At 36.4% G+C, this 72,089-nt stretch overlaps 1 protein-coding gene across 1 annotated transcript; it reads right to left on the bottom strand.

Moving 5' to 3' along the window:
* Window positions 1-36,458: 36,458 nt before the first annotated feature.
* LOC145050486 (uncharacterized) lies at window positions 36,459-36,878 on the bottom strand. The gene has a single exon (XM_078998729.1). The coding sequence runs from the start codon at window positions 36,876-36,878 to the stop codon at window positions 36,459-36,461; it is 420 nt and encodes a 139-aa protein (XP_078854855.1).
* Between the last annotated feature and the right edge of the window lie 35,211 nt (window positions 36,879-72,089).

Raw genomic sequence — 72,089 nt, 5'->3', positions numbered from 1 at the left:
CGATCCAAAATTTAAATTTTGTTACAAATTTGGCCCAAAATTAATATTTTGTTGCCAATCGTCCAAAGATAAAGTTTTATTTTATAAATTTCTTTTTCTTCTACTTTTTTATAATGCTTTATGAGTTTTTTTCTTTACTTTCAAATTTTTCCAAACTTTTGTATTGTCTCATATACACTAGCATAATCAATTTTTCTGGCTGATTGTGTGACAGGTGCATTTAAAGAAATAACAAATATGAAATAAAATAAGAGGAAATAATAAAACGATGATTAAATTATATTTCATTAAATACAAGTGTCGCATAATTATCGATAAAAAATGGTTTGATAACGTATATATGTGACAACAAAAAAGTTTAAAAAAATATTGTCAAAGAGTTTAAAAAAAATTGCAAAAAATTTCGAAGAAAAAAGGTTGTAGAAAAATAAATTTGTATAAAAAAATATTAATTTTCCGCGAACTCATAATAAAATTTTAAATTATGACCAACTTTGTAAATAATGTTTAAAATTTAGCCCAAAAGTGTAAATTTTAAAAGATGGATGGTCTATAACCCAAAATAGCATGTAAACCATACAAAAAATATGAATTAAATACCTTTTTAAAATATAAAATCCGTTATTTCACAACTTCTAAAAAGATTTAAACATTTTGTTTCCAAAAAGTTTATTTCTAAAAATCAGTAATAACCCATTTGTGTAAGATGAGAAAATACACTATTGAAGTGCTTACACAATTCATCTGTACCGAAAAAAAAGATTGTAATATATCCCCCCACTCAAATCAAACGCACGGCAAGTGGGTTTTTGGTGATTATCATCAAAGCAAATTCAATTATTTTCTATAACTTTTATATCAATTTATTTAAAGTATGCTGATATTAAAGTTTTGCTTACTGATCTAAACGGACTAGTTTAATGGAATTAGAAAAAAGTTATTTATTTTGAAATATAAATGAAATGAAGTGTAGAAGACTTAGTTGTACACTTACTAAAATAATTTATAATGTTTTTATAGATATTTAATGTATAATTTTAATTAAAAAACTATAAAAAAAAACATCCTAGGAATTCTGAATAAACACATTGAAAGGATTTAAACAACCGGATATAAATTTAGCAACTCTTATTATATTCGATCTAGTTTGCTTTCTATTAAGTTTTTGGATTTTGTTTATATTTAAATCAGTAAAAAACAAAGCATCATTCAAATCAGTTATTGTTAAATAAAATGGCAAACTGAGTTGATTGCAAGTTGACCACAAAAATGTGCAAAAGTCCATTGTTAAAACATAAAATTCTTTTAACTACTTATAACCAAATAGTTTATAAGCATTTTAGATGGGGTGTCATTTCCTAATGATTAAGAATCCATTTATGTATTTGGATACATACGTGTTACATTTACGATGGTATTTTGACAACAAAACTAGTGCTCAAGAAAATGTCTGATATCTAAATCATAAATTGAAAAGGAAAACCTTTTTCTTGACATTTATCTAACATTTGTTCCCTCTTTCCTCATCCACCATCCACCAATCTAGAAAATAACATTGTAATAAAAATATTGAGAATTTGTTGATAAAATTATATATTTTTTTTCTTTGTATAAACTATTTGCATGAATGAAACCCCTCTACTAGAACTCATAAGAATAACTTTTTAAGGGATATTGACTTCGATATAGTAACTAATTATGTTCTGTGTACATATTTGATCATTTATTTGACACACAATAACCAACGTTTTACCATCAGACTCAACTTGCCTTTATATATATATATATATATATATATATATATATATATATATATATATATATATATATATATATATATATATATATATATATATATATATATAACAAAATAATCTTTAAATTAGAGGCCTTTTAGAATTGTAGACCCTAAGTCTTTGCTTAGTTTTGCAAAGGGTAAAGTCGGCCCTGTAAGTTTCCGATCATCTTCTCCGATCAATAACAAAATTTCAGTCAACATCAGTTTTCCGACGAGTCTCCGGTCATTTTCTCTGTGTTTTCATATCTAAAAAATGATTTAAAAAGCTGAAATAGTGAAACTCAATTCCAAAAGCCTAAACGATTATAAAAAATTCTCAAAACATGTTCTTCATCTCCATGCTTCTAGATCTGAAATTCCGATCAACATCAATTTTTTTGTGAATCTTCATTAATCATCTTCTCCATATTTCTAGTTCTGAAAAACAATTAAAAATAAATAAATAAATAAATAAAATCTGGAACTCTATTCCAAAAACCTCGGAAAAAAAAAAAAAAAAACATGTTCTTCATATCCACGTTTCCAGAGTTGAAACTTGATGCCAAAAAATTGTTCTTCATTTCCCTGTCAACAAAAACGATTTTGATGTTCTTCATCGGGTGTTGATTTTGATGTTGAATGTGTTTCCTAAACTGATGTGTGCTATAAAAGAACCCATACATGGCTCATTGGCGAAATCAATGGTTGACTATAAAGATGTTTGAAATCATAGAGCAAAACCATTACAATTTTTTTATACCTGTGTTGCAAAAGTGTAACATTCAAAAATTGAAGCTAAATTTATTGGCTACTTATAACTTTTGAAGTTTTTATTTTTTAACTTTAACCTTAAATATTTTTATTTGTATTATATATTACTTGATAAAACTTATAAAAATGAAAAGACATTTAAAATACAATTCATTCATATATTTTGTATTAAGTATTCAAAAACAAAAATATTTAAGGTCAAAGTTAATAAATTAAGGCTTCAAAAATAAAAAATAAACAATAAATATAAGATAAAGGTAGTATAATACTTCAATTATAATTGAAGTATGAAATTGATTTTTTGAAACTATTTTTTGTAGGTATCATGCTTAAGTAAAAAAAGTTGGTGGTTTTTAAAAGAATGCAAGTTTTACGAGTAGCTCAAAGTAGAGTAGGGTGGCACAATCTATAATAGAATTAGAGTATATCATAGCCTCAAAGGAAGCTCTAGATGTTGTTAGGATTATTAAGTTTATTGTTGAACTAGGCATAATACCTAGAATCGAAAAACCTATGGAGATATATTGTGACAATATCGACACCCATGTACTCGTAAAAGAGCCAAGAGTGATTAAAGGGAGTAGACATATTTTAAAAAGATATTATTATGTTTGTGATGTTGTCAAAACAAGTAAATTGGTTGGTTTTAAAGCTCATCCAAATTGCAACTTGGCATCTATGTTTACAAAGCCCATGCATCGTGCTCAATATGTGATCATGTCATATGAATTGGACTTCATTATACTAGTAGCTTATTTTGATCTGTAAGTTTTAGTATTTCGAAATTAGAAACATAAAAAAGTGTTATTTAAAGTTATGAACTAATATACTTGGTATGATTATTTTCATGAAATCTTATTGTGTTATGTATTAACATGTTTTTTTATGGGTGAATAATAGTTGGTTATTCTAAAGACAAAGTTGCAAGAATGGTCCATGTGGTATGTCAAAACTAGCATGTTTGGTCCAAAACGGGTTTGGCTTGCAAGGATGGTCCAAAAGTTTGATTTTCTTGCGAGTTTGGTCCAAATACCTATGAAATTTTTTATAATGACAGATTTACCCTTGGCATTTCCCATTTCTCAATTTTTTTATTACATAAATCAAAAAAGAAAATAGATCTATCTCTCACTCACTCACACACACACACATACACACACACACACACTCTCTCTCTCTCTCTCTCTCTCTCTCTCCCTATTGGAACTATCCACCACTTCCTTCTTTAACCAGCACCTACAGCTACCATCACCATCCCTCGCCGCCACCAGCACCACCACCACTATAAAAGAATAAAAAATCAAAAATCGTTTTTGTTTGTTGTTTCAAATTCTTGCAAAAGAAAAGTTGATTCGATCGAAATCGTCAAATATTTAGCATTCATAACCAAAATCTAATTCAAAACTCAAAAACACCTATCTATCTATGAATGTTCAGCAATTTTTAAGTACATAAAACATTCAAAACCAGATGAAGGAACCTTGTATTTTGGGGGTCTCCTTGTTTGGCTAATCTAGTAACAAAGAATAGAGATAAACTGAGACCCACCTGTAATCTATCTTCAAATAAATCGAGTAAATCGAGACCCACCATTATACAGATTCAGACAACAATTTCATGGACTAAAATCGATTCCAATAGATACAAGTATGTAAAATGGTCTCCCCGTTTCCCCTTCTCTCTCTTCTTTTGAAACCTACAAATCTATCGGAACAAAATTCCAATAACAATTTTCATCCCCACCGCCGGAGCCATAACATCGCAACCAACCACCTCCTCCAACCTACGCATCCAATCCCCTGCTTCCGGTGACATGATCCAAAACATCACCGGTCACCCATATCTTCTTGATGGTCGCCCTTGTTTCTTACTTCTCCGGTGAAGAAAGCCACAACAGTCGTTTGTGGTAGGTCCTCTGCCTCCCCCTATCGTTACCCACCACCATCTAACATCCCAAATCCAAATCTACAATGGGTTTTCTTCGTTCTTGTTTACCGATTCTAGCCTTTTAGTTTTCTTTTCCCAAAAATCTCATGGTCCCATGGAAGAAACGCTTCTCATCGAGAATCGGAACTCTGAAGTCAATTTAAGCAAAGTAGAAGATGAAACAACTTCATAAATCGATTCACTTCCAGGCGCCAAATAGGAGATGAGAATCTCTTATTTACAAGTGATACTTGTACACGCAACTACAGATGGAGTTGTGAAGGCGAAGAAGAAGAAAGGTAAACAAAGAGGGGAGGATTTCACTTTGTTGTAGAAATTAAAGAAAGTCGATTTCTTTACTCATTTTCTTCTCTTTAGTTCTCGCATCTAGTTCTTGGATGACTGTAATCAACAATCTTTATTTTACAAAAACCTTCATATCTTTGTTTTCACGATCTGTATTTGGAACCTTCTTGGTTTCTGGGAGGAAGAGAAATCAGGGGCGGTGGTGATTAAGTTGGGATGGTTCCGATTAGAAGGAGACGGTAGTAGTGACGTTAGGGAGGAGGAGAGATTGGTGTTGGTGATTTTGGGAGTTTGATTTTGGTCAATATTATCTAGTTCCCGAGAGAGAGAGAGAGAGAGAGAGAGAGAGAGAGAGAGAGAGAGAGAGAGAGAGAGATTGTATTTTTGTTTTATTTTTAATTGTTTTAATAAAAGAAAATTGGAAAATAAAATAATAAGGGGTAAATCTGTCATTATAAAAAATTTCATAGGTATTTGGACCAAACTCGCAAGAAATCAAACTTTTGGACCATCCTTGCAAGCCAAACCCGTTTTGGACCAAACATGCTAGTTTTGACATACCACAGGGTCCATTCTTGGAATTTTGTCTATTCTAAACGCCTATAGTCCGGTCATATTATTGGAATAAGTATGAATTAAGAGTAATGTGAGTGGTGGTAGATATTCATTGTTGATGAGTACATACTCTACAAAAAGGAAGGGATTGTCCATAATATTCGTTAGAGCATTGGGTGTGGGCAACAAGATGCAACATCACCTTACATGCCACATAAGCAAGTGGTGTTATAACACCAAGTGAAGAAATGGGCAACAAGATACAACAAGATGTAACACCAACATTTTGAAAATAAATATTTTTATTTTTGTATTTTTTTTTTACTATTTCGTTTTTTTTAACTTTTTTTTTGTTTTTGTTTTTTTTTTTTGTTTTTGTGTTTTTTTAATAACTAATATATTTTTTTATAAAACATATAATTTTAAAAACAAAAAAAAGGACATAATATTTAAAATCTAAAATCCGATTACAATTAAAAAAACATAATTTTAAACCTAAATTAATAACTAAAATAACATTGAAATCACTACTAAATACCACACAATCAACCCAAATATTTTTTCCTAATTTGTTCCTTCATTGCTTGTAGCACCGCTAGATCAGCAGGTGCTAAACCATCCTCGCTTGTCCGAAGAATTGACAATTGTTGTGTCATTAGTTCCCTTTCTTTTTGCTCCCGCTTCTCCCGTGCCTGACTTTCCAGAAATTCCAAATGACGACGTTTCAACTCATTTTTTTCTTTTATTAACAAATTATGTTCGTCGAATTTCGCTCTCATTTCCGCCGCATCTTTTGCTCTCGTCTCCACCTCCTCCGCATGTCTTGCAGCGCGCCTCGCTTTGTCGCGTCTGGGCGGTCGTCGTGGTGGGGATATCTCTTGGATATCATCCGGGATCTCATCATCATCGACGTTTAGGTCGATGTTAGTCCGTGCGTCCGACACGTCGACCGAACTAGAATTGCGAGACCTTTTGGATTGGACCTCCGACGATGTAGGCGTTTTATTCCACTTTGGATCCGCTCGCAACAATTCCCATGATTTTTCAAAGTCGAAAACATGACCCATTTCGACCCGATATTGTTCCTTCGCAGCTTTGAACAAATCAAAGTCGTTGGTTCCACTTTGTTGTTGCGCCGCAATCCGGTTGTAAATACCGTTGAATTTGTTGCACCGCTTACTTATCATACCCCATTTGCTGCTCAACATGTCGTTGTTGCGATACATATTTTTCTTTAAAATAGTGTGAAACTTGTCGAGCACCGCCCCCCAATAAGCTCCTTTTTTTCATTCCATTTCCGCGAAGTTCATCCTTTGAAGTAGCACACCAAGCCGCCGTCAAGCGTATTCCTCCTCCGGTGTCCACCATTGTGGAACGTCTGCATTTTCAGATTCCACCGCTATTGATTTCCCTTTTGATTTTCCTTTCCCTTTCCCTTTCTTGTTCCTACTACCTCCCGCTTCCGCTTCACCCGATTGTTGTGTCGTAGGCGATGTTTGGTTGGTTTGTTGTTGCATCGAAGCAAAAGAAGGGAAAAGATTTTGTTGTAAATTTGGGTTTTGACCGCCTTGATTTTGTTGAAAGAAAGGTGAGTTGGGAAACTATAGTGGCGGTGAAGCGGGGCTGAAAGCTGCGCCTTGGTATGGGATCTGTGGTGAGCCTTGAGTCGATAAAAGGTTGAAATAACATTCATAACCGGCAAACCCGAGAGGCGAGGTTGTATTTGGGTTTGATGATGTGGAGGTGTTTTGGTTTTGCTCCATTTTTTTAGAAAAGAAATAAGAATATAGATAAGATTTGAAATGAAATGAGTATATATATATATATATATATATATATATATATATATATATATATATATATAGATGTAAAAAGGTTATTTTTTTTTATTAATGTATTTGACCGTTTTCAAACCGTAATATTTCAAACGGTTAAATTTTAGCCCGTTTCTACTCGTCTCCGTGCCCACGAGATTCAAATGACGAGAAGCAACGAGATAGGAGGGGCGGTGTTCCCCCGTTACGACGCTGTCACCGTACGCCACGTCACCCGCGTTATAACTCGTTTGTACCCATACCGTTCAGTCTTAGTGAAAAGTTGTCCATAAGATCCAATGATCCTAAAAGGCTTATTCCAAAAGAAAAATAAAGACAAAAGACAACCAATCCAATAAAAAAAGATTAATGTACCTAAATAATGAAAAGTCTAAACAAGGATGAGATTCATCCTGTTATGATGCAAACATTTATTAATATTCATTGAATGGTGAATTATAGGAATCCTCTAAGATATAATCCTCAACTTATTAGTGTATTAGATGACGCAACAAGGAAAGAACTTTACGGGAAATGCTCAAATGATTTGAAGCTCTTAGGATGTAGAAGTATTCCTACTTAGTGATCAAGAACAATTTATATGCTTGTTAACATGATTTCTAATTATTTTGTTATAATAAAACCTTATAAATTATTGAATTTCTAATTTTAATAAAATGTTACTATTTTTATATTCAGATGATGAAGATGAAATTCCTATTTGAAAGATCTAGTATATTCAAGAATCATACTAACGTAAAATTTTTAATTAATATATGATACTAATTGGTCACACTAACTACAATGTAATACAATTAATTATTTATTAGAAATTAATTCTAATAAATATTTAATAAATTCTTATAATTAAATTGGAAGTTATTTATTTCTACGGAATAATAAATTTCATTAGCAAATAACAATACATAATTATATGGTATCAATTAATAAGTCATGTACAACATTTTGGACTAGATAATTTTTTTTTCTTTTACCAAAAGTTAAAGTTTATAGTTTATAAACTTTGTTTATAAAATATAAAAGGTTTGTCTTCTTTTTACTCTCTTATTTTCGAAAATATGAGAAGACAAATGAAGACATGCCTTTTGATTATTTAAATAAAAAGTATGATTTGTCTTAAGAAGCATGAGAGACAATCTGATAGAAGCATGAATGTTTAATGGTTAAAACTCATGAATATGTGCATATTATATGAATGAGAATAAGGGATTTCATTCATCATTCTTCATGCATGAAAATGGTAAGTTACTTGGGACTTCTCTCCCCCCCCCCCCCCCCCCCCTCTCTCTCTCATTTTGTTCTTCTCATGGAGATTACTTGCATCTTTATGCTCTCTTTATGTTCTTATTTTAATAAGAACATACAGCTTAAGAGTCTTATGAGTTTTATACAAAAGAACTAGCATTCTATATTGAGTTCATATATTGTTGGTGTCTTTAAAATTCATCATTCTTAATCAACTCCCAAGCCTCACAAGAGGATCCAAAGAACTACAAAGGTTGTGATTTCTCAATCTTCTTCTTTGGCTAGTGTTTTCTTTCCAAGCTTTACAAGATGATTCTTGGTGGGTTTAAATTGTTTATGTTATTCAAAATTTATAAGTCTTCCTTTTCCTAAATATTATATTTTTGAAACTAATTTTTGAATAAAAATCTAACAATTGGTATCATAGCTATCTTGCAAGTCTGGTTAGATTTTTTTGATTTTTGGAAATCTTAGTTTTTGGAGAATATGGATAACTTGGTCTTGTATAAAAACAAGTTCATACATATTTTCTATAACAACTTTATAATTGTTATTTTTTTTATGTGACAAAAGTTTCATGTATCTTTTGTCATTTAAAGTTGTCATAGAAAAACAAAGATTATTTAATGTGTATGTTGATATGTATGATGTGCATAAACTAGACATGGACCATTATGTTTGTTGTGTTGTTGTGTTTGATGTTTTTATTATAAAAATGATTCTAATAATTTATTTATTCATATGGTATGTAATAAATTAAGTAGGTTAACTTTTTTGGTTTATTTTTGTAATTGTTAGATTATTTGTTATAAATAATTTAGTTGTAGAAAAATGTAACAAAATAATGAAGTTTGAGCCATTTTTGAAGACCAAAAAGCAATTTTTGAGTTTATGAGCATACTGAAAGTTAGTGACATTTTCTGAAAAGTGTCACTAATATTGTTTACAAAGGGTTGTTGAACTTTTAGTGACAGTTGCTGAAATATTGCTATAAAGAAGCTTTTTCCAATCTTTTGCAAGCAAATTGTGTTTTCTCAAGTGAGAGCATCTACAAAAAGATTACAAGAAGATTTTTGGTCCCTTAAAATGCCGCTTTAGGAACGGACTTGATATTTTTTGTGTTGGCTCACAAAAATATCATTAGTTGGTTATGTTTATGCACATATATTTTATGTATGTCTGTTTTGCTTATTTTATGTAATTACCTGTGTAGTTGATAAATTAGTTTTTTCACATGCTAAACTAATTTTTGACAAAATAAACATCATATGGAGTTTGGTTTTTCAAAATTTATAATGTGGACATAAGATGTAACAAATTATTGTTTTAAAATAAAATTCGGTTTTATAAAAACGTTAATAACATCACATTTTGAAATACTCAAATATAAGTTTTAAAATGGTGATTTTTATAACTTATACAAACTCCAAATATATAAGTAATAAAATGAAATTTTATTAAAGATATAAAATGTTCAAATGCACTCAAACTTAATACCTGTTATTAAAATTAAATCATGTTAAAATTATATAAAAACTAAATTTTTATATAGAACATTTAAAAGTGGTTTTCTTTTGAAAATTGGCACCATGGTTTATTATATGCATGTAATAATCATGATATCATATGTTTTTAAGACTAAAATTATAAAACATATAAAAATCCCTTTTATGAACCTCAAATCTACACAATTCATCTTGAAGAACACTCACACATCTCTTGTATGCACTAGTGAGATAAATGATACTAAACATCTTAATGTTATCTTTTGATGGTCGGGTTGTCTTTGCGATTTCTATAACTAAGTTATAGGTCGATTACACATGTTTTTCAAATTGAATAATTTGATCAAAAGTGTTTTGTGATAAATGATCCCTAAGAAAGAGAGTTTTGATGCATAGTTGGGATCAAACATGTCTAATTATGTAACATTCAAAAATCACAATAAATTTGAACTTTTCAAAACAACCCATTTCTTGCATAAAGTGTTTACAAAACCAATGTTTCAAAAGTACTACTCAAAATCAGAGTATCCTAAGATCCAATGTCATAAAAACAGGGTGATGTCCATGATCATGCCTTCGCTTTACCACAATCCTTTCGAGTACCTGAAATAATAAATTGAAAACCATAAGCATGAAGCCTAATGAGTTTCCCCCAAAGTACCATCTAACGTCATAAAAAAATAGCATGCATACAGGAGCCTTCAGCATGACTGGACCGCCTCACAGGCCTACACACTATCTGGAACGCTCGTAGAGACTTCAGCATTTTGGATCGCCGCACCGGGCTTAAAGCCTATCTGGACCGCTCTCCAGGCCATCAGCCTGACTGGACTGCCTTTGAGGCCTTCAGTTAATCCGGACCGCCCTGGGTATCTTGGCCTTCAACATAAAGCAGGACCACCTCAACCCAACTAACCATAACATATCAACATACGCCATAACAGTCAAGCGCTAGCAGATACAGGTAGTTATATAGATCTAACAGATCACTATAATATAAAAACATCCTATATACCAGGATACAGATCTAACATATCACTACAACATAACAACATCCTATATACCATGATACAAATCTAACAATTCACTACAACATAGCAACATCCTATATAATAGGATACAGATCTAACAGATCATTACAACATAGCAACATCCTATATAGCAGGTTACAAATCTAACAGATCACTACACCATAACAAAATATGGTAAACCAGGATATCAATCCAATGGGCCGACCTTGGTGCCTTCGACCCGTAAGTACAGTGAGGAAAACTCACCTCACAATCAGAATACAATCTAAATAACTCCTTGCTCCGACAACCGGCTCAACCCAAATCCTAAATGTCAAAACATTTCCCTTCTAAATTAGTAACATTTCCACAAACTACCCTTGGCCAAAACTGGTCAAAACCAACAAGTCAATTGAGTTAACACAACTGAGATGACTCATGCTTCATATGCGGGGCGTACTTTGGAGGTACGCGACGCATACTAGCTGTCCAAGGTGTTGGGGCCAGATCTGCATACGTGTAGCGTGCCCTTCGATACGCCCAACGTACGCAATTGTCCCTTTCTTAACTTATTAAGAGCTTATTTCTCCAACTTAACACACCCAATTGCAGATCCAAGGCTAAAATATCATCAAGAGGCAAAAAGTTTCCAACTTTATGACTTTGTATGTCCATTAAGAGCTTAATACACAAAATCTCAACATCTTAATGCCTTAAGACCTTATATAGCATGTGTGGAATAAAACTAAGCATCAAGACTGCATTATATGACTCAAGACCCCTCATAAGGTCTGAAAGGATGACTTATTTGGTTAAGAGCACGCCATGCTCAAGAATCACAATATTTTGGGATCAAAAATGCCCTAGAAAGGGATAGATATACAAGATAGAGTGATCAAGTAATGAAATTTTTACCTCATGGAGGTTACTAGCAAGTAGGGAATCCCATATATATGTTGCTTCCAAGCTTTAAGGTCTTTGCACACACACACACACACACACACACACACACACATATATATATATATATTCCTCTCCTTCTTCTTCTTCAAGAACACCAACAAATCTCACAATTGAGCTCAAAAGCACTCTCCTCAATTAGGGTTTGCTAGAGGGTCGAATTCTCAGTTGGAGGTTGATTAGGGTGAAGGAATTGTTCATGACGTTGTTTAAATAGGGTGAAAACCCTGAATTTTATGGTTTGGAACCCTCGCATATACGCCCAGCGTACTACGTCCCTCGCATGTACGCGATGCGTACGAAGAGTACACCTAGCATACAAAGTTCTAGACAGAAATTACCAAAAGGACAGTAAGGGCCAAAATGCAATCACTTCTCATACTAAGGGGTTAAAAGGTAAATACTTGAAAATTAAGATGTTACAATTCTACCCTACTTAGAACATACTTCGTCCTCGAAGTCCGCTACTGCAACTAACTCATGGTAGTGTTTCCGCATCTGCACCGCGGCCACTAAAACGGTCCTCCCTGGAACCCAATCCGAACTAAAAGTCGGCTCATTCAGTCGACTGCCTTCTTGTACTATCCTTAACCTAATCTTAACAAAGCTCACACACCCTGACGAACAATGAATCCTTAACCCGCTAACTTTTACCACTGAAGAAAACCATCACACTTCTCCTAAAATGCAGAAATCCAAAACCTCAACTGGCTCTTAGGTAAGCAAAACTATATTGGAACGCAATAATTCCGACTTCTCTTTACAATTCGAACCATACCACCCTTCCGACCCTGAATTACCTTGCTGATACCACTGGGATACAAAATTCCTAACCATTCACTATTGGTGAACCCTTCATCCAAAAACGAGGTGACTCCCAACATGAGTCTCAACTAGATAACCGCTGTAGAAACGTACAACGCCAGCATATTCCATAACTTCCTAGCTATAAGACATAACTTTTAGCAAGATCCACAGAGCTAGGGAATCTCAAAACTACAACCCCTAAAACAACTCCATCAATATGCTTTCCGGGACCGGGAACCCATCGGTTCTCAACTTCTGAACCAATATTCAAGGACCGATATCCATCCATTCGTTGGACCTAACCCTTGTCTTCGATTAAGAACACCACCAACCGTACGGAACGAAGTACTCAAAACACATTGATCGCGAATTTCAACCAATCCTAAAACCAGAAGTTATACCAAAAACCTTAAATACATCCTTGATTACCTGACACGTCCTTACCAACCCACTACTCCTATGAGAAAATATGATTAATCCAAGAATTTTCATGTTGTATCCAAACCCTTATCAGCACATGTGTACCCTCACCTGACTATTTACTCGATACACTCACAATGAACTTCATGACTTGAGGTTCCATAACCAATACCCATCATTGTTGACCAATTAAAAAAACAGCTTACAAACAAATGGGATTTATAATGCAAACACTCCTCAAGGGTCTTTTGATGTACGACTCAGACTCCCAACGACTCTTAACTAACCATATGTTCCAAACGAGCTGGTCACTGAGTCCCCCGACTCCTACTACGCACCAACACACTAAACATGAGAAGAAGACCAACGTTTCGAGACCTAAGAGCCTCAAACAATTGGCTATCGGGTCCTAACCATACGAATCATACAGATGCCGATTCACGATCAGCTTGTGATACTAAGTTGTTCTTGTCGTCGCTCCATCACTGGTCTGAAGATTCACTCTTAGCGCCACAGGGGCCCAAAAATATACAGGCACCAATCCAATGACTTGTGGGAACCCAATCAACATCCCTCTTGATGATAATCGAACACAATATACAAGTCAATCCATATTCCAAACCCACCAAGGCGATATGACAAAACCCGATTATGTGTAGATCCAAATTCAAGCCCAAAATAAATAAGACTAAACAATGTTGCCCTTACATCTGAGCTTCCGATAACTAAGGACATTTTCCAAATTGAGCTTGTTGTGAACAAATCCACAATCAACGATTGAGGGTACCTATTCCAATGGACCCAAATATACCATGTGCAAACTGTACGATAGGTCGACGCATCCATTGAACTCTAACTAATACAACTCAAAACTTTTGAAGGATCTCTGATTTGATGATGAACGAAATGGCCAATTCTCGAGAATGCATTAACACCTAATCTAACGAACCAATATAGTACTAAACCAAAACCCTTCGTAGATCTGAACATGCCCATCTTTGAAACTGTTTTACTGAACGAAACTTGCCCAATCTAGACTATAAATATCAATCCATACAACGAACTGGCAATTCCCTCAAAAATCGGTACTCAACCCTAGCTATCCTGGTGCCTCCTCATCTGTTCATTGGCATCCTAAAAAGGAACTAATGGCTGCAGCGAGCTCCTTAACCAACTACTTCCTACCATTAGACAACTTGTGTACCTCTTGAATACATACATCTTATATCCACTAGCTCTACACCCCTGACTTGACCCAAATCTTGAACCAAGATCCCCATGAACCATTCTTTTAACACCAAAAACTTGAACAGATCAATGATACTCTAAGAAGAATACCATGTTCTCCCCCACTCAGGTTTTGAACTACCACGCACTGGTGTTGCAACCCAACCATACCTCAAACCGACTTAATCAAGTATAAACCATCCCTGACCCTTGGAAAGTATAACAAACGCAGATGATCTTCCAGATAAGGACCAAGAAAACCCTATGAGATTCTGAATTTAAGATGGGGACCTCAGAAATTTTCCAATCATAACCACCTTTAACATTAAGGATTTCATGCAAGTGCATAAGAAAAACATCGACTCACCATGCAAAACATACACTCCTTGCCTGCAGTCCCAACTGCCAATCCGATACCTGAACTGCCTATATCTAAGGAAAACAGACCCTTGATCGCATCACTAAGCATCCATACCACATCCATCCTCCTACGCCTTCCCACACTATCATACTGCTGCCAAAAATCTTAGCCAACCGGCCCCCATGCTAGGTTTATATCCTAACTCTGAAAGTTACAAGCCTGCTTACTTCTTCTTGTAAAAACTATCAGGACGTAATCTTTGCCATAGATAGCAACTTTCCAATCCATCTGTCTACCACTCAGCTTCCAACTGTAAACCTCAACCCGATTATAACAATCGTTTCCTTCTTGATTCCCGCAACTCAAATGCATGAACTCGAGCAAGGCCCTAGAGACCTTAAAACCAACAAAATTACTTAGTTCTACATCAATTAAATCCAACTAGCATCGCCCCTGACGACCAAAACAATTACCAGACCTATCATCATGCTTAAACAACCATAACCAAAATGATTGACAGGTTTGGAACCATTACCACGAATCATGGTATCAAACCATGCTATCTTCCCCAACCAACTCCTTAGAATCCCCAAAAAATTTCTCGATTTGAGTATGGATTCTATGCTTCCAGTAGTATGGACCCCAATACTACCTTCCATACCTATCCAACTTTCCTTAAGAATTATCCCGGGTCCTCTAAGTCACCTACTCATAATAATACTCCTAATACTTGCTCAACAACGTAGCAACCACACTAAAATACTTCCTTGGCTCTCCTAGGATTCCCCATCTCCCCTGCTATCAGCTGCTGAAGGACCCATGCTATTGTCAACTAACCACTTCAAGAATACAATTACATGAAACAAAGCTTAAATAATCTTTCGACTTAAGGACTCAACCCTATAACGGTTAGAGTCAAACGAGAGCTGCACAATAGGACCAAATCCTTCACTCTATGATTATTTAACCTTCATAGCATGTAATTTAATGTATTCATTTGATAGTTGAATAACATTAATATGAGTCCCACAAAGCACAAGCTAGCAATATTCAAGCAGTGGAGTCGACTGGCACTAAGACACATTAAATCAGGTAGATCCTCATACGAAATTCCCGAACTCTAGGCCCGCGAATCTAGGATACACCCTCATCAAGTCCTCACTCTATCAAGAGTAGCTAATCATTCCTCATGCTGACCTTCTATGACCTGAACCCACTCATGAAACTTCCACCAACCCTGTAGCCACTTGTGCATGCTAATTATATATAACGTTGTATTGCATAGACATTTGAATACTTGACTCTACACTAAGCCCTTAATAAGATAAGAACAAGAAATAAAGCTAAATCAAAAATTCTCAGGCTATAGAATCTTTGTTTTGTACATCTATGATGCATACAATAAGCGACCTCAATAATGATGTCAATTTCATCCACCATAAGAAGTCCTCCTAGGATATCAGACTTCATACATCAGAAAATTCTTTCATGCAATTCCTAAAGATCCCTAGTCTATCACTAGCATGCAGTTCTAACATAACCATTATAAACAAGTAATAATGTAGTAACATCAGGCATACTCTCTTGCTCCGGCTGATCGTACACATCTCATCCTTCCTCGGTTACTTTTAAAAATAACTTTAAAATGATTTGAAATTAATTTGAAAATAATTCAAAAACTTTCACGGATCCTTTGTTTGAGTCTGGATTCACACGAATGTTCCTCCAATTCACTCAAACTAGGGCTTTGATACCAACTTGTAACATCCAAAAATCACAATAAATTTTAACTTTGCAAAAAAACCATTTTCTTCCATAAAGTATTTACAAAACCAATCTTTCAAAAGTATTATTGAAAATCAGAGTATCCCAAGATCTAACATCATAAGAACAAGGAGATGTGTATGATCACACATTCACTTTCCCACGATCCTTTGGAGTACCTGAAACAACAAATTGAAAAGCATAAGCATGAAGCCTAGTGAGTTTCCCCAGAGTACCAGCTCACGTCATAACAACAATAACATGTGTACATGAGCCTTCAGCATGACTGGACAGCCTCGCAGGCCTACAAACTATATGGACCGCTCTCAAAGCCTTTAACATGACTAGACCACCGCACCGAGCCTACAACCTATCTGGATTGCTCTCTGGGCCTTGAAGCAGTTTTCGTGACTCTGTGAGAAAGAGTTGGACTTTATAGGGCTTGATAACAGTGTTTGGAGGAACCTGGGTCGGTTGAGACCAGGAGCTGTATTGCGGGAGTGTCATCTGGGATGTGTTACTGTAGGCTTCGAGGACAAAGCCTAATTTAAGTGGGGGAGAATTGTAACACCCCGAGTTCAGAAGTGCCAGTTCAGGGTTCTTAGTGTAATTAAGGAAGATCGACTCGGCGAGTCGATGGATAGACTCGGCGAGTCGAGTCGCGATTGGGTCACGTGCTAAGTGACCGACTCGGCGAGTCGGCAGCTGGACTCGGTGAGTCGGTGCTAGAATGAGAAATGCTATTTTCAGGGTTTGCACCCTATTTAAAGAACCTTATGTTTTCCCCTCAGCCTCTTTGCTGCCCATTTGAGATCCAAAAACCCTAATTCGTGAGGAAACCCCATTGTTGAGTGAATTTGAGCTTGGAGGAGGATCTTTGGTATTTGAAGCTTGAAGGTTTGGAGGGTTTTATCAGGAAGCTTGGGGAGATCAGAAATCTACAGTTGGTTGGGCTCATTTTAGGGGAAAGGAACCATTTCCTTAAGCTATTTCTTCATGGATTCATGTATGGTGATTGATATGAGAACTAATTCGAGATAGAAGCTTGGATCTGAGGATGCTACTTCAGATCTAAGCTTGTGATGGTCCTGTATGTCATAAAGTTCCTGTTTAAGAGTTATTGGTGAAGCCCTTTTGTCTTTAGCCTTAGCCCTAGAGTGTTTTGAGCTTATATCTCCTTGGTTTCACGTAAAGTTTGCAACTTTATGAGAGGGCTAGGCTGTAGAAGAGTGGATCTATAGATTTGAGTCCCTGCATGGCTTGAAAAGCCTCTGTATGGAATGAGAACTGAAGAGACTCGGCGAGTCACATGGGTGAACTTGATGAGTAGTATGAATAAGTGCATGGACTCGGCGAGTTGGAAGAACAACTCGGCGAGTCTGTTGAAGATTGCCTTGGACTCGACGAGTCTGTTCTTGGACTCGGCGAGTCTGGTCGTGGAACCCTAACCTTTTCTGATTGAGCTGTAAATCGGTGAGTCAAGGGATGACTCGGTGAGTTGAGCAGGAAGGGACTCAGAGCTTGTTGGACTCGACGACTCTTGGGGAGACTCAGTGAGTTGAGTCGTGGCATGGGAGTTTCTGAGAATAGGAACTCGACGAGTCAACGGGTTGACTCGGCAAGTAGGGTCAACTAGGAAGGTTGACTTTGATTGAGGACTTTGGCTTTGACCAAGGGTTGACCAGTTTGACTTCCAAGGATATTTTGGTAATTATTGGTGTTTATTGGTTTTGGTTATTTGGTAATTATCAGTGGTGGAGTTCGTGCTGGTGGTCGAAGCAGTGTGGTCTGATTTCTTCCAGTCGACAGTTGCAGGTGACTTATCCTCACTATATCGACAGGGTCTAAGGCACCAAGGCCGGCCCTTTATCGGATGGGAATCCGGGTAGTTTTTTGTTATGTTATTGCTTTGCTATGTCTTCATCCTGGTAGTTAGGATGGTATATGTTAGAGAGCTGGTTAAGGTCGGTATCCTGGTATATAGGATGATGCTATGTTAGTGACCGGTTAGGTCGGTATCCTGGTTAGGATGATGCTATGTTATGTGATCTGCTAGATCGGTTGATTAGTCGTGAATTGCTATATGATTATTGTTGGGTTTTGAGCATTCTAACACTCCTAAGTGTACATGCAACCCTAAATACCTTGGATCTATGTTTTCTCTATTATACATGCAAATAAGAACATCCAAGGTATTATCCTAATCTAGCCTACAAAACAATGACTATAGCAAGATAGAATACATACCTCTTTGGTGTAGAAAGTCTTCATGAAGCTTGAGTGCCTAGTGCCCCAAGTGTGACACCTCAAATGGAATCACAATCATCAAAACACTTGGAATGAATTGAGAGAATTCTACACTCATCAAAATCGGCTAGCCCTCTCACTTCACACACTAGTGTGATTCAAGTCACCAATTTTGCCAAGAATAATATCTTTATATAGTGTTACAATTAGGGCAAACCCTAATTGTCATGACTTTCCATTTCCTTGGATCCATGGGTTCAAATACACCATGGAGCATCCATGGACCATCCTATGGGTTTTAGCCCAACTTGATTATCCATGGAGCATTAGCCCACTATACAAGTATGGATGATTTACACAATCAACCCACATATTTAATTAGTCTTCTTTTGATCACTTAATTAATCCTAGATTAATTCTTGATCAATACTAATTAAATAATCTCATTATTCTTATTATTAATATACTAGAACTTATAATATATTAATAACCATAAGTGTCTTATTTCTCTCATCCAAGTGCATGATGGTATGCAACCCAAATGGACCATGCCGGGTCGGGTCAAGTCTTACCAAATATAGTTATGGACTTAGACATTAATCCAACAATTATATGTTTATGTGCACATGGTTGTTGGACTGGGGTTGGGTTGAGGTGGGTCTTGCTTTGTGCTGTAGGCCAACATACCCAGGGAAGACCGGTTAGACCAAAGGCCCGACGAGCGGTCCAGATAGGCTGAAGGCCCCAAGAGGGCGGACCAGACGTGCCAAGGGCATTCACCTTCACAAGAAAAGCTCTTACTTGGTGGAACGACAGAGTTAAGTCGCTTACTCCTGCAGTGGCTAACTCTATAAGCTGGGAGGATCTAAAAGCTTTAATGCTGAAAGAATATTGCCCAAGAGGCGAAGTGCAAAAACTGGAAGAGGAACTCTGGAACCTCAAAATGTCGGGGACGGATCTCGAAGCTTATACCGCCCGATTCAATGACCTAGCACTCCTCTGTCCTGCAATGGTCACCTCAGAGGAGAAAAAGGTAGAACGATACCTTTGGGGGCTATCATCCCATATTCATGATAGTGTATTGGCCTCCATACCAACTACCTTCGACAGCGCCAAGGAGTTGGCACAACAACTCATCGACCATCGTGCCAGCCATGACACTACGACAACCACGCCAATTTTTGTTGTTCATGCTGCCACAACCCTCACCACGCCAACTCCCATGAAACAATACGCTGGAACCCTTCCGAAATGTAACAAGTGTAGCTTCCATCACACTAGGGCTTGTAGAGAATTGCATTGCATGAACTGCAATAGGAAAGGGCACACTACCCGTTTCTGTAGGGCACCGGCACGACCCATCAACCAGTTCCCCGACTTTGGAGTAAGCCCAGCCTGTTACAAGTGTGGAGAAACAGGACACTTTAAAAGGAACTGCCCAAGTGCAAGAGATGCCAGTGGTGGTGGAAGGGTGCTTGCGATCACTGAAGGAGAGACCACCCCGGAACTGCCTGCAAACATCAATATGTGTTTCTAACATCGACGACTAAATTCCAAATTTCTTTATTTGATTAAGTCTAGCATCGATTAAAGCATGCATAGTAGTAATGCCAAGGATTAAACTAAGAGCATAAACAATAAGAAATTCCAAGGCCGTCATGAGACCATTCTATGAATTTACTTCGACTCCGTAATGGGACTGCATCATAGGGATGTAGGTCAAACCTTCGAGAACATACTTCTACTCTATAGGTGAACGGTTGAAATACATCTAGGTTCAATGATAGCCCTGACTAGGAACTCTAATTCATTAAGAAGGATTACTAAGAATGTTATTTGTTATGATTTCCTCACTTATACATTCCCCAGTTATATATAACGAATACCTGGTAGATAATAGAATGTGAGAATTCTGACTTAGTTTCTTTTCCTCGTTGGGATGTGAAACTGAAGTAGAATCACACATTTTACTATCCGCCCAGTATTGGTTATATCATAATGTGTATAAGCTAAGTTTTCATGTATAATAACTCATCTCTTAGTCAGAATCAAAATAATGTAGAGCCGACCTTAGTCATTCACAAACTCCTTGCCTGATTTCAAATTTCGGGACGAAATTCCCTCTAACGGGGGGATGATGTGACAACCGTCAATTTTCGGTCAAGTCAAAGTCAACTAAAGTCAACAAGTCAAACCGGTCAACTCAATTTACCGTGAGTATTAGAGTTTACGTTATGTAATTTCTAAACAACTCTCTATTCTAATGAGAAATCATAAATTGAAAAGTGCGTACATCTAGATCTCCTTAACCTAAAACTGTGGTACGTGGCGAGCCAAACCGATAAAACAATGTTGCATACTCATCGGGAGTATGCAAGATCCTTAAACAAGGCTTAACGGGGCTTACGGACCCTACATTGCGAAGCCGAACACTCAAAAAGGTCACCAATGAAACCTCTCTCAATCGTGTTCACTCCATCTCTTCTTATCAGAAATCTCTCCCAAATCTCTCCAAGAATGTCAAATCTCTCCCAAATCTCTCTAAGTATGTGAAATCTCTCCCAAATCTCTCTTTGTATGAGAAATCTCTCCAAGAATGTCAAATCTCTCCGAAATCTCTCTAAGTATGTGAAATCTCTCCCAAATCTCTCTCTGAATGAGAAATCTCTCCAAGAATGTCAAATCTCTCCCAAATCTCTCCTTGTATGAGAAATCTCTCCAAAAATGTCAAATCTCTCCCAAATCTCTCTAAGTATGTGAAATCTCTCCCAAATCTCTCTCTGAATGAGAAATCTCTCCAAGAATATCAAATCTCTCCCAAATCTCTCTAAGAATGTGAAATCTCTCCCAAATATCTCTTTGTATGTGAAATCTCCCCAAGTATGTCAAATCTCTCCCAAATCTCTCTGAGTATGTGGAATCTCTCTCAAATCTCTCCCAACTCTCTATAATCACTCGGGGCATCCCGACCCTCGAATTTGGCGAGAACAGCCCAAAAACGGAAGTCTACGCGAAAAACGGGCATGAGGAACCGAAACCCCTCTTAGGACCCGAAAGTCCTCTTAGGAACCGAAAGTCCCCTTAGGAACCGAACCCTCCTGATGAAGAAGGCTGCTGAACCGAACCGAACCTCACTCTAAGAACCGAACCCTTCTGAGCCGAAGGCTGCTCAACCGAACCCGAACGTTCGGCACCTTTCGGTTCTGACCATTTCCTCTTCTGATGACTAACCGAACCCTCCCTTCTGATGGCTTGCCGAACCTTCCCTTCTGAGGACCGAGGACCGAGCCCTCGCTTCTGACTTCGGACCGAGCTCCCCGCCCCTTCGTTTCCCTCTGTTCGTTTCCCGGCTACAATCCTCAGCATGGACCGAGCCTCGGCCTAGGGACCGAACCTCGGCCTAGGACCGAGAGGTCTCGCTGGGAACTCATTTTCTCCCGGTTTTCGCGTAGTTTTGCGTTTAAGGCCCGTTTTTAATTATTTTAACGTGCGATTTTCACCCAAAATCATATTTTAACATAATAAACCCTAAATATTCACAATTTAATCATATTTTCATAAAAATCTTTATTTAAATAATAAAAGCAAGTGGGTAAAGTACAAAGAGGTGGAGTGTTGACTTTGCTTTACCTTATGACACAAGCAACCACTCCCACACCCACTCTATGACCAGCCACACCTCCCCACCTTACCTAGGTCATATCAATGTCCTTTCCACTCAATCATCACTCTTTCCCACGTTTTTTAGAGCTGAATATTCATCCTCTCTCCTCACTTCTCTCATTTGCTCTCATTTCACAAGAAGATCAAACTCTTTTCTCTCTCACTTTCTCTCTCTAGAAATTCTAGATTTCCAGGGCTGATCTTGAGTTTTTCCTCCACATTTGGTAAGCATAATCCATTCTCTTTATGATTATCTCAATTATTTCCACTCAAATCATGGATATCTTACACAAACTCCATTATATTTGTGTTAGAGCTTCGAATCTTCAAGGGATTCTTCAAGTGTTCTTGGGTTGAACACTTCTCTTCTTCAACACTTATCTACTGAAATCACTCAAGGTGAGTTCATACCCCTACATTTTCATTTTTTCTCAAGTTTTTAGGGGGGGAATACAAGTTAAAACACCAAGAACATAACTAAACTTTTCTAACAGCCTTCATCAGAAAAGTTCAACTTCATTCACGGACTGTTTTGGACAACTTAAACATTTTAGTTTTCAAAACTGTTTTAGGTGCATGTAGTTCCACTTCTTAGCTTTAAAATGACTACTTTCACATCTTCATACGATTTTTCTACAATTTATGGTGATTTTTACAAAACTGCCTATCATTTCAAACATCAATCCGGACCAGTCTGTGATTATGAACTTTTTCACACAAGTAAGAGGTCATTAAAAATTATAATAAAAATTATGAACAAACTAGACTCATTTTTCAAACTCTTAGAAGTTACAGAACTGGATTTGGACCTTTTATGATTTTTCTACAAATTTACCAATAACAGTTACAGAAAATGTTATTAACAGAAAAACACTATAAATTTCATTTCACCTTGTAACATGTTGAGCAAGGTATACATCATTATGTGATTATGTGTTGTTGCAATATATGACAATTTTGTATTCTTATATAGACATACATCAGAAAACAAATGGATTTATACCTCCACAAGTATGGTAAATATATAAATGATATTACAAGGCTATATCCATTAAAATATAAACATTGGTAAATTATGACAAGTAAGGCTTATGCTCACTACCCACACAAATAATTAATAAACTATAATAGGTATAGTTTAGGGTTATTTTACATAACAAACACATGATTAAAGGTTTTACACATAAAAAAGAGTTATTACCACTATGGATAATTATGATAAACTATAATAAGTATAGTTAAGCCATTATACCCCCACAAACGAACACGCTAGTTATAATCGGTATAGTTATGGCATATATATATTAGAAACAAAGTGATAAACTATAATAGGTATAGTTTATGTTTCATCTACCCTATGAACTTAATTACAAGAAAGGAATTCACCATCACCACCACTTTTGGTAAACTATAATATGCATAGTTCATGTTCACTAGTCACTATCACTATTTGATGAACTATGATATGTATAGGTTATATTCACCATCACCACCACTTTTGGTAAACTATAATATGCATAGTTCATGTTCACTAGTCACTATCACTATTTGATGAACTATGATATGTATAGGTTATATTCACCATCACCACCACTTTTGGTAAACTATAATATGCATAGTTCATGTTCACTAGTCACTATCACTATTTGATGAACTATGATATGTATAGGTTATATTCACCATCACCACCACTTTTGGTAAACTATAATATGCATAGTTCATGTTCACTAGTCACTATCACTATCCGATGAACTATGATATGTATAGTTTATGTTCACAGTCACTACTACTATTCCATACACTACACTAGGGTTTGGTTCCGGTTTTTGGATTTAAGTCCACATTAAATTTTCGCATTGTTAGACTTCAACTATAATCGTTGAGCGTATATGCTTGAGTCATACAAGAATTTAGTCTGGATTGGCTTAGAATTGGTGGTGCCCGCCTCATCTCCTGTTCCTCGTTGGGTTGTGGACCTAGGGCAGACCCACTATATTCAACGTTTTATCTAACTTAAATCTTCTATAACTTATATACGCTGGACGATTATAGGGGAAATCTACGGGTCAATCTAGGGTTCATTAATACATCATATAGGAATATGCTGTTTACACTTAACTAAGAAAATATTGGATTTTCTGGAAATCAACTCTATCGATTTTATAAGGAAAACGGTTTCTACTCCAAACAAAACTCTTATGAACTCACCAACTTAATTGTTGACACTCTTTCAAAACTACTTGTATTCTCAGGAAATCAGCGAAACAGGAAAACTTCAGCGCTTTGAGGATGGGACGTTAAACCGTCAACAATTTATTTTTGTCATCATAATGTAATTGATTTTGAAACATGTAAACATATACTTTGGTGTAACTTTTTCAATTATATTTATGATGGTTGTATTTACTTTGAGCACTATTATACACGTTGTTGTGATACTGTACATGAAGTCCTCCACCCCCTGACGTTTCCGCCATCCTTGGTTTGGGGGTGTGACAGTATTGTGGTTGGTATTTTGGGGGTAACTCACTAAGCTTTCGGGCTTACAGTTTCAGTGTATTGTTTCAGGTACTTTAGAAGACCGTGGCAAGGCGAACACGTGATCGTACCGCTCCTATGTTTTATGTTGATGTTCTGGGATACTATGATAATAAAAAAATTGAAAACCTTTTTGTAATAACTTAAAGAATATGGGTTGTTTTGAAACCTTTAATTTGGTTGTAAATTTTCACGGTGTTACAAATAAACCAAGATATCAATCTAATGGGTTGGCCTTGGTGCCTTTGGCCTATAAGTACAGTGAGGAAAACTAACTTCACAATCTGAATGCAGTCTAAATAACTCCTAGCTTCGACAACTGGCTCAACCCACATCCTACCTGTCAAAACATTTCCATTCTTAATAAATAACATTTCCCTAAAATACCCTTGATCAAAAATGGTCAAAATCAACAAGTCAACCGAGTCAACACAGCTGAGTTAACTTAGCTAAGTCGACTTAGGCTTCATATGCAGGGCGTACTTCGGAGGTACGCGGGGCATACTAGCTGTCTGAGGCGTCGAGGCCAGATTTGCATATATGTAGCGTACTCTTTGGTACGCCCAGCGTACGCAACAGTCCCCTTCTTAACTTATTAAGAGTTTTTTTCTCCGAATTAACACATCTAATTGTAGATCCAAGGCTAAAATACCACCAAGAGTTATAAACTTTCCAACTTTATGACTTTGCATGCCCATTAAGTTCTTAATACAAAAAATCTCAACATATTAATTCCTTAATATCTTATATAACATGTATGGAGTAAAACCAAGCATGAACACCAAATTTTTATGACTCAAGACCCCTCATGATGTCTGAAAGGATGATTTATTGGGTTAAGAGAATGCCATGCTCAAGCATCACTATATTTTTGAGCAAAAATGCCCTAAATGAAGAAATGGCTAGATCTACAATATAGATTGATCAAGATATGAACTTTTTACCTCCTATAGGTTGCTAGAAAATGGGTAATCCCAGATCTAAGTAGCTTCCAAGCTTCAAGGTCCTTTCACTAACTTCTTCTTCTTCAAGAATACCAACAAAGCACACAAATGAGCTCAAAAGCACTCTTCTCACTCAGGGTTTTCTAGAGGGTCGAATTCTCAGTTGGAGGCTGATTAGGGTGAAGGTCTTGGGCAATAAAGTTGTTTAAATAAGGTGCAAAACCTAAATTTTAGGGTTTGGAACCGTCGTACGTACGCCAACGTACGAAGAGTACGCTTAGCATATTAGGTTCCTCGCATGTATGCCATGTGTACAAAGAGTATGCCCGACGTACAAAGTTCTGACCATAAATTACCAAAATGCCACTAAGGGCCAAAATGCAATCACTTCTCATACTAAAGGGGTTAAAAGATGAATACTTGAAAATCAAGATGTTCCAAAATAAATTTGTTATTAGTAATCCCATAAAACTAGAAATTATATGGTAAGATATAACTGATAATCAATATCTACCAGGTTGGATTCAAATAAATGGGATAAAGGTCACCTAACCATTTAATGGTTTTGCAACTTGGATCCTAGACTTTGATAATTAATGTTTTGGAAACTAAATGGGTATTAATTATTAAAGAGTTTAAATATTGAAAATACTAAATGAATTTAGTTAAAATTTTGTAGTTACATAATAAATTCTATGATGGGTTTTGAGCACTACATCAATCCTATGTCGTACATGCAAACCCTAATAGCTTTGGATCTAGTTTGTCTAATGAACATGCAATTGATAATCCAAAGCCATAAACCCTAGATCTAATAAACTATAATTGAAATTAGGGTTTAGATCTTACCTTTGATTGTTATATAGCAATAACAATTATCCTTGCCCTCAAAAAGCTTAGTGCCTCAAGTGTTGCACCTCTAATGGAGTCACAACCACCACTAAGCAACTTGGATGAAGAGGGAGGAGAGAGGAGGCACTAAAAATGGCTGGAAACCCTAAAGGAAGTATTCACCACGTTTTTGGGGCCATAAGGGTTCCTTATATATGTTAGCTATTAGGGTTTACAGCTAGGAAACCCTAATCTGACTGCTTAAGCCCTAAGCAGCCCATGGACTCCCTCTTTAGAAGCCTTGGACGATTTCTAATGGGTTTCCCCATAGAATTTGTCTACTCCAACTTCTATGGAGCCCATTATCCCATCTATGTAATTATCTTATAATTACATAATAAGTCCCTTAAGTTTAATTAATCTCTTTTAGCCACAAAATGAATTCTTAATTAATTTTTGATCAATATTAATTAAACAATATGATTTCTCCTTTAATATATTATTCTCATAATATAATAATAAATCATAATTAAACCTTTCTCTCCTTAATTCATCTTACCTATTGCTATGGTGAAGGCAACCCAAAAGGACCATGCTCATAATTGGGTCAAGTACATAGAAAAATAGTTATGGACTTAGACACTAATCCAACAGTCTCCCACTTGGATAAGTCTAATAACTTATTTTGCATAACTTCAGAACCTGATCAGCAATCGTAGCGTTCAAAAGCTGCTGTCAGCTCTGATCTTATCAGATAGCGTGTGCTTTAGATAAGGGATCATATATTCCTCCATTCTCAAGATATCGTATAGACATAAGAGATGAATTTTGATCATTCTCTCTATACGGTTTCCCGACATCCGATTGACGACGACTGACAACAGACTACAATTGACATCAACTTAGTCCCGGCTTGGCCAAGCACTTAGGGTGTCATCACTAAATCATCGAGGGGCCCACAAATATCACTTTTATCCCACTTTGGGTAAAAGGAATGGATAAAATTCGACTTAAATGCTTGCTTGTACTCACTCATCGAATCACACACAAAAATAAGTTTTGTAACACCAAGTTACTAGTGCATTTACTTACTATCAATGTGCAATCGACCAACAAATAACAACTCACACGTCTCGGTTTCAAGAATATACAATATTATCATCTCACAATCACTTGTGATAAAATCCATGAAGTGATTCAGGTGAGCATGGGTTTAATCCAATACTCTAATCTTATCAAAGCACTCATGAACTCTGCAACAAACTTGTTCTATGTCTAAACTCTTTAGACAATCTACAGACAGATTCATGATAGTCTTCCTTCATACCTACCCCCAACGTATGACCGACTGTGGATGTTTGAATAACCTAGTTATTCTGGAAGTCAAAACATGCAAACTGAAACACAACAATAATACTTAATCATATATGGCCCCAAACTTGTGAGAGTAAATAAAACACTTCGATTTAACCACCATATTGATTCCTCATTATTTATCATTTAATGTTTCGGATAATCAACTCATTACTTGAATTACAACAATAGTTGTCCCATGCTCCGAGCATGCACATTATGTTTCCTATGGTCCATGCTTTGTGAAATAGATCAATTGAATACTTTTCTAATGATGCCTATTTCACAATTCCTAATCCTCAATGATAGTGTAAGAATACAAGGTTCTCGCCACTACTAGAATATGTTGGATTCTAACATTTTATGCATTGATCCTTTCGTAATGTCATAGCACAAAAGTCACCCAGACTCGGCTAATGAAATTCCAAGGTATTCTATCGGAAATTGTTACAAGACAATTCCGCGAAGTCTCTCATTCAAAGTACATTCCTTTGAACATCCTTCTTGCATAAAAGTTTCTAATCTAGACATAGACTCTCAATATCCAACTCCCAATATGGAAACATTTCCATATTTGCCATATGACAACTCATTCTAAATAGAATCTTATTTATTCAAAATAATGTCAACATGGTCTATCCAATACTATACTTCCAACCACTCACAAGCAACAAATGCTTGGCGAACCTTAGATCGTCCTTTGATAGTTGTTTAATTATTTTAGTCAAAACCGTTCTAGTCCTTTTTCCCTCTTAATGCGCTAATCATTTGGAAAATTTTAGAATGATCAAACATTATAGCATATGCAATCGATCCTATACCCGAAGCGTATGGAACACGATTGATATTGTCTAACCTACTTGATTATGAAAAGGGATGCCGTAATCATAACCAAATTTTGAGAATGCAATTATCCTTTCCATATATAGAATTTCTTCATGTTGAACCATTCCAACACAACATTCATATATATTTGACTAAATTTGATTAAAATTCCACATTCTAAACCTTTAGATTTGAAATGAAGTATAATATTCTCTCCCTTAATTATAGCAAAACAATTTTTCAACCCCTACAACTCTGCCAAGTGAATCTTTGTTTTCTATAATTAATATTGCTAACTTGAAATACTTGAAATAATAATCATGCTCCCACTAACACAACGATTATTACCGTACAAGCATAACACTTATGCTCCCATTAGCTTTGACATATATCTAGAAAACATCTGAACTTTCAGAAAACAATTCTTATTGAATTCCTTAAGTTCATATTTCTAAATACTTGATGCTTTGATAAGCCTTTATCTAAGCTTCTTAAACTCATACACCTTTGTCTTAGAAAGCTCACATGTGTGTCTAAACAACTTCAGAGCTTATGTTACTAAGTCCCAAATGTTTAGACTAATTGCCAAATCTCACAATTCGAACTATGAAGTGGGATGCCGTAATCATAATCGAATTTGAGAATACAATTTTCACAATTGCAATCTTCTTAAAATCTCTCTTAGTGAAAGCAATTCCTTACAATCATTTTCATGAAGGAGGGAAACCTTACGACACTTAGATTTTAAAGTGTATGCGTTCCTATCCATGTGAATTTTTCATAACAACAATCATAGGACAATGTTTGTGACAAATCCAACTCATATGGATTGAACTTGTTCAATCTTGATTTCTCGCCTTATGGCATCATGAATGCCCACCATTGCTTTCAGGTTGTTAACAAGCTCACCCTTACCTTATCAATGTAGTTTCCATTGATCAGGATGCCTTGCCTTTATGCAATCCAATTAAGAACTCATATTGCATATTTGACTTAATCTGGAATGGAAAAGAAACAAAATTATGTCAACACGATAGGTCGCTAACCTCAATTAGTGTGCTAGTGATTTACTTATCGGTTTATTCTTGATTTGTTCTTTGAACTTTACAAGACAATTGAAACTCCCACTGACTCCTTGACATATAAGGTTCTCTTGTCAAGAAACATTTCTCTACAAACAAATATTCAAGAGTTAGTGTAGTTATGATAAAGACAAAACACTTCACAAAATTGGTCCTAGTTGTTCTTTGTCTAATCCAAGACATCAAAACTTACCAATTTCAAATGTGCAAGAATAGGAAAACTTTTCCAAATTCCACATTTTATTAGTGTTATAAACCTACTTAAGACTTGTCACTCAATTCGCAATCTTGGAGTATGACTCTAAGATTCGATATTGGAACGAAGTATGATTGACTTCTTGATTTAACGATTTCCACAATTCCCGATTCCTTTTCTTAGACATACAAATGTACAATTGAGATATGGTTCTTAATCATTAAGACTTATCATAAAACACAATAAAAGGTACTCTCCCTTCTTCTTAGAATAGAGAAACTTTTATCTTTCTACCTACTTGATTCTTCTTGTTCGTTCTGCTATTTATTGAAACCTATTCAATGAACTTAGAATTACACTTAATCTTATAAGTATAATCATATTTACTAAACTTTAGTAAATTATGACGAATACTCTATCTCTCTTTGTGGCGAACTTCACCAGCGCACAACCAAGTGTACATGATCCCTAGCCCTTCACTTGACTCTTTGTCAAGGAATTAGTCTAATTTCCAAATATGAAAGTTTTTCATTCATCACACAATGCAGGTTGCATGATTCCAAGTTTCTGTCCAATTGAAACTTGGGCGATGAGAAACTCTCCCTATTCGGTAAATTCTTGATATTTCCACAAATAGAAAAACAAGAATCATATCCAATTTAACATTGCTAAATTTAGAAATACACAAACATCCATTTTCACATATGCCATTGTAAGGATAAATAAATAAATAAAACTCTAAATTTATTTTATTCTGGAAAAGCTTGTCCTTATAATGCAATTCAACTGAAAACTATGATGTTACATGTTTCTTAGCAATCTATCTTAACTCCAAAGCAGCAGCTCAAAAATCTGATCTTTAAGCAATGCGATCGAAATCCATTTCTTCACTATCAGATTCAGCTCACTTCTTCCCTTAAGCTTCCTCTCTTTTTCTTCGATCCTTCAAAACATCAAAATGTAATCTTATCACATCATGTATTAAGAATCTAGAATAGGAACTTAAAAGAGTTAGATTGTGGATTTCACCTGAAGTAGAGCCATACATCTTGACTCTCCTATCTCTTAGATCTCTCAGGTAAATAGGGAAGCTTCATCTCCAATGCCCCTTCTCTTGGCAATAAAATAAAATGGACTCCTTTGGAATGACATAAGGAACTATCTCATAATTTACCTTTTCTGGATCTCCAATGTCACCATTTTCAATGTCCATTGAAGTTTGGGAGTTTGATTCACCAGACAAATTTGCTTGACTAGCTCGCCAAATCATTGCTGATTCAGCAACTATAAGCAAATAGGTGAGATCAATGAGGGTGACGTCGTGCTCCATCATATAGTACTCTCTAACGAACTCACTAAATGATTCAGGAAGCGACTGAAGAACCCAGTCAACAACCAACTCACCTGAAATCTCGACACCCAACATCCTTAACTTGTCAATGTGTGATTTCATCTCTAAGACGTGTACACACATAGGTTTCCCATCTTCGTGTTTACTTTCCAAAAGGGCTTAAGTTAGCTTGGACTTTTCAAGCCTTCGAACCTATGGGTTAGGGAGAACAATAGGAGGAGGTGGAGGAAGTGAAGCATGATCTCTGGTTCCTCGATCATATCGTGGAATATCATCTTCATTTGGAAAACTTCTTCCACGAGATTTGGGAAGACCATTGTTAGACGCAAACATCTACAAAACGGTAGAATTTTAGTTGATAAGAATCCTTGATGTAACACCCAAATGAAACATCAAGGCTAGGATCCAACACAGTATTCTACAACCTAGAAGAGGGATGCCGTAATCTAGTTGTAGAATATTTGAAGGTAGGTAAATGACGATTTACCAATTTCCACCATGAAAAACAAAAATGAAGTTTAAGTTTTAAATGAATTGAAACTCCTAGATCTTTTGAGATTCATTGAACTTTTCAATGGCATGTTTAATCTTGATTATGCCCTTCATTTGTGACTGGGATGCCGAGGATCACAAATAAGGTGTAAATAACCATGTGAATCACGTGGTGCACTCAATGCTACTATCACCTAATCAATGTGCCGGTTAGCCACACACGCTCCATTGATCTATGATAAACATCGAGTCACCCTTCGCTACCAATGCCAAACCCAAATTAGTGTGCCAGGTTAACCACACACGCTCCACTAACGTCTCAGCAAGGGTACAAAGTGTAATTCCATGGATTAGCATACAATTTCACATTTTTCCTAAAGTAACTATGATTTGGGAATTTGTAAAAGCATGTAGTTACTTTGTACTTCATTATATTTATAATGGAGGTTTCTGTTCTATCCTACAGGGTTCGGCTAACGACCCTCCACTAGTCAAGAGTGCGGTGGGTAAGAGTGGATACCCATTCAATCGTCATTTTATAGGCAATTTCCTTAAACACCTCTTATAGACCAGCTTCATGAATGAGGTCTACTAACGGTAAGACTGACTGTTTACTTATACATATATAATATTAGACTATTAATGTTACATTTATATAGTATATGGTGTATTTTACACTTTTAAAATACTAGTTGGTTTAATTAACTTTCTCTTTTAATTAAACTTTTAATTAACTTAACAAAACCATGTGGGTGTAATATGAACTTTTCAAAATACTAGGGTTTTAGAAGTTAAATATTACATAATTAAAATATTAATCAAAATTTTTAATTCGAAAACTTGAGGGCAAGTTTTGAAACATTTTAAAACATTAGGGTTTAGAATTTAAATATTTCAAAATTAAACTCTTAATCACAATTTTAAATTCCAAAACTTGAGGGCAAGTTTTGAAACGTTTCAAAACATTAGGGTTTAACTATTTAAATTTAAAAAACAAAACATTTAAGTTCAAATTTAAACTATAAAACCTAAAGGGGATAATTGAAACTTTTTTTACAAGATAATTCAAATCTAAATTACCAATAATCAATCTTTATTTAATAAAACAAAAGATTAACTAGATTTTGACAATTATCTTCTATTTTGGCAAAGGATAATCACCCAATATGGATAAAATTCGGATTTTATTGAGAAAAAAAGTTTTAGGTAATTATCCACAGCCAAAATAGGTCAAAATCCCACAAAAACAACATTATGCGTCTCAGACTCATCGAGTCAGCACTGGACTCGTCGAGTTCACAGTGGACTTGGCGAGTCCAGCCCCCAGAAACTCAAATTTTTCGATTTTAAGCTTGGATAATCAAATATAGCATCAAATACATCAAACAAACAACCCTAGGCTCTGATACCACTAATGGGTTTTGAGTATTACATCAATCCTATGGTGTACATGCAAACCCTAATAGCTTTAGATCTAGTTTTTCTAATGAACATGCAATTGATAATCCAAAGCCATAAACCCTAGATCTAATAAACTATAACTGAAATTAGGGTTTAGATCTTACCTTTGATTGTTATATAGCAATAACAATCAATCATTGGCCTCAGAAAGCTTAGTGTCTCAAGTGTTGCACCTCTAATGGAGTCACAAACACCACTAAGCAACTTGGATGAATAGGGAGGAGAGAGGAGGCACCAAAAACAGCTGGAAACCCTAAAGGAAGTATTCACCACGTTTTTGGGGCCATAAGGGTTCCTTATATATTTTGGCTATTAGGGTTTATAGCTAGGAAACCCTAATTTGACTGCTTAAGCCCTAAGCAGCCCATGGACTCCCTCTTTAGAAGCCTTGGACGATTTCTAATGCGTTTCCCCATAGAATTCGTAAACTCCAAGTTCTATGAAGTCCATTAGCCCATCTATGTATATATCTTATAATTACACAATAAGTCCCTTAAGTTTAATTAATCTCTTTTAGCCACAAAATTAATTCTTAATTAATTGTTGACCAATATTAATTAAACAATATGATTTATCCTTTAATATATTATTCTCATAATATATTAATAAATTATAATTAAACCTTTCTCTCCTTAATTCATCTTACATATTGCTATGGTGAAGGCAACCCAAAAGGACCATGCTTATAATCGGGTCAAGTACATACGGAAATAGTTATGGACTTAGACACTAATCCAACATTCTCTCTACCATGAATTGTCATTTTCTTTAATGTCTTAGTGAAACAATAATATTCACTAGATACAATTCAATGAATGGGTTCATGTCTTAAGAGACAATCTCGTGGGAGATATGAAATTATATACTCTTAAAGTTCGTAGTCCTAAACTGTTTCCTTTGAGCAATAAGCTTGAACATGATACCTAGTAAGGGATCACTTTGATGCTAAAGATGTTTCTAACATCAAACTTGGAATAGTACCAGGCCAAAAGGAGTCACCTTGTATGATCTAGGACGCCCATGTTTTATGGAATGAACACCTTTAAGCCCAAAAAATCCAATAAGGCCCATATAGATGGATCTTATTTCTTTTATGGAGAAACTAGATATTGGAAGAGGATTTTCTCCTCTTATCTGGAAAGAAATTTTGGAAGAGACTAGTACTTCATGTATCTACTAGATATAACTCATACTTTTCATATAACACTTAGGTACTTGGTACTTAAATGTTAATATAATATTAGTAAATGGTTTGCAGATATTTACAAAAGAGTAACCAACTTAGCACAATAAAGTTGGAACTACACTCTTGGAGTTCGGTTTATTAATTATGCTAGGAATGTAATGCACTTGCGTTATGAAATGATATTTGTTATGGAACAATGTATGTTTTGCTTTAGCTTGTCTAAATATATGTCTCCGTTTAATTTATGAATGATTGACTATTTACTTAAATTGTTTTTCATAACGACCACCTTCATATTCAGAAATGATTAATATTCTATTTATGAGACTTGATCTCTTATTAAGAATTATAAAGTAAATATCAATATTTTATAAATAACAAATTCTATATGCAAAATACTTTTGACTTGAACTTGTTTTAAATCAAACTCATCTTTAACATTGTTATCTTCAGTATATAAATGGCATTCTTATATTCCAACTTCAAGAAAGGAATCCTTGAAGGAAATAATGCATTTTATTTGACATATGTAAATCTCGTTTATATATAAAAGATTACTAATGGTGTTTTCACTAAGTAGTAGAGAAAACAAATTATTAAGGAACTATACATTATGGTGTATGACTTCCTTTATAATGAATGTCTAAGATTTAGCACAAGATGCCAAATCCACTTCATTGACAACTATAGTAGTTATAAATTATATTTTACATGTTAAAACATAATTGTGAAATCTTTGTTGAAGGTTTCATATATAAAGTTGAAATACAAACAGGTAAGAACTATCTAAGGCCTTAATAATAATAAAGGATGAATTAAATCTTACTTGGTATGATTTACTTTCTAATCCGTAGAAATGTCCTCCTTTTATTTCCTTGGGATAACACCTAGAACACTATCAATTGTACCATGAGTACAAACACCGACTAACAAGTAGATATAACATTTTATTCATAAGATTTTGTATGGAAAGTCTTCAACCCTATCTTATTTAATGTTTTGTGGATTTGAAGCCTATGTTAGACTAAAGCTTCTAAACCCAAAATCTACTAAATAAATATTTGTATATAGTACTCTAAATGTTGCTTAGATTATTATATGCAAACCCACCAGGAATAACTTTTCTTATTCTACTGATAGATGAGTTAGCGGAAAGTAAGCTTCTAATGACAAAGTGAGTAGGAGGTACATGGAACTTGAAGTAACTCAAGAACCATTCCCTACTTAGTAATAGTTGACACTAGTTTTAACAAGGGATTGTTAAAATTGAATAATATTTATTCACAGACACAAAATTGTTCGCTTTAGTGGTAGAAATCATCTATGACTTGAGGAATGTGGAATTTCTCATATATGAGCTTTTCTTGATGGGTTCTGGTAAATTCATCAAATACCAAGATGATATGTCAGATCTCGAATCTGATTAATGACTTCGAGTCATGAACATGAGATGTAATCCATGTATGATAATCAAGTATGGTCTTGATTAAACTTAGGGCGTTTGATAGTTGCTGTCTGGGAAAGTGTTGTATGGGAAAGTTTTCTGACTGGGAAAGAAACAATGTTGTTTGATTGTACATATGACTGACTGTGCTGAATGATGAAAAATGACCATATTACCCTGTTGTTCTATTCTATCATGGATGAAGTTGCTGAGTGATTATAAAAACATATAAGTTATCATACAAAATCAAAATTACACAATAATCATTTAAAAATCCGAATACAAATTGTCTTACAAAGTAAATAAACATAAATCAATCAAAATCTAAATAGAAACATACTGAAATTGAAAATAACATACTAATTTGCATACATCTCTAAAGTAAATCGGGTGAAAGTAGTTGATTAGCAATCTGCTCACGCAAAGTAGCCATGTAATCAATGGCTTCTGAACCCCACTCTATGTCTTGTGTGTTTTCGCCTTCAATTCCTCCACCGTGCACATCAAGATTAACCATAAATTTCTCTTCAAAATTTTCAAATAACTCATCTTGGATATTGTATTTCCTTATAAAATTATGGACCGCGATACAGGCAATGACTATGTCTCTTTGTATCGGAAAAGGATAAGGAGCCATTTGTTTTAAGATTGGGAATCTCGCCTTCAATACACCATAAGCACGCTCAATGACATTTCTAAGTTGTGCATGAGCAAGATTGAACCTTTCTTCTTTAGTTAAAGGTTGACGTCCTCGAAAATCGGCTAACCAATGCCTAGTGCCACGATACGGAGCCATGAACCCACGAGTGTTGGTATATGCGGCATCACAAATATAATATTTATTTGTAGGTGAGTGACATTTATTATATAAAGAATATAGATAATAAAATTTATATTTTATATAAAGAATATAGATAAACTTATATAAATATTAGAAACCTGGTGGAGGGAATGGAAATTCGGAAGACGGATTGAATGCAATTTCTTTCAAAACTATTGAATCATGTGCTATGCCTTCCCATCTAGCCCATACAAAGGTGAATATTATATCAAAATCACAAATTTCTAATACATTTTGATAACATACACCTTTTCCTCTTCCCCTATACCTCGTTTGTTGATCAACGGGCACTACTGCATGTACAAGAGTTCCATCTAGTGCACCTATTGCTCTAGAAAATATAGCTTTTAACCGTCTTTTTCGTTTTGAGGCATGTCTTGTTGGATTAGGATTTTGTTGGTGCTATAATTTCTTTTGCAAAGCACATCATTGCATTTAAGACCTCATGAAAACATTGATGAGTGGTTTGTGTGGAGTGATGAAATCTTCCTTTAACCGCTCGAAAACGTTCATTATGTCCTATAACATGTAAAAACATAGTCATCTTCTCTTCAATGCTTATCGTTCTAGTAGCTTGCAACCAACTTCTTTGCGTAAAATGATTGCATAATAATACAAATGCCTCTTGTGTAAGACGCATCATATCGTAACATTCGATAGGGTCCCCGTGTATCAAATCTTGTGTATACGCATACCCGCTCGAATCATTATCTCTTATTCTATGAATTTTTTTTAGCCTTGTCCAGTTTAACCTCAACTAATACAAGACAAGTAAAAGAAAAGCTAAAGATTCACCATTAGAAATCAAACTTGGCCTGTAAAATACAATTACATATAACGTGTCAAATATAAAATAAACAACCAAAATATTTATAACATGTCAAATATAAAGTAAATAACAAAAAAAATATTTATCTAATAACACAAAAGTGATGCACCAAAAATTATCCAATAAAAAAACTCATGCATATAAAATTCATCAAATGTAACATAACAAAAGTCATAGAAAAAGTCATCAAACCTAACATCCAAAAATCATGCCACAAAGAAATAGTAAAAGTAATCAAATGTAACATCTAAAAAGTCATCAAAGGTAACCAAACTTCATTCCTACACTCCTCACCCACGACTCACAAGTAGTAGGCGTAAGTCATAACCAAACTTTCCTAATATCAGCACTTTCAGCAAATAACAAAAGAGTGGTCTTGTGTCTTTCATCTTCTTCTCCCCATCCAATTTTTGCCAATTTCTCCATACATGCATCTATGTCCTTATCCATTTCACTTCTTTGATTTTGTTCACTTCTTTGGTTTTGTTCCACAAGCTTCCTTGTAAACTTGATGATTTCCTCCTCAACTTCTAGTTCCCTTGCGTTTCTCTTGTTTCCACCAGCTCTTTTGTTTCCACCCACTCTCCTATTTTTCGAATGTCCGGAGGATTCTTCACTTGCAGCTACGTGTTGGGTTGAGTCAGGAGTTTCCTTTTGGGTGCATTGAACCTCATGAAAGTCATGCTCAGTGTATTCAGGAGTAGGACGGGGGAGTGTAGAAGATGGCCCCCAACTATCAAAGTCGGTAGAGGTTGAACCTTCAAATAATTGGGTGCACAGACCAGGGAAAAGGAGGGGCACAGTTTTCAAAGCTCCTACAATCTTGTTCAACTGTTTAACATTTTGAAATTATCAAACCATTAAAAGAAAATAATCATATTTCTACTATTTGTTTTAAAATTAGACGAATATATATTACCTTCGTCTCCGTCTCCCATTGTTCGCCAGTCAAATTAAATTTATTTGTTAAAGGATCATATATATTTCTAGTTTTGCTTTTAAGTTTCACCCAAGCTTGATACTTTCCTTTGTAGTAGTCGTAGTGGTTTCTCATCTGTTTTTGGTCAACGACTAAACCGTGTTCCTTTAATAATTTTTCGGCTACAACTTTCCATGAATTTGGTTTGAGGGCACTACCCTCACGACCATTTGTGGTTACTTCTTGGATACAAGAATCAATAAAAGTTTTGTCTAAACTTTGGTCCCAAAAGATTATAGATTTCCTTTGTGACATGTCTATAATAAAAAAAACAACACACACACAGATATATATAATTCAACATATATGTATAAAAAACAACAAATATAACCAAAAATCAACATGTATATACAAAAAAACAACATATAAAACCAAAAGGCAGCATGCATATACAAAAAAAAACATATATAACCAAAATTATATAAAACCAAAATTCAGCATGCATATAAAAAACAGCATATACAACCAAAATTCAGCATTTATAAACAAAAAACAGCATGTATAATCAAACTTCAGCACGTGTTTACAAAAAAACAGCATATATAGAACCAAATTTCTGCATACAAAAAAACAACACATTTATAACTAAAATTCTGTATGTATATATAAAAAACAACATTTACAATCAAAATTTTACATATATATACAAAAAAAGCACCATATATATATATATATATATATATATATATATATATATATATATATATTCATTAGTTCAGCATGTATGTTCAACAAACACCATATACGTTCACAAAAAACAACATATTGTTCACAAAAATCAGCATATTTGAACAAAAATCAACATGTTCTAATAACCACAACATGAATGTATGCTTTAATAACCACAAAAACATGTTCTAATTTAGATTTCAACCACAAAAACAAGTATAATGCACAAATTCTAAAAAATAAGAAATCTGGAAAAAAAAATTGTTCACAAAAACATGTTTTGATTTTGATTTCGCTAATAATTTCGAAATCAAGAAAAAAGAAAGATTAATTGGAAACCCTTGCTGATGGATCGGAAAAAAAAAAAGAAAAAGATGAGAATCTTGTTGATGGGTCGACAAAAGGAGAAGATGAAACCTGTGGGGCGGAGCAGTAGGGCGGCGGTGGTCTGCTTAGCGGGAGGAGGTTGGCCGGTGATGGAAGATGGATGCGATGGAAGGTGGGTAGAGTCGATGATGGGGTGATCGAAGATTGCAGTGACGGATGTATGCATTTTTTTGTTAGGGCACAAATGTCCAACGCGTCCTTCTTTTCCATTCAGACTTCTTTTTGTGGCTTTGTGTGAAAGCCCAATCTTACCGGGAAAGACAAAGTTTTTTTGTGTAAAACAAACAGTCTTTCCGGCCCATTCAGCCGGAAAGATCTTTATGGGGCTGGAAAGACACTTATCAAACAGGGCCTTACTCTCTATACCAAGGCTAGAAGTAGTAAGTGATTCTTCTAGAAAGAATACATTACATGGATAACTATACACGTTTAAAACAAGACTTGTTATAAAAGGATTTTCTCATACTCATGTCATTGACTATGGCCTTATCATAGTGATGACATTGACTATTATCAAACCTTTTTCACAAGTAGCTATGATTAGATCGACAAGGATATTTTTTGCAATAAATTCATATTCTCAATATGAAGTATAGCAAATAGATTTCAAGAAAGACCGTTTTTCTTAATATACATCTACTAGAAGATATCTATATAGATTAGCCTAGAGGTTTTCTTAATCCATATTATCCTAACAAAATGTGTAAAGTTTGAGATCCATTTGTGAATATAAAGAAAACATCTTAATGTCACAATCATCATTTTAATGTAAAACCACCAGGTATACTTTTATATCAAAATGAATAGAACATATGTGTTTATAAAGAACTAGTAGGAGTAGAGTGACATTCCTAATCTTGTATGAATGAGATATAATTAATCATGAGAAATTACATTTTGACCATGGCAGACCTTTTCACCTTAACTTGGAATGCTTTTCTAAAATGAAAGACTTAGGAAGAACAAGATACATTCTTGGAATGTAAAATATATAGAGATAAACAAAATGAATGTTAAAAGCTTTATATATTTATGGAAATATAAACAGTAGCTTGAAAGGGATCAAGACACAAAATGCCTTTGGAGGAATCTTGGTACTGTCACATGGCACTAAGTTTGAGTTAGCCTCAAAAGGACCTAGCTCATATGTTTGAAATAGCTGAAATGATTTATATTCGATTTGATTGGCAAATGAATCCATAATTTATGTCATATTATGCATAGGACATGGTATATGATCATGCTATGAGCATATCATATTCTACCAATTAAATACATGGTTAAGTGACCGGATAACTATAGGAACATTCTTAAAGTGCTTTAGAAGAACTAAGAGATTGTATATGAGACAATCAGTTTAGAATAAAATCCTCATGTAAAGAGCTACATAAGATTCTAATTTCTATGCAAATATAGATAATTATGATCGACTGTGATTGGATGAATTAGTTCATTGAAAAACTATGTTGATGTCAGCCATTCAAGGATCTCATAGAAATCTTTGTGACTTTGAGAGTATACTTATCGAGCTAAGATACGCTATGTCACGAATGTACATCAATCATATAATCCAAGATATTTAACCATACCTAGAGTAAAGTTAAATATGGAGATGAGAGTATTCACAAAATTCACACAATACCCATTAATGATGTCCTTCTTTTAAGCTAAGTATGAATGGTCACACTTTAGCTATAAGACTTTATTATTCTAAAAATGGAATTTTGATTTGGATTCAGTATTTGGATATTGGAACAATGTAACAGCAACTATTATATAATGTTTTGATATACTGGGATATGATCATAACATTTATAGTTGTTGTGTTCAATATTAACATATTTAATCCATGAATAATCTTATTATTCTAAAATTTCATAGTTGGTTATAATTATGGGAGCAATAATGAAGTCAGTGTTGTGTTTTGAGCATTCTAACACTCCTAAGTGTACATGCAACCCTAAATACCTTGGATCTATGTTTTCTCTAGTGAAATCGGCTAGCCCTTCTTAGTGTACCCACACTAGTGCCAATTTCACCAACCAAGGACATCTTTATATAGAATGGAGACTAGGGTTAAACCCATGACCTTTCATTTCATATGATCCATGGGTTAAACACTCCATGGACTATCCATGAAAGCTTAGCCCAACCTAAATGAACTTGGCCCATTCCATATATATATATATATATATATATATATATATATATATATATATAAGAGTCCATATTTAATTAGTTCATTTTGATCACTTAATTAATTCTAAATTAATTCTTGATCAATACTAATTAAATAATATGATTCCATATTAATATATTAGAACTTTTAATATATTAATATTAATCATAAATATACAATTCTCAAAAGATTATCCATATAAATTGTGTCGGTGAAGTGCAACCCAAATGGACCATGCCGGGTCGGGTCAAGTACATACCAAATATAGTTATGGACTTAGACATTAATCCAACAGTCTCCCACTTGGATAAGTCTAAAACTATTATTGAGTATGACTTCAAAACCTAACTGGCAATCGTAGGTCTTAAAAGCTTTTGTCGAACTCTGACCTTGTCGATAACTTGTCCATTAGATAAGGGATCATATATTCCTCCATTCTAGATATCATATGGACTGAGACATGGATTATAATCATTCTCTCTATCCATTTGTTGTTTCCCGATTTCCGATTTATGACGACTAACTAATTGAACAAATCAAATCAGTCCTGGCCCGGCCGAGCACTTCCATTTGTCATCATCAAATCATCGAGGGGCCCACAGATATCGCTTTTATCCTGAAGGTAAAAGGAATGGATAAACTTCGACTCATATGGCTTGTTCTACTACTTGTTGAATCATACACAAAGGCACGTTTTATAACACCTAGTTACTGAATGCGTTTTCGTGCAATCAATATACAACCAACTCATAGTAACAACTCATATCTCTAGGTTTGAAGAATATAAGATATTATCGCCTCATGATCACTCGTGATAAAATCCATGAAGTGATTCCAATGAGCGCGGGTTGAATCCAATACTCAGAACTAATGAGCACTCATGAGTGTTGTAGCCCTTTGTCCAACACCTTAGACCTCTACAAGCCAACCCATGACAATCTTAATTCATATCTACTTCCAACATATGACCGACTGTGGATGGTTTGAATAACTTAGTCATTCCGGAAGAATAACCTAGTTTATTCGGGAAGTCAAAACATGCAAAGTGAAACACAATAATAATTGAATCAAATATGGTCTCAGAACTTATGAATATAAATAAAACACCTTTTATTTATCACCATATGATTACACATTATATACTGTATCAGCTATCAACCTTATTCTTGAATTTAAAACAATAGTTGTCCCATGCTCCAAGCATGTACACTATGTTTTCTAAACACTAGTCATGCCATTCACCAAGTATGCATGCTATGTTTGTCTATGATCTTCACTTTGTGAATTAGATCAATTGAACATAACTCTAATGATCCTCTTTCACAGTCCCAAATCCTTACTGCAAATGCAAGAATTCCTAATTCATGCCATTTACTGAAATCTGTTAGATTCTAAACTTATATGCATTGATCCTCTTGTAATGATTATGCACAAAGTCAGAAAGACTTGACAACAACCATTACAGAGCATTCCAAAGAAGATCAGCTCCTTGGAAACATCCTTCTTGCATTAAGTTTCCTAATCTTACACAAATTAAATAATTTCTAACTTTGAAACATTTCCAGATTCTATTTTGACTATCACTTCTGAACAGATTATGTCAATATGGTCCTTCCAGAATTATCACTATACTTCCAACTGTCCTTGAGCAACCAATCTTTGGTAAACCTTAGATTGTCCTCGACAATTGTTTAATCCTTTTAGTCATATCCAATTTTAGACCTTTTGCCTTCTTAATGCCCCAGGCATTTGGAAAATTTTAGAAAGGATGAATATAGCACATGTAATCGATCCTATATCCGAAGCATATGGGACACGATTCATGATGTCTCACATAAAGACTAAACCAGTCTTTTGCTATAACATTTCCATTTATATTTGCCAAGTTCTCATAATTCAGATTATGAAAAGGGATGCCGTAATCATAATTGAATTTTAGAACGCAAATAATGGACCCATATATAGACTTTCCTTATGTTGAGCCATTCCAACATGAAATTCATATATATATATATATCCTTGACTAAATGATTAAAACATCACGATCTAAGCTTATAGATTTGAGATGAAGTATAATTTCCTCTCCCTTAATTATAGTAAAACAACTTTTTCCCAATTGAAACCTTTTGTTTTCTATAATTAACATTGCTAACTTGCAATACTTATCATAATTATCATGCTCCCATTAACATGATGATTATTAGCATAACACTTATGCTCCCACTAGCTTTGACATGTACTCAGAAATCAGTTGGACTTCTAGAAATCAATACTTTATTATTTTCTTACCAAAGTTCAGATTTCTGATACTAGATTGCTTTGATAAAACTTTATCAAAATCATACACCTTTCATTAGATAGCTCACAGGTGTGTCTAATCAATTTTTAAGAACTATGAAAAGGGATGTCGTAATCATAGTCTCAATTGTTTAGACCTTTGCCACTTCTCATAAGTCCATGTTAGTGTGCCGGTAAACCACACACGTTCTACTAACGACTTTGAGAATACAAATATCACAATTTCTATCTAGCTAAAATCTACTTAGTGAAAGTGTTTGCTCACCATCATTTTCATGAATCGGAGAGAAACCTTATGACACTTAGATTTAATGGTGTATGTGTTCTTATCCATGTGAATTGTCAAAACCATAGTCACATGACAAGCATAATGACAAATCCAAACTCATATGAACTGAACTCAATCTAATTTCTTGCCATCTGGCAGCTCAAGGGCCTGCCATTGCTTCCAAGTTGTTATGCACCCAATTGAGAACTCTAAGAACTCATACGCAAAGCCAACTTTAACTGGAATGGACACAGAATATGTCAACACAATAGGTTATAAACCTCAAGTTGTGTGCTAGTGAAGAACGTTAGGTTTTATTCTTGATTAGTTCTTGAGACTTCCAAGAATTTTAAGACTCCCACTGTCCTCTTGACATATAAGACTTTCTTGTCATATATTTAAGAGATAGTGTGAATTCTAATCAAGACAAACACTTCACACAATTGGCCTTAGTTGGTCTTTGTTTTATCGAAAACATCACAACTTACCAATTTCAAATGTACAAGAGTAGAAAACTTTTACTCTTACATTTGACAAGTGTTTTAGACCTTCTTTAAGACATGTCACTCAAATTACAATCTTGGAGTATGTCTCTAAGACTTGTATTGGAATGAAGTATGACTCATCTTCTTGATTAACCATTTCAACAATTCAAGTTCCTCTTCTTAGTCATAAGAATGCACTAAGATTTCGTTAGAGAAATAATTGTGCTATGGTTTCTTAATCATTAAGATGATCACAAAACTGATACTAAAGTACTCTCCCATCTTTTTAGATTTGAGAAACTTTTATCTTTCTGCCTAATTTGATTCTTCTTATTCGCTCTGCCATACATTGGAACCTTTTCCAATGTCTTAGAATTACACTTAAGCTTGTAAGTATAACCATATTTACTGAGCTTTAGTAAATTATGACGAATAATCTTATCGATCTTTTGTGGTGGACTTGACCAGTGCACAAGAATGTGTACTCGATCCCTTAGTCCTTCACTTGACTCACACATCCTTGTGAACAAGTAATTAGTCTTAATTTTCCAATACTTGAAAGTTCTCATTCATCATGCTATACAACTTGCATGATTCCAAGTTCCAGTCCAATTGAAACTTGGGTGATGAAAATCTTTCCTTATTTGGTAAATTTATACATTACCACAAATGAAAGAATCAATTTCATATTTCCACTCTTGCTATTAATGGAATCATATAAGCAACAATTTTTCCTCAAATTCCATTGTAAGGATATTTTAAAATAAATAAAATCAAAAATTTTCTTTTATTATAAAACTTGCGGAAAAAGTTATCCTTACAATCCATATGAAAACTTGTTGTTATCTATTCCTAAGCAATATCTCATAACTCCTAAGAAGTAGCTCAAGAATCCGATCTTCAAACTACGCGATAGAAATCCATCTACACGATCTGATTCAGCATATTCTTTCTTTAAGTTTCTTTACTTTTCTTTGATTCTTAAAACATCAACATGTGACCCAATCACATCATGTATCAAGAATCTCATAATAGAAACTTAGCGGAGTTAGATAGTGGACTTTACCTGAAGTAGAGTCAAACTTATTGACTTCAACATCCTTAAGCAAATTTGCAGCTTCACAACCAATGTCCCTTTCTTTGGCAATTCAACATATGGATGCTGTGGTAATGAAACATGGGACTATCACAGACTTAGCCTTTCTCTTTACCATTTGGTCAACCGAGTTGACTATGGTCGATCCCTTTCCACTGGGAAGAGAGAGCTTTACTAGATATCCAATGTCATCATTGTCAATGTCCATAAAGTTTTATGAAGTTGATCTTAGCAAATAGATAAGATCATTAAGGGTCTTCTCATAGTCTGTTTCATAGGTGTTCCAAAAGAACTCACTATGTGACTTACAAAGTAGTTAAACCACCAACTTTCTCAAGACTTTAACACCCAACTCTCCCAGCTTGTCAATATGTGACTACATCTCCAAGATGTGATCACACCTAGACCTTGCCTTTCCAATAGGGCTTGAGTGACCTTGAACTTGTCAAGAACTTGTGGGTTAGGGAGAATAATTGGAGGAGGTGAAAGAAGTATGATTTCCAAAGGACATCATCTTCATTTAGGAAACCTTGTTTCAAGAGATTTGGGAAGATCACAGATGTCTAAACCAGACATCTTTTCGGAGATATTCAAGATAGTTGATCTAAAGTCCTTAATAAGACACCCAATATGAAATATTAAGGCTAGGACCCAACAAACTATTTTATAACTTAGAAGAGGGATGCCGTAATCCTGGCTATAAAATATTTGAAGGTAGGTGAATGACGATTCACCAATTTTCACCAAGATAAACGAAATGTGTTATTAGGTTTTAATTGGTTTTGAAACTCCTAGATCTTTGAGATTCATTGAACTGTTCAATGGCATGTTTCAATCTCGAGTGTGCCCTTCAGGTTTTGTGGCTGGGATGCCGAGGATCACAAAACAAGGTGTGAAGAAACCATGCAAATTACTTGGTACCCTTAAGTGTTTGACCCTCAATCGATGTGTCGATTAACCACACACGCTCCATCGATACTATGATAAACATTAAGTTACCCTTTGCCTACCTTGTTAAATACGACTTAGTGTGTCGGTTAACCACACACGCTCCAGTAACCGACTTAAACAAAGTGCAAAGTGTAATTTCATGGATTAGCACCTTATTCACATTTTCCTAAGTAACTAAGATTGGGTATTATTAAGAGTTTAGTTACTTAGTATTTATCATTAATACTTTTAATGAAGGGAGAATTATAGTCCTTGTCCTACCTATTCGGCTAACGACCCTCCACCGGTCAAGGAAGCGGTGGGTGAGAGTGGACACCCATTAAACTGCCATTTTATAGGCAGTAACCTTATACCCCCCCCCCCCTTATAGACCGGCTTCGTGAATGAGGTCTACTAACGGTAAGACTGACTTGCTCTTATACATACATATATATATATATATATATATATATATATATACATATATACATATATATATATATATATATATATATATATATATATATATATATATATATATATATTATTAACTTATAATATTATAAAGTATAAGGGTTGAATTTTAACTTTTAAAATTCTAAGAGATAACTTGGAATTAAAGTATTCATAAGAGAAAACTATTCAAAACTAATTAATTCCATAACTTATGTGTTTAAAGTAGTTTTAATCCAAAAACTCTTCAAGTTCCATAACCTGAGGACAAGTTATGGAAGACTTTAAACTAATAAAAGAATTAACTTTTCTTTATTTTATAACTTATGGAATTAATTAAGGTTACACCTTTTTTCTATTTATTATTTAATGAAGAGACTCTTGGTCCTCCATAACTTGAGGACAAGGTATGGAGTCATAAAACCATTTAATTAGAACTAGACTCTTCATTTTGTAACCTTTGCCAACTTTTATGAGTTTTATGAAACTTAAATGTGACTTTTCATATAACTTGAGGACAAGTTACAAAAACACATTTTAGAATCAACTCTTAGATTAATTTGGATTGAAAACAACTATTTCACTCAACTTCTCTATTAATCTAAGCAACTCATAAGAACAAGATAATTCAAATCAAACTTTTTCATGTAATTAGTCTAAACCTTAAACTAATACAAAACATGAATCTATTGACAATTATCTTTGAAATTGGATTAGCATGAACATTACCACATCAAAAACAAGTTTATAAGTCCAAAACATCTTAGGGTAATGTTCCTAGTCCAATTCCAGCCAAAAATGTCGAATTTATGCTGTCTGGGGGTCCAACTCGTCGAGTGCACGAACCAACTCGGCGACTTGGATGCATTTTGCCTTGGACTCGGCGAGTCCATTCATGGACTCGGTGAGTCTGCTGGGCAGACATCATCAAAACTCGATTTTTCAGCTACTTTTGCAAGTATAACAAGAGAACAAGCCTAGGCTCTGATACCACTGTTGTGTGTTGAGCATTCTAACACTACTAAGTGTACATGCAACCCTAAATACCTTGGATCTATGTTTTCTCTAGTGAAATCGGCTAGCCCTTCATAGTGTACCCACACTAGTGCCAATTTCACCAACCAAGGACATCTTTATATAGTATGGGAGACTAGGGTTACACCCATGACCTTTCATTTCATATGATCCATGGGTTAAACACTCCATGGACTATCCATGAAAGCTTAGCCCAACCTAAATGAACTTGGCCCATTCCATATATATATATATATATATATATATATATATATATATATATATATATAAGAGTCCATATTTAATTAGTTCATTTTGATCACTTAATTAATTCTAAATTAATTCTTGATCAATACTAATTAAATAATATGATTCCATATTAATATATTAGAACTTATAATATATTAATATTAATCATAAATATACTATTCTCAAAAGATTATCCATATAAATTGTGTTGGTGAAGTGCAACCCAAATGGACCATGCCGGGTCGGGTCAAGTACATACCAAATATAGTTATGGACTTAGACATTAATCCAACAGTTAGACTAATATGAATTGAATTTGTTGACTTCCACCAGATGAAGGTAAGCAATTGGTTGTAACCAAGTTTCATAGGTACTTGTCAAAGAACTAGTATTGAACTAACCCGTAGTGGTATACTCATGGATCACTATCATGAATGATACTTGATTAAAAGGTACTATCTTTGTATCCTTAACACTTAAGATACATAGTGGGACTTAAGTGTAGGGAGTACTATGCTTAGATATGTTCAAACGCTGGTCCATAACTGGGCAATTATATAAGTTGTTTTCAGGTATGGTATGAACTATGCAAGAGGCTTATGTAGTCAAGATGGGATTTGTTCCTCTTATATGTTAACAGATAGACATATAAGGCGCCTTACAAAGAGTTGAACACCATATGATATTGATTATGATTTGTATCTCATGTTTTACATGATGTCTATGACAAAAGGGATAACTGATAATCTTACCTTATATACCAAATGTAGCTTAGAGATTTTTGGGAATTGCACGTTGATATAATGGCACAAAGTCGTATGTTGATGGGGGCAATGAAATGTTGCTAGACAATCACCACTATATATATCAGTCTAATATGAATCTTGTACAACTGGGAGGTTGAAAGATCTAGTATGCTCAAGAATCATATTATAATGATACTGCAAATTAACATATGATACTAATGGGTCATACTAACAAGAATTGATACAACTGATTATATAGTAGAAATTGATTTTCACATATATTCAATAAACTCTTATAATTAAATTGGAAATTATTTATTTCTAGGAAATAATAATTTCCATTAGCAAGTAACATTACATAATTCATAGGGTATGAATTAATAAGTCATGCACCATATTTTGGACTAGATAAATTCTTTTTGTCTTTTACCAAAAAGTTAAAGTATATTTTATAAATTGGTTTATAAAATATAAAGGTTTGTCTTCTTTTTACTCTCCTATTTTCGAAATTATGAGAAGACAAAAGGAAGACATGCCTTTTGATTATTTAAATAAGAAGCATGGGGGGGGGGGGGGGATCTGGCTATTAGAAGCATGGGTGCTTAATGGTTAAAGACTCATGAATATTGTGCATGTTATATGAATGAGAAAAATGGCTTTCATTCTTCATTCTTCATGCATGAAAACTGTAAGTCCCTTAGGACATCTCTCTCTCTCTCTCTCTCTCTCTCTCTCTCTCTCTCTCTTTCCCTCTCTTATTTTGTTATTCTCATGGAGATTACTTGCATCTTTATGCTCTCTTTATGTTGTAATTTTGATGAGAACATAAAGCTTAAAAGTCTTAAGAGTTTTATACAAAAGAACTAGCATTCTACATCAAGTGGATATATTGTTGGTGTCTTTAAAGTTTATCATTCTTCATCAACTTCCAATCCTCCAAAGAGGATCCAAAGAACTAAAAAGGTTGTGATTTCTACATCGTGTTCTTTGGTTGGTACTTTCTTTCCAAACATTATAAGATGATCCCTGGTGGGTTTAAATTTGTTTATGTTATTCAAAATTTATAATTCTTCCATTGCCTAAATATTATGTTTTTGAGACCATTTTTTTTAATAAAAACCCAACACTATTGGTATTTTCATGGAGGAAAAATAAAAGAAAACTTCACCGAGAAAGGTATTGTGAGATGCGAACATGAATTTAGAAATTGAGAATGTAAATGGTAAATTATGTTTGATGTATATTCTATCAACTTTATATGATTTATATGTTTCTTCATAGCATTTAAAATTAGATTAAATCATATAGATTTGGTTGATATCAATTTGAAAGAGTATAATTGTAATGCCTGTTCTCGGGAAGTGTTCAGGAAAAACGAGAAAGGGGTTTTGAGGAAAACCCTAACTTACAATACGTGCATTGAAACTCATCGCATGTGCAACTTCTTGACTCGCGACGCGACCTAGTCTTGGTAGCGACGCATCCATAAAGATCTCAAACCCTAATTTTTGGGCCTTGATCCTTATTTAATGACTCTCACTTCTAGGGTTTACCATTTCTCCAGCGTCTGTCTCCAAAAGAAACCCTAGAGTGAACCCTAACCTCCATTTCGTATGTCGTTGTGTTTTTGGTGGCTTTTGGTGGTCCTTGAAGAAGAAGCTAACTTCTTGGTGTCTAGTGACGTAAACTATAGACATTTTCTACTTTCTAATCCCCTCCTTAAGCTCTATAAGTGATCAAGTTTCAAGCTTTATGGATATTTATGGCTAGATCTAGTATTTTAGATATTTTTTGTCCTTTGGTTGTGGTTCAATGGAGTTTGGGATAATCCAGGTCCAAAGGCAGTGTTGGTTGTTATTCTTGACCTTTATGGTGGTTTGTATACATATTCACCTTCCTTTTTAATACATGCATCAAGATTTATTCAATACTCTGACCTAGGCTACTTGCTTAGCCCAAGAATATATTTATTCTTCATAAACTCTGTAGCTCGACCAACCGACTATAACATTATAAAGGTTGAAGTTCAACACTCCGACCTAGTCTACCTGCTTAGCCCAATAATATCTTTGTTCTTCATAAACTTTGTAGATCGGCCAATTGACTACAACTTTACAAAGGTTAAAGTTCAAGACTTTGACCTAGGTTACCTTCTTAGCCTAAGAATATATTTATTCTTCATAAACTTTGTAGCTCGCCCAGCCGACAAGAAATATACAAAGGTCGAAGTTCAACACTCTGACCTAGGCTACCTGCTTAGCCCAATAATATTTTTATTCTTCATAAAATTTTAGCTCGTCCAGTCGACTACAACTTTACAAAGGTCAAAGTTCAAAATTCTGACCTAGGCTACCTGCTTAGCCCAAGAATATCTTTATTCGTCATAAACTTTATAGCTCGGCCAGCCGACTACAACTTCACAAAGGTCGAAGTTCACAACTCCAACTTAGTCTACCTGCTTAGACCGAGAGAACCCCTAGTCTTCTTAAGCTGTGCAGCTCCGCTAGTCGATCACCATTTTACAAAGACCAAAAATTCGAAACCTTAACCTAGGATATACGTTCGATTCAAAGAACACAAGGGGGATCAAGAAAACAGCACCGACCGCCACAAAATACTTACGGCATGTCATAAAGAAACCATGACAATATCACAAAACACAAGGAAAAAATCACGAGATTAAATTATAATCCCAGAACGCAAATAATTGGCTATCACATAGGCAAACAAGACAAGCTACTAGAAATTTAAAAGGCCGCACATGAAGCCATGCAAATATATGATCAAACCACAACCATCCCATCACCCTAAGAATCAGCACAAAGAAAAAGTCGTTATGTACAAGATGACCAATATAAAACAATCACAAAACAAGAAAACCCAATATCCAAGTTATGTCAAGACCTAAAAACCAAGTATTAGCAATATGACAAATGATCACAACAAAACCATGTGATTCATGGCAAATGAAGAAAATATAACATAGTAACCACACAACAACATTCAAGATCCACCACCACCTGCACCACCACCATGACTGCTTGTAGACATACCGTCATCATTCGGAGGACCCACCAATATACGCAATTGTGAAACAATTTCACATATTGATCACGAAATGATTTCACATTATGAGAAACATCATGAATAGAACCACAAACGGCTTAACAAGATCATATATCTTTTTAAATTCATCTTGAAGGCCAAGATTAAATGCAATGCCGCATGTTCATCAAGCTATGAGATAACTTCCTAACTAAGAACCATGTTATCAACAAGTTTAATCTTATACATATCTCGAATATGTTCTCTACGACCTTGGCTGACACTTGAGTGGGTGCCCAAAGAAGCAAAATTTTCAAAGAAAGAAATGGAAACTTTGGCTCCATTAAATTTTGCTCCCGCCTATACTCCAAAGAAGGAACATAAATAGGAGCAGATAGGTAAGGAACACTAGCATTACGAGGAGGGATGTTCATGCTCTGTAAGGTCCCATAATTACTATGTAAAAATTTCATTTTTAAAATAAAAAGAAACATTGTTCATTAATTTCAAAATCCATGAAAATGCGATAATGTATAAAATAGTTATCAAAGTACAAATCATGTCATAAAATGTGGAACGTTAGTGGATATGGTGCGATTAAGACGGGCCCTTCCCTTTCAAACTGGAAGTACCTGAAACCATAAACATAAACTATAAGCACAAAGCTTTGTGAGTTTCCCCAAAATATCCCATACCAAACATACGTAACAACTCGAAACAAAAACTTGGTCTATTTCACCCTCGTTGGTATCTTTCAACCGGTACTAGGTCTATTTCATCCCCTACGGTATCTTTCAACTGGTACTATGTCTATTTCACATCCTTCGGTATTTTTCAACTGGTATTGGGTCTATTTCAGCCCTACAATTAAGAATACAATCATATCAGCAAGAGTCACAAAGATAAAAATCACATACAGACATATTAACAAGTGTTACAAAGAAAACTATCATCCTACAAACACAATCCGGTGGGCCGATATTGGTGCCTTTGACCCACGAGTGTAGTGATAATACTTACCTAGAAAGCAATGATCAATGTAACTGCTCCTACTGCTACGAATACAGATGCTACAAACCACTTATACAGCCATATAAAGTACACCCTTAGCTTACCTTCCAAAACTAGGGGTTTAACCAAATGTCAATGCAAGTCAAAAGTCAAAGTCGATGGTAAAAGTTGACTCGCGGCATCGTGACCATCCTTGGCCAGGTTGTGGCCCAAAACAACAAAACATACATGTTTTCCCTAGTCTCCACACTATGGCAGCATAGGCCACACAGTGGGAGCCAAATCCAAAATGTCTTAATGAGTTAAGTCGAAACCTCTAATCACAGAAGTTCCAAAACCCCGATCTGATCATGATATTTATCTAAAGGGATAAACTTTCTACCTTTATCCCTTGACATCCACCAAAAGGTCAAGATATCAAGTCTTAGATCTATAAAGCATAACCATGACACATGCTTAATTAAGAAGCACTTAATCCCTTAAGTCTTCAGCCCATTTGCTCCAAATAAGATTAATACACTAAAAACATCCTAAAGATTGATGCTTTTTTGACTTTCATGTTCAATGCAAGTCTTGGACTCAACTTAGGTTAAAATGGGGTTTTATGACCAAAATCGTAATCATGGCACAAACAAACCACCAAACTTCATATCCAAACCATAAACTACTTCAAATGATCTAGAGATTCATAAAGTTGCAATCTTTATGAAGTCTCACTATCCCATCCAACAAGATAAAGAAGAAAATGGGACAAAATGCAAGATCTAGCACTCTATAGTAGAAAAGGTAGAACCTTGAACATGTACAAAGGTAGAGAATAAAGATAGAAAAGGAGATAGAGACTCTCTTTCTAATCCTTGGCTTACTCCTTCTTGCTTCTTCCTTAAAGACCTCTCACAAGAACTCAAGAAAGCGTTAATCATGGAGGAAAAGAGTTAGTGTTTTCCTTTGGATAAATGAGGTGCGTGGAAGTTCATGGTAAGCAAACCTTAGCCTCTTTATTCCTTTAAATAAGGTGCAAACCCAAAAATTTAGGGTTTAAGACAATAGTGGCAGCCATTTTGTGGCCCTCCTTGCCACGTCGTGGTGAGTAAAAAAGACCCACAACTAAAAATGTTTCACATCGTGGCCACCTTCCCATGCCGTGGGGATTCCCAAATTCAAATCAAAATAAAACGTACCTCAGAACCGAATGTTACAAATCTAGCCCGCTTGAATCAGACTTCATCCTCGAAGTATGTTGCTACAAATAACTCTAGGTAGAGCTCTCTCATTTCATCCTCAGGCTCCCATGTCCATTCTGAGCCCTTTCGATGCTGCCATTGCACCTTCAACAGGTTCACCTCCTTGCTTCGTAGGGCTTTGGTCTTCTTATTGAGGAGTGCAATCGGTCTCTCAATGTAGTTTAGGTGCTCATCAACCAAAAAATTTCGTATTTGAGAGACGTGAAAAGTGATTTGAGTCTGATTGAGCTTTTCGGGCAGCTCCAAATGATAAGCAACCATGCCCATCCGGGCAATAACACTGAAAGAACTCATATATTTGGGGCCCATCTTGCCACACTTCTTCAACCGGATGAAAGATTTCCAGGGTGACACCCTCAGGAGTACCGTAGCTCCTATCTACATAGCTATTCTTTCGACCCCACATAGTCTCATATCTCTCACGAACATGTTGGATCAACTCGGTAGTCTAGAGCACTACCTTCATGCTACCCATGACTCGCTGACCGACCTGACCTCACTAATCGGGGTCCGACACTTCCTCCTATAGAGCATCTCAAACGGAGTTCGATCAATACTGGCGTGGTAGCTTTTTTGAAAGAAAACTCAACCTATGGGAGATACTTATCCCAACTACCGCCAAAATCCTTCACATAATCCCAAAGCATATCCTCCAAAGTCTAGATAGTCCACTCACTCTGTCCATCAGTCTGCAGATGAAGCATACATACCTATCAGATGCTACTGATACCAGAACTCCAAGCGGCACCATAACCTCTCGGAGATAAATGTCTGCCAATTTCTCTACAGAGATGCTCTCCTAAATGGGAATAAAATGTGCACTCTTGGTCAATCGAAGATCTCTATACATTTCTGTTGCACCCAGATGAATAAAAAATCTCTACTTGTGTGCCTCCTCCATTAGTACCAGTCATACACCACCCAAATATGGAACCCAAATCCTTCGATGTAACGTTAACAGTCTCCTACTTTCGTAATCGAAAGAGGACAACCGCCCCATAATGCACTCACTCTTGGGGTGCTTCTCTTTCATGGCTTCGACCTGAGCCTCGCGAATTTTCTCTAATAATGGAGTAATCACCATCATCCTCAAAAATAAATCTTGCATATGTGCACTCATCACCATATGACTGAGCGTGTCGGCCAGCACGTAGGGCTTCCCAGGGTGATAAACGATCTCGTAATCATCATCCTCCACTATATCCAACCACCTGCCATGCCTCATATTCAGGTTTGGCTGATCCATCAAGTACCTCAAGATCTTGTGATGTGTTTAAATGGTACAACACACCCCATAGAGGTAATGATGCCACATCTTGAGGGTGAAAACCACTGCCCCCAAACTCCAAATAATGAGTGGTGTAGTTCGCCTCATGTGGCTTCAGCTGCCTCAAAGCGTAAGTAATAACCTGACCCTTCTTTATCAACACCACACCAAAAATTATGATCAACGCATCACAATATACAATGAAGTCATCCACATCCTCTAGAAGAGTCAAAATCAGAACCTCACACAACCTCTGTCTCAAAGTGTCAAACGCCGCCTGCTACTCAGACCCCCGGTGTAAAGTAATTGTCTTCTTCGTCGGCCTGGTCAATAGAACTGCGATTTGGGGAAAATTCTAGATGAACCTACGATGCTATCCTTCTAAACCCAAGAGCCTTTGAATCTCAGATGGAGACTTCGGAATCTCCCACTGCATTACGACCTCAATCTTGGCCGGATCAACTAATATCCCCTTTGAATTAACAAGGCGCCCCAAAAACTACACCTCGAGCAACCAGAACTCGTGAATTGACCAAGATATCATCAATTAAAAAAATGATACACTGATCCAACATCATTCTACACATGTGGTTCATAAGGTCCATGAACGTGGCTAGGGCATTGGTGAGCCTGAAAGGCATACCAACAAACTCATAATGACCATAACAAGTCCTGAATGCAGTTTTTTGGATATCCTAGTCTCTGACTCTCATATGATGGTAGCCTGAACTCAGATTGATCTAGGAGAACCAAGACACATCCTGTAACTGGTCGAATAAATCATCAATCCTTGGGAACGGATAATGGTTCTTCATCATTAGCTTGTTCATCTCCCGATAATCGAAGCACATCTTGTGGGAGCCGTCCTTCTTCTTCACAATCAGAATCAGCACTCCCTAGGGTGAACTAATCGGTCTAATAAACCCCGTGTCTAATAGCTCTTACAACTATGTAGACAACTCCTACATCTTGGGCAGTGCTAACCGATAAGGTGCCTTGGCTATCGGAACCACACCTATTACTAGATCAATACGAAAATCCACCTGCCTCTCCAGAGGAACTCCAGTTAAGTCCTCTAGGAACACATCTGAATATTCTAGAACTACCAGCACATCCTTAATCATCCTCTTTCTTTCCATCCCCGTGTCCAATATGTAAGCCACAAAACCCGAACAACCCCGTTGAAGATATCTCTTAGCTCTTGTAGTTGATCAGAGAGTCGGTCTGCGTGGAGTATCCTCACTCTAAATAACTAATTCTACCCAACTTGGGGTTCAAATTTGCACTAACCAGTGCTCGCAATCAATCTTCGCCCGATTAGAGCTCAACCAGTCCATCCCCACAATGACTTTGCTCTCGTGCAAAGGAATAGGAATCAAATCAATTGGGTACCTCTCTTGGAATAACTTAAGAGTACAACCCTGATGAATCCTTGATACACTCAATGAATGATAATTGACTATCTCCACCTCAAACGTATAATCAAGCTCCCCATGAGCATCACCAAATCTCTTGTTGACCGCAAGAGATACAAATGACCGAGTAGTGCCCGAATAAAAAAGAACTAGAGCAGGCAATTCATTCATTAAGAAAGTCCCTAAACATTACAACATAAAACATAATATAAAAAATAATGAAAGCACATAAATGAATGGAAAACATACTCGTATCTACGTCAGAAGTCGCACGCGCCTCCTCTAGCGTTAGCTGAAAAAACTTGCTTTTCACTACAACGGTCGTTGCCCTTCCCTCACGGCTATTTATGATCCTCAGGGTCGCTGGAGCATGTGTTGCATTTGCTCCTGCTGTCAAAGTAAGCAGTCGACCTTCTTGTGGTCCCTTTAATTGCAATGGAAGTAGATCAAACCTGAAGCATGGGTGGTGGTGGTGGCAGTGCAATCCCTGCCGAAATGACTTGTCTTGCCACGCTTATAGGAACCCAAACCACCTACCCTACAAACCCCATCATGCATCTTTCTGTACTTGCCACAACGGCCCCGACCCTGCTAGACTGTCGATCTAGAATAAAAAACCTCGGGTTTCTTTGTTGAATCCCAGTCTCCTTTACTTACTCTTCCTTTCTCTTTCTAATTTGCTCCAAATGAATTTCCTGTTCCCAGGCCCTAGATATAAGGTCTTCTAATGTCGTACATGTTCAATAGCTAAAAATTTCTGATATATGATATCAACATGTTGTGGTACCGAGTCTGCTTCATCTCCTCGTCTGAACCATGTTGGGGTACCAATAAAGATCTCCCTCAGAACTTGGAGGTGATATCCGCCACGGTCTTAGTCGTCTAATGCATATGCTAGAAGTCCCTTGCTAGCTGTTGCACCTCAACAGTCGGTGCAAACTCCGCTCGGAACCGGATCACAAAATCCGACAAGGTCATATCCTCAATGGTTGGTGCTCCCAGAGCATAACCAAGCTCATGTAACCAATCCTGGGCTCACACCCTTAGACAACCTGCATCGAACCTCACCTTTGACTCCTCGGGGTAAAAGCTAGTCATCTGAGTACACTCCATATCTGTTATCCATTGTCTGGCGGTAATGGTTTCCTTCTTCCTAACGAACTCTGGTGCCCTACATCCCCTAGAATCCTTGAAGGAGAGAGTGTGGGATACATACTGACCATCATATATCTCAACTCTAAAGGCCCGGAAACACTCATCCGTCAACTCAAAAATACCCTCATTGATCGAACTAAACATCACTGGGGCACATCAAGGATGCCTCTCATAATCTCAGACAAAATAAAATCGCATAGTCCCTTGTCAATTGGTTCGGTGACCGAGCCTGAGCCCAAACCAGATCCAGATCCTGAACCTCCTGCTCTGCCACATTTGATCACCATGCTGAAACACAATACAAAAATAATTAGTATACTCACGATGAGTTTCACACTCCCAAAATTTCTTCAAATCATCAAGACCTTCTTTGTATCTGGCATAGATCCTGTGTTTTTAGTGGTACAGGTCCAATACTACCTTCGACACCTATCTATACCTTCCTCAAGGACCGTCTCAAATCCTCCAAGTCACTTCCCTACTATTAATTACGTCACTTATACTATAGAGCACCCTATGCGCTAAGACATATCCTAGGATTTCATAGGATTCCCATTTTCCCATCACCCTCTACCATCAGCTGCAGAAGAGACTCCCTCCTAAGCCTTCTAACTACCTCACGAATACAGTTACATGTTATTGACGCTAGATAGTTTTTTGAATGCTAGATCCCAACCTACAATGGTTGGACTCAATAAAAAGTTGTGCAATATGGTTGAATCTAGCCTTCAAAAATTATCTTATCTCCATAACATGTAATTTAACGCATCCACTCAATAATTAGTGGATATCAGTGGAGTCCTTAGAAGCACAAAGCAAGCAACATTTGAGCATTGGGTTCTAACCCAGTGTAATACCTACTCAGGCCATCTTATCTATTCAACTGAATTCTATACTAGCATGTAGTGCTAAAGCCTCATACAATCGACATAAAAGGCATCTGTCCTAGCATCCTACCATGAAATTACAAGCAAATCCTTCGCCCTAATCTAGCCTGCTATACACATATACATATACAGAAACTATAAACATGTATGGGAATTTTTGGGAGAAACTTACTTGAGCTCGAATGATTGCGCGCATCACACCCCTTTCTTATAAAAATCTATTTAGAAAATCTATTTTCTTTCAAAAATATTACCAATTCCTTGGTTTGAGTTCAGACACACCTGAGAGTGTACCCGAATCCCTAAAACCAAGGCTCTGATACCAACTTGTAACGTCCCAAAATTACTATCTAAAAATTTCATTTCTAAAACCAACATAAACATCATTCATTAATTTCAAAATCCATCAAAATATGATAATGTATAAAATAGTTATTAGAGTAAAACTCATGTCATAAAATGTGAAATGCTGGTGGATGCGATGGGATCATGTAGGGCCCTACCATTTCAAACTGGAAGTACCTAAAACCATAAACATGAAATTGTCAACACAAAGCTTAGTAAGTTTCCCTAAAATATCCCATAACGAACATACATAACAACTCGAAACTAAAACTGGGTCTCTTTCACTTCTTCGGTATCTTTCAACCGGTATTGGGTCTATTTCACCCCTAACTATCTTTCAACTAGTATTGGGTCTATTTTACCCCCTTCGGTATCTTTTAACCGGTACTCGGTCTATTTCACCCCTACAACTAAGCATACAATCATATCAGCAAGCATCACAAATATGACAAACAAGTACATGCATATAAGCAAGTGTCACAAAGAAAGTTATCATCTTACAAACGCAATCTAATGGGCCGACATTGGTGTCTTCGACCCACAAGTATAGTGAAGAGACTCAACTAACAAACGATGATCAAATGAAAGTGCTCCTACTGCTGCAAATACAAATGTAATAAACCACCTATACATGCATATAAAGTACACCCTTAGCTTACCTTCCAAAACTACGATTTGACCAAAAGTTAATGCAAGTCAAATGTCAAAGTCAATGGTCAAAGTTGACTCACCACATTGTGGCCATCCTTATTCATGTCATGGCCCGCAAACAACAAAACATACATGTTTTTCCCATTTATCATGATGTGGCAGCCTAGTCCACACTAGGGGAACTGCATCCAAAACGTCTTAATGAGTTAAGCCAAAACCTCTCATCCTAGAGGTTCTAAAACCCATATCTTCTCATTATCGTTGTCTAAAGAGATAAAATTTCAAACATCATCAATTAAGATCCATCAAAAGGTTTAGTTCTCATGTCTTAGATCCATAAAGCATAACCATGACATGGGCTTAATCAAGAAGCACTTAATCCCTTGAGTCTTGAGCCCATTTTCTCCCGATAAGCTTGGTACATTAAAAACATCCTAAAGATTGATGATTTTTAGACTTACATGTCCAGTACAAGTCTGGGACTTAACTTAGATCAAAATGGGGTTTTATGACCAAAATCTTATGCATGACACAAACAAACCACCAAAGTTTAGGTGCAAACCATAAACTACTTCAAATGATCTGCATATTCATAAAGTTGCGACCTTTATGGAGTCTCACCATCACATCCAACAAGATCAAGAAGAAAATGGGACAAAAGGCAAGATCTAGCACTCTCTTGTTGATCCTTAGCTTACTCCTTCTTGCTTCTTCCTTGAAGACCTCTCACAAGCACTCAAGAAAGCTTCAACAAGAAACCTTTAAATGTAGATGGATTCCTAGATGCAGCTGCTGATTTTGATGACTCCAATCCTATTAACATTGATGAAAACGAAAATTTCTTTGAGTTCCCTTCTGATGATGATGTCAACCTCTCCGGTTCAGAAGTTCAGGAGGAGCATCTTCCACAAGTTGAAACCATTCAGGGGGAGCAACTCAATCCCATTATTGACATTGGATCGTCTGTTGCTCAAGAACTTCAAAGGTTACATGCTTGGACCAAGGATCATCCTCCCAACCAAGTTATTGGAAACCTTAATTCTGGTGTTCAAACTCGATCTGCTACAAGTATTCAAAAGGAATGTCATTTCTCAGCATTTATATCAATGGTTGAACCCAAATCTATCAAAGAAGCATTAGAACATGCTGACTGGATTACAGCCATGCAGGAAGAATTGGCATAATTCGACAGGAATGAAGTATGGACTCTCGTGCCTTCTCCCTCAGATCACCCTATTGTTGGTACTAGATGGGTGTTTCGCAACAAGTTAGATGAGGCATGAGTTATTATTCGAAATAAAGCATGATTGGTGGCTAAAGGATTTACTCATATCGAAGGCCACAACTACGATGAGACCTTTGCGCCTGTTGCATGTCTTGAAGCCATCATAATCTTTCTTGCTTATGTTGCTCACAAAGGCTTCAAAGTTTACCAAATTGACGTTAAAAGTTATTTTCTTAATGGTGAACTTGACACTGAAGTATATCTTCAACAACCCCTGGTTTTGTTAATCTCTCTTTTCCGAACTATTGTTACAAACTCCGGAAAGCTGGTTTAAAGAAAGCTCCTCGTGCATGGTACGAAACCCTCACTGACTTTCTCAAGCGCTCTGGTTTCCAAAGAGGATTTCTAGATCCTACCCTGTTCCGAAGATCGAATGGAAAGCATCTCATGCTGGTTCAAATTTACATTGACGACATCATTTTTGGATCTACGGATTCATCTATAGCTGCTGACTTTGCTAAACTAATGATCAATCGATTCCAAATGAGCATGAATCGAGAGTTAAGCTTCTTTCTTGGCCTCCAAGTTAAACAGACCAATAGAGGAATTTTCATTCACCAAGAGAAGTACATTTCGGAACTCCTCAAAAAATATTCAATGGACACCTGTGCCTCAGTAAAGGTACGAATAGGCTTCGAACACAAGATCTTTGCAGACCCTTTAGGTGTATCAGTTGATGTAAAGAAGTACAGAGGTATAATTGGATCCCTGCTTTATCTTACAGAAAGTCGACCGGATATCATGTTTTCCACATGTTTGTGTGCCAGATTTCAAGTCAATCCAAAGATGTCTTATCTCCTGGCTGTGAAACAAATTTTTCTATACCTCAAAGGTACAAAGAGTCTCGGAATCTGGTACCCAGCAAACGAGAGCTTCCTATTTCAAGCATACTTAGATTCAAACTATGGTGGTCTTCAACTTGATAGAAAAAGCATATCAGGTGGCTGTCAATTCTTAGGTGGTCGTTTCTGATGGGTTTTGAGCATTCTAACACTCCTATGGTGTACATGCAACCCTAGAAATCTTGGATCTATGTTTGACTAAAATACATCTAAATAATTTCTTTTCCAAGGTTCTTATCCTATCTAGCATGGCATGGGGAACTTGAATCAAATAAAGCTAGTAGAATTACTTACCTTGTAGTTGTAGTTGATTGCTTGGAGTTTTAGAGCCTAGTACCAATAGTGTGGATGCCTCAAATGGAAATCACAAATCACCACAAACTTTGGAACCTTGAGAGAATAGTCACTACTATCTTGAAATCGGCCCTCTTACTTTACTCACCACAACTAGTGTGATTTCAAGAACCAAAGCCTCCTTTATATAGTGTGGTGGATTAGGGTTACATCCATGTAAACCCTAATACCCATGTCTCTTCATTTCCATGAGATCCATGGGTTAAAGCTCCATGGAGTATCCATGGACTTTCCATGCAAGCCTAGCCCATTCCAAATAAGCATTAGCCACACTATATAAATATAGGAGCCCATATTTCATTAGTAATACTTTTGATCTTTAAATTAATTATAGATCAATACTAATTAAATAATATGATTTTATATTAATATATTAGAGCTTATAATATATTAATAAATCATAACTTATACTATTCTCAAAAGATTATCCATATATTGTTCGGGTGAAGTACAACCCAAATGGACCATGCCGGGTCGGGTCAAGTACATATCAAATATAGTTATGGACTTAGACACTATATCCAACAGTCTCCCACTTGGATAAGTCTAATAACTATAGTTGCAAGTATGACTTCAGAAACCGATCAGGAATCGTAGCTCTTTAAACTTTGTTGAACTAGAACACGCCATTTTAGATAAGTGATCATATAATCCTTTGTTTTAGATATCAGCCGGACGAATACATGGAACGTGGTCTTGCTTATTGTCCAACATTTATTTCCCGATTTCCGATTTGTTTGACATAGAACTTAACTGAACACATCAATTTAGTTTTGACCGGGCCCGGTACATAGGTCAAAACAAAATCATCGAGGGGCCCAGATATCGCTTCTAATCCTAGAAGGAACAGATAAAATTTGACTCATATGTTTGCTCTACTACTTGTTGAATTACACACAAAGGTACATTTTATAACATCGAGTTACCAATGCATTTTCGTACAATCAATGCATAACCAAGTCATAAGGCAACAAATCATATCTCTAGGTTTGAAGACTTATATGATATTACTGTCTCACGATCACTCGAGATAAATTTCATGAAGTGATACTAGTGAGCGTGGGTTGAATCCAATACTCAGAACTTATGAGCACTCATGAGTGTTGTAGCCCCGCTTTGTCTAACATCTTAGACCTCTACAAGCCAACCCATGACAGTCTTGATTCATATCTACTTCCAACATATGACCGACTATGGGAAGTTTAAATAATATGATATAAACCATAACATAATTATTCTGGAAGTCAAAACATGCCAAAAGAAATAATAGTAAACGATTGAAAAGTGATAGCAACACTTTACTCATAAATAACAACTTTTATTTATCATCAAATGTCAATTACATTTTACTAATTTCAAGATTATCTAACTACTAAAACTAATATGATCCTTCATCCCTATGCTCCGAGCATGCTGGAGATGCTTAGCCCGAGTCAGTCCCTTCGTGAGGGGATCTGCTAGGTTCTCATCCGATGATACCCTCTTAGCTACGAGGATTCCTTCTTCTATTCGATGTCTGATGAAGTGATATTTTCTATCAATGTGTCTGGATCTCCCATGATCTCTTGGTTCCTTGGCTAAGGCAACCGCACTATTGTTATCACAAAAAATCTCCATTGGCTCCTTTATAGTTGGTACAACTCCAAGGTCTCTGATGAAGTTCTTTAGCCATATAGCCTCCTTTGCTGCCTCACTTGTTGCTATATACTCTGATTCACAGGTGGAATCAGCCACTGTCTCCTGCTTGGAACTTTTCCAAGTAATTGCCCCTCCGTTTAGGGTAAAGACCCAGCCCGACTGAGAGCGGAAATTATCCATGTCAGTCTGGAAGCTAGCATCACTATACCCTACAACTCTTAAGTCATCACTCCCACCGAGGGTAAGGACCCAGTCCTTAGTCCTCCTTAGGTACTTGAGGATATTCTTTACCGCAATCCAGTGTGCCTTGCCAGGGTTCCCCTGATACCTGATAACCATGCTCAAACCAAAGGCTACATCAGGTCGAGTACACGTCATAGCATACATGATCGATCCTACAACTGAAGCATAAGGTATTCGACACATTTCTGCTATCTCAGCTTCACTAGAGCTTTGTGTCTTACTCAATCTGGCGTTAATCTGGATGGGTAACTCTCCTTTCTTGGAATTATTCATGTTGAACCTTTTCAACACTTTGTCCACATAGGTGCTTTGACTAAGTCCAATTAGTCTTTTACTCCTGTTTCTCAAAATCCTTATCCCTAGGATATAGGCAGCTTCACCAAGGTTCTCCATAGCAAAACACTTCCCAAGCCAGGACTTTACTTCCTGCAGGGTTGGGATGTCATTTCCTATGAGTAGTATGTCATCCACATACAGTACCAAAAAGCTGACTATGCTCCCACTAGCCTTGATATAGACACAAGATTCATTTTCACTTCTTGAAAAGCCAGATTCTTTGACTTTCTCATCAAAGCTAAGATTCCATCTGCGAGGTGCCTGTTTCAATACATAAATGGATTTCTCGAGTTTACACAATCTATTGGGGTACTCTATACTGACAAAACCCTTTGGCTGAACCATGTAAACATCTTCAGCCAACTTTCCATTAAGGAAAGCGGTTTTGACATCCATTTACCATATTTCATAGTCATGAAATGCAGCAATGGCTAACAAAACCCTAATAGACTTAATCTTGGCCACTAGCGAAAAGGTCTCATCATAATCAACTCCCGGAGTTTAAGAATAACCCTTTGCAATCAGTCGTGCCTTATAAGTGTGTACATTACCATCCATGTCGGTCTTCTTCTTGAAGATCCATTTGCACCCAACTATCTTACGATCAGGGACATTGTCAACCAAGTTCCAAACTTGATTATCATACATGGATTGTATCTTGCTATCCATAGCCTCTTTCCATTTAGCAGCCTTAGGGCCTGCCATGGCTTCCGTGTAGCTGTTAGGCTCATCCAGATTTACCAGTGTGTTATCACTGATAAGTGTCTCACCTTCTGCAGTAATATGGAAACCATAATAATGCTCAGGTGCATACCTAACTCTGGTGGAACGCCTCAAAGGTATAGATTCTTCAGTCGGCTCAACAGGAGTTTCCTCCTCAGGTTGATGGCTAGGGTTTGAGGTTCCTTCACCACTTGACTCTTGAATTTCCTCAAGGTCAATTTGCCTCCAACTGTCTCCTTGGCTCATGAATTCTCTCTCTCGAAAGAATCCTCTTCTTGCTACGAAGACCACATTATCACTGGGTCTGTAGAAGATGTAGCCAAAGGATTTCTGTGGATAGTCGATGAAAATACACCTTTCGCTTCGGGGTTCGAGCTTATCGTGAGTCTCGCGTCTCATGAAAGCCTCACAACCCCAAATCTTGATGTGGCCTAAATTGGGAACTTTTCCAGTCCACATCTCGTGAGGTGTTTTGTCAACCTTCTTTGTAGGGACTAGATTAAGGATATGGGCAGCAGTCTCTAAGGGATACCCCCAAAATGAGATTGGTAGCGAAGCTCGACTCATCATGGAACGAACCATGTCCAACAAGGTCCGATTGTGCCTCTCAGCTACACCATTCAACTGTGGTGTCCTAGGAGGTGTCAATTGTGAGATAATCCCACATTCATTAAGATAGTCAAGGAACTCAGTACTAAGATACTCACCACCACGATCGGATCGAAGCATCTTAATGTTCCTGCCCAACTGATTCTCCACTTCTTGCTTAAACTCTTTGAATTTCTCAATGGTTTCTGACTTATGCTTGATTAGGTAGAAATATCCATATCTACTAAAATCGTCAGTAAAAGTCACATAGAAGCGATTAGCATCTCTTGTGGCGGTTCTGAAGGATCCACACACATCCGTGTGTATGAGGTCCAACAAACCTTCACCCCTACCACAAGTGCCAGTAAAAGGTAACTTTGTCATTTTACCAAGCAAACAAGATTCACAACTATCATCTGACTTTAGGTCAAATGACTCCAAGACTCCATCCTTTTGGAGTTGGCCTATGCGTTTCTTGCTTACATGTCCAAGACGACAATGCCATAAAGATGCTTTATCTAAGCTAGTGAAAGAGTCAATACACAATACATTATTTCCTAGATTATCTACAACAGATACAGTTTCATACACACCATCACAAGGTAATGCTTTAAAATAAAGAACATTATTAATGAAAGCATCAATACTACCATTATTATTATCAAAATTAAAGGTATAAACTCCTATCTTGGTGACAGGTAAGGCTTTCCTGTTTCCCATGATCAAGTTTATCTTTCCCTGCTCCACATTCTCACTTCTTCTTAGTCCCTGCAAATCACAACATATGTGAATACCACAACCTGTGTCAAGGACCCCAAGACTTAGAATGAGGTGAGTTATTAGACAATATAGTGTATATACCTGCATGGTTGGGTTTTACTTTCCCATCCTTCAAATCTTGCTGGTACTTTGGGCAGTTTCGCTTCCAGTGCGACTTTTCATGGCAATAGAAGCATTCAACCTCAATAGGGTTAGCAGAAGGAGTGACAAAACCTTTCTTGGTTTTGCTTGAAGAGGAGCCTTCAAGGGTCTTACCCTTGGTACCCTTAGAAGGGTTCATTCTCTTCTTCCCTTTACCATGCCCAATTTCCAAGACATTGGCTGTATTTGGAGTAGGAGTAGGAGTAGTACCAACCGACTTACCCTTTAGACCACTTTCGGCGGTCTTCAAGAGTCCTTGAAGTTTGTTGAGGGTGACTTCTTCCTTGTTCATGTGATATGTCATGCGGAATTGATCATAACACGATGGTAAGGAGTGCAAAATGATGTCGATTGCTAACTCCTCGGGGAAGTTCACATTCAGCTTCAGTAAACGGTCCATATACCTTTTCATTTTCTGCATGTGGCCCGTGATGGGTTCACCATCCTTCATTCGGGTTGTTATCATGGAGGAGATTATTTCACATCGCTCTTGATGAGCACTTTGATGGTAGCGGTCCATCAAGTCCTGGTGCATCTGAAAAGGATAATAGTCCTCATAGGACTTTTGGAGCTCGGATGTCATGGTGGCCATCATGATGCATGCCACTTTTGTAGCATCTCTTTCATGTACCTCATATTCAGCAAGCTCTTCAGGAGTAGCAGTTGGCACAGGTACCTTTAGCTCCTTGTCGAGAACATATTCTTTATTCTCATACCGAGTGACCATCCTGATGTTTTTGATCCAATCAGTAAAGTTGGATCCATCAAAGATGACACTCCCACAAAGATTCATGAGAGAGAAGGAACTAGTAGGGTTAGAGCCAGAAGCATTGTTATTGGAAGACATCTGAAAAGAAGAGGGAATAGATTAGATTAGATTTAGAGATAGTCCTTAATAAAACACCCAAATGTAGTATTAAGGCTAGGATCCAACACAATATTTTATAACTTAGAAGAGGGATGCCGTAATCTAAGCTATAAGATATTTGAAGGTAGGTGAATGACGATTCACCAATTTCCACCATGAAAAACGAAATATTTAATTAGGTTTTAATTGGTTTAGAAACTCCTAGATTCTTTGAGATTCATTGAACTTTCTTCAATGGCATGTTTCAATCTCGAGTGTGCCCTTCAAGTTTTGTGACTGGGATGCCGAGGATCACAAAACAAGGTGAGAAGTAACCATGCAAATTACTTGGTACCCTTAATGTATTACCCCTCAATCGATGTGCCGGTTAACCACACACGCTCCATCGCTACTATAATAAACATTAAGTCACCATTTACATACCTTGTTAAGTTCAAGTTAGTGTGCCGGTTAACCACACACGCCCCACTAACGACTTAAACAAAGTGTAAAGTGTAATTTCATGGATTAGCACCTTATTCACATTTTCCTAAAATAACTAAGATTGGGAATTCAATAAAGTTTAGTTACTTTAGTATTATCATTATACTTTTAATGAGAATTTATAAGTCCTTGTCCTACCCATTCGGCTAATGACCCTCCATCGATCAAGGAAGCGGTGGGTGAGAGTGGACACCCGTTAAGTTGCCATTTTATAGGAAACAACCTTATACCCCCCTTATAGATCGGCTTCGTGAATGAGGCGTACTAGCGGTAAGACGACTTGATCTTATACATATATATATATTATTATTAACTTATAATATTATAAAGTATAAGGGTTGAATTTTAACTTTTAAAATTCTAAGGGATGGAACTAAAGTTTTAATCATGACTTTACTTGTTCCAAAACTTGTGCGCAAGTTTTGTAAACTTTCAAAACTTTTCATTTGTTATAACTTATGAATTTAATTGAGTATTAAAATGAAGACTTTTCATTTTTTTCTAACTCTTCTGTTCTTTTAATGGTTTTAATTCAAGTGTGACTCTTGGTTTTCCATAACTTGAGGACAAGTTATGGACTCCATTAAAACACATTATGATCAAGAGTTAAACTACCAAGTAGGTTACACACAATTCCTATGATAATCTAATCTTCATAAGTTCAAGAACATGCAAGTGCAGTGGCAACATCGGAAGGGGTCCGAGCTGACATGGGAGTCCGAGTCTGAGATGCGGGAGCAGTATCCGGAATTGTTTTCAGAGTAAGACTTCGGGGACGAAGTCTGGTTCTAGTGGGGGAGAATTGTAACAGCCCGAAATCCAGGTACCCTTTTATTTAGCCCTTCATCTTCAATGTTGTTGTCATTTTAGGACTTTTATGTTGGGCGAGTACGCTGGGCGTACAAGGCGTACGATACGTGTACTCGCGCGCTTCATTTAGACGCATCCTCCCTCGGTGACGCTGGGCGTAACTGGTCTAGACCCAAAAACCCTAATTTCTGTGGTTGGCTATAAAAGGAATGAGATGGCTTGATTCCTCAGCCACCATCCCTTAGAAAGAAACCCTAAGAGAGTGTTCCTTCGTTCCTAGCTCATTTGTAAGTGTTCTAAGCTTGGTGGTGTCATTTCAAGGTAGCAAAGGAGAAGAGGAGTCCATTGTGAAGGCTAGAAGTTGGTGTTCAAGTGTAGATCCGTGCTTAGCAAAGGTTGGAGCTTCATTCTAAGGTAAAAAGTTCGGATCTTGACTTGTAGTTCTTGGGGTATGCTTTATGGACCATTTTCTAGGGTTTTGGTCCCAAAGGTGGAGACTTTATGAGCAAGTAGTCTCCATTAGCTTAGATCCATCATATTTCTGGTCCATTTGAGTTGTAGATTCATAAAAATGTAATCTTGGACGTGAATGATTAGCCGTGCATGAGATCTAGGTTCTTGAGTTGAAGTAGAAAGGTGTTAAGGAGTGTAGGAACCTTTACAGCCATGCCAAGGCTTAAAGGTTTCGACTTTATGAGTAAGGATGCTTAAATAAAGCCGGATCTAGAAGTTGAAGAAGTGGCTTAACCGATTAAGACCAGAAATGAAGAGTGTCTAGATCTGACTATTATGTTGGGCGTAACTCCCAGTATGCGCAACGTACTGGGTGGAGACCCCGACTTTTTGGTTGGCGATGTACGCCCCGCGTACATCAATCTGTACGCCCCGCGTACTGAAGATGTTGACTTTTAGGGTTTTGGTCAACATGTGGACTTTGAGTCAAGGAAGGGTAAAATGGTCTTTTACCCTTCTGAGGAATGTTAATAAGGGGTAAAGTCTAGTTGTGGAAGTCTATATTAATTAAAATGATATTCATTATGATTAGGCGAGGTTGAGTCTTCGTTTGGGATTCGGAGATAGCGAGCACGTGAGATTCTAGACTTTCCACGAGGTGAGTTTTCTCACTATACTGTACCCGGAAGGGTTTTATTGTGTGACCGGAAGGTCGGATATGTTATGAGTTGTATGCATTGTATATGATAAGTTAATCGTTTATATGTGTTATGTATGCTATGCTTGATATGGGCCAGAAGGCATTATGTTATGGGCCGGAAGGCATATATGTTATGGGCCGGAAGGCATTGTGATGTGGACCGTAAGGTAGGACCGGATGGCTTACCGAGTCAGGACGGAAGTCCCCTGAGACACATGGATCGGAAGGTCATGGCCTGGAAAGGCGTATGTGCGTAAGTAGTATTTTGGGGAACTCACTAAGCATTTATGCTTACAGTTGTTGCGTTATGTGTTTCAGGTACTAGCGAGGACCGTGGTAAGGCGCCGGCGTGATTTGTACACACTGACGAAGGAACTGTTTTATGATCATGGGATGTATTTTGTTACAATGACATTTGTTACACATGTGATTTCAGAATATTAAATGATGGTTTATGATGTTTGCAAAAACGAAAAATTGTTTTGAAAATTTACGTTGTTACAAGTTGCTATCAGAGCCTTGGTTTGAGGGATTCGGATGCACCTTTGGGCATAACTGAACTCAAACCGAGGATTTGAGGAAAATTTTCAATTAATAAAAGCATAAAAAAATTATAAGAGATTTAGTAATAACCAAAGGAGAAGCAGTGTGTACGGTCAGCCAGTGCCCGAACGGTAAAATCCCCAAAATACCCTTACAATATGTTTTATGAGATATGTTATGATATGTTATGCATGCTAGAGTAGACTAGGTATTCATATTAGGACTAGAGTGGCCTGATTTGTGATGCCTTAGTCTAGGGGAACCTGCTGCTATGAGATACTTTGAGAGCGAGTAGGTAGCCAGTGTATAGCAAGAATAGAGTACTCGTGACCCGGGGTCCAGGGAGGAGGACTTGGGGTGAACGCTGATGCGGTGTAGTCGGTAGTATTGGGCCCGTACTACTAAAGACACCGGATCAGTGGGCAACCCAAGTAACAATCCTTTGGGTATCGGAGGCCGAGTAGGGTTGCGTTATCGAGTGCGAGTATGCTCGATTGAGTCTCTGATATTTTTATGCTGTATTTCAGAGGCATTATGGTTGGGCCACGCCACAAACCTAGGACGAGCGGTGTGAGTGACGAGGAGCTTCGTCAGATGATTCACGAAGAGGTGGCTGCGGCGATCCGGGCCGAGATTCCGGAGATGTTTGGGTCTATCAAGACCACACTGATGGAGACTTTCGATGAGTGGTACGCCACGGTGACTGAGGCCGCAGCCGCTGCAGCTACCGTAGCTGTGGCTGCTGCTAGACCACAGGGAGGTGACTCGTTGCTATTC

This window comes from Lactuca serriola, chromosome 5, assembly GCF_051521515.1.
Source record: "Lactuca serriola cultivar US96UC23 chromosome 5, Lser_US96UC23_V15, whole genome shotgun sequence".
Taxonomy (NCBI): Eukaryota; Viridiplantae; Streptophyta; class Magnoliopsida; order Asterales; family Asteraceae; genus Lactuca; species Lactuca serriola.
The sequence above is the reverse complement of the archived record's forward strand: the minus strand, read 5'-3'. Positions and strand labels throughout refer to the sequence as shown.

Coding starts and splice junctions, on each gene's coding strand:
- LOC145050486 (XM_078998729.1), bottom strand. CDS start 36,878: ATGGCTCCGTATCGTGGCACTAGGCATTGGTTAGCCGATTTTCGAGGA.